This window comes from Wyeomyia smithii, chromosome 3 (assembly GCF_029784165.1).
Source record: "Wyeomyia smithii strain HCP4-BCI-WySm-NY-G18 chromosome 3, ASM2978416v1, whole genome shotgun sequence".
Lineage (NCBI taxonomy): Eukaryota > Metazoa > Arthropoda > Insecta > Diptera > Culicidae > Wyeomyia > Wyeomyia smithii.
The window spans coordinates 91,642,958-91,703,905 of NC_073696.1; the positions used below are offsets into that span (position 1 = coordinate 91,642,958).

The following is a 60,948-nucleotide window of genomic DNA, read 5'->3' on the forward strand; positions in this document are numbered from 1 at the left end:
AAGGCGAGCTCATGATAGGTTAGCCGCTACTTTTCTAATTGTTTTTTTTTCTTTGACTGTTCGTTTGCATGTCGTTCATATTTTACTAGCAACTTTAGGTACGGCAGTAGAAGAACATTTCCAACGTCGGGGATCTGGCTCAGATGGTAGAGCGCTCACTTAGCATGTGAGAGATACGAGGTTCGATGGCATCATCATCGAGTAAACTAATACGATTAAATTATATCATAGGTGTTTTTATCAATCTGCATCTGTGGTTAAAAACCGCGATAGATACGCAATAGTGTGAAGTTCAATACAATTCAATAACGCATAAACAGTGTGTATATATAACCAAACCGAAACCAATCTAAAACTCAGCATGTTCTGTTGAAAATGTTAAATTCGCTTAAAAAACACACTTCATTCAAAATATTGCTGATGTAAACAGCATTTCAAATTCTATTCTCATGACTACTCTGCATGGACAGAAATTTGTTGTCCCCTAGTCGCATAGGCGCAATACGCAACACGCAGAGCGTAGTAAATTGGTGCGTGGCTGAGAGTGCTGCATCTGCTTCTATGCGACTTGAAAAGAAGAAATCACTTGTCTTTCCATGCTGCAACACGATACGGATTATATTGTTTCGTGTGTGACAGCTCCATGGAACAGTGCTACGAGAGCTCAAAATCGTGAACTTTTTTTTCATTTACTCTCCAAGTATTAGATTTTATTGATATACTATCTTCAAGAGAAATTTAGTATCAATGAATGACAACAGGTTTTAATTCAGAACTCTGCCACTAGTGGCGCCGGAAAATCTAAAATTTCAATCATGTGCAAGAAATGGCATCTTCAGCAAAAGTGTGGATAATATTATCACAAACTAACTCTTCTTGTTTTAGAGATACAACAGTTTGTATTGGGCTAGTTCTTATAATTCGATTTTTAAAAATATTTAAAAAAATGTAGCATTTAGATGTAAAAATAACCAGCATATATTCGTATATCATCGAAGCACATAAGTTTGTAGAAGACACAAAAAGTTAGCTTCTTACAGACCGAGTTATTTTCAAAACAAGAAAAGTTTTTCGTTTTTTTTCGATAAAGTTTTTTGTGACAACATTAGGGGTCGTCTACATTCCGCGTGGACTGAAAAATCGTCATGTTAGACACCCGTTCTTCTCGTGGACAACCGTTGACATTGAAAAACCCCCCTCCTCTCACATTTTGGTCCACGTGGACATTTTTTTTCTAAGACAAATAACAACAAATTTTTCTAAGACAAATTCAACTTGAAAACACAAATCAGCCTAAAATGCCTGAGAAACGCACCATAATATCAAAAAAGGAAGGGAAGAAAGTGATTCTAATTTTTGCTGTAAACGGTTCCAAAGTTGGAAGAGACTGAAGATAATTTCAAACGTTTCAAAAGCAATATAATCACAACTTATGCTCAGAATGATTGAAAACACTTCGAAACGCGAGAAAAACAATACAATACACTCCAAAATGTACTCTAAAATGACCTCTAGCAAAACAAAGCTGGAGCGCCTAGCAGAAAATAGCCGAAACTTAGCACAATACATCTAAACCCATAAAAAGGCCAGAATAAAAATTATTTTCTAATTAAATCAAATAGAAGATCACAAACTAAAAAGATTCAATAGTTATTGAATATGGCTGAAAGCTTCTGTAGAAGCTGGCAAGATGTTTTCATCAAGTTGGAAAAGATTTAAAAATATCAAATACACCAAATTTAGAAAAAAAGACGCATGAAAACGCTCCGGGAAGCAAAAAGACTGAACCCGGTTTAGAAAGTGAAAAAAATATTACTTTAATTGTGGTTCTACAAGTTCTCAGGAAAAAAGAAAAATCCGAAATAATTGAGCTTCAGAAAAAGCCCGAAACGTATGTTCAAGGTACTCAGAAAGAGAGTTCACAAAAGTTTATGCTGAAAAAACCCCTAAATCTAGAAAAAGTCAAAAAGAAAATAATCTTGAATATGTATAACTATAAGTGTCTAAAAACACGTTAAGGAATATAGCAAAATTCTAAAAATGCATCAAAGGTAAAAAAAAAAGAAAAATGAAAGGAATTATAAAATTTCCTGAAGCCGTTTGAATCTTTTTTTAACAAAAATGGAAATTACATTTAAAAGACAGTTGAAACCAAAAACGAAAATGATCTTAATTTGGTTCAAATTAACAAAGTAGGTAATTCAGAAGCACTACTGTCAGTTTAAACACAAAACAAATCCTCCAAACTCATCCATGGGTTAGAAGCACTACTGTCAATTTATCAAAAAAAAATTACAAAATGGCGGCTCGAGCTCAGAGCGTTTCCGGGTTCCAAAAAACATTGCCTTGGCAGCCGTTTTGTTCCACTTTGAGCTTGTTCGTGTGCTGTACTGGATCGGTAGTAAAGCATTTAAAGTTTTTATAGTAAATTTGAGGATTGCCCTAAGGCAACGGTTCTCAACCTTTTTTTGGCCGCATACCCCTTGGCAATATTTTCCTAATAAATTTCACACCCTGGCTTGGAATGCTCTCGCAGAGAGGAAGAGAGGAATGTTGTGTCTATTTGAGGTTTTAAATTAAACTATGATTTGTTTTATTGCTACATTCACATTTTAAGAGCAAGTTTGAGCAGCAAATGAAGTATTACAAAGAATATTTGCTTTGTTCGCCATTACTGGTTTTTCTCTCGCGTACCCCCTGAAGGCTTGAAGGCACCCCAGGTTGAGAACCGCTGCCCTAAGGTATTTATCAACCTTTTACTTATGTTCCATGGAAAACTCCCGGTTCGCCAATTTACGGGGTGAATAGAAACAATGCTATAGTGAAAAATTCGAAATTCCCGAGAAAACGAAGAGTTGAGAAATGCAATTACATTTTCCATGTTAAATGATGCTAAAACATGTTTTGTATATTCTCTGCCCATTTTGGTCAGGACTCAGGAACAAAAAGATTCAAAAATGAAACAAAAAACCGGATCCACCTGATGCTAGCCGCAAGAATGTTACGTAGAAAAAACTGTCCCTTCGTCAAGCTGCCACGTAATATTGAATCAACTTTCTCAGCCACCACACAGAGAACAAACATTCGAGTTCACATAAAGAAATTTGAAAATCGTGTGAAAAAAATTGAATCAAAATACGTTAATACACTAACGACATCTGTCTTGTGGTGCCCCAGTTGCACTGCAAAAATATTGCTGTATCGATATTTTATCGATATCAGTACTTGGTTTGTAAGTGACAAAAGCGCCACATAGCGGGAGCATTACCACTCAGTGGTAAATGACGGTTGCAAGTTTTTACACATCTTTTGAAAAGAAGATGAACGTCTGTTCGGCCATTAAGCTAAAAACTACAAAAGTCTGACTTACTTTCTGAGTGATGCTTGACAAGAATTGACAAAGACTGGAAGATGGAATGGTGCAGACGCATGAATCACGAGTTGTATCAGGTATACAAACATGCTGATATAGTGAAGGTAATACAGCTTTTTCACGCGAAAGGTGTTACAAATTTTACATTTTTTCGCAATTTAAAAAATTTATTCAAATACTACAAGGTATACAGCCCTAGGGTTGTATGAAATGGTGACGTGGGACTAAACACTGTGATTAGGGGATTTTTTGTTATAAAATATACAGTCTGCAGACAGAATCAATGTGTTTGCTCAGCGACTGTACGTATTTTTATTTTCTGCCTCCCCTGGAAATCAATTTTTGAAATATATTCAACAACACTCGAAAAATATCGTTTATATTTGGCGATATTATGCCTGAAGTTTTTTTTTGGGCAAACAACATGTATTTGACAAGGCACAAGCATATCGTGCTTGTTGAAGAAGCAACAAGAATTTCTCGTAATGCGTCAGTCAGAATTAACTCTATATCCTCAAGAACCAAATCCAATAATACTTACGTTATCATAATGAATGGTTTTGTCTTATTTGACTCTGATCAAATCAAATCTATAATATGGATCCTACTTTCAAAATAATATGGAAGCCCTTACAAAAGTTCATTAACTGGAAAACATAAGAAGATATGTTAAACAAAATTATTAACAAGTTCCAGCAAAAAATCGTAGCAATCAACAATGCCATTTTTGTTTTTTGCTTGACAATTATTTTTTAGTTGCCTACAACTACATTCGCTGTATTACGAAGACAGCTAATATACGTTTATTATGGTAAAGCTTAGAATAATAATATATCATCTAACAATTTCGAAATTTAAAACGAGATTCTGAATGGATCTTAGTAAACACACCAAAAATTCACAATCATTCGCAGGCTCTCACTCTTCTATGAATGTGTATATTTGGGAATTTACTCTTTCGATACTATCCGGTCACGATTATTCAGTGAATATCCAAAATTAAATTAAATAAATATCCGTTGCAAAAATTTACAATTCTTGTTGAGTAATTTATGGTAATCATATTTATGAGATATACTTTCAATCACCATCAGCAGCAGCATTGCAGTTTTTCCTCGATTGCACACGAATAGAAATGTACGAACGAAAGTGTACCACTGCAATACAAATAGTACCGCTGCAGTACGAATAGAAGTGTACCGCTGAAATGTACGAATAGAAGAGTATCGCTGCAACCATAAACGATTAGAGACCTGCGGCTCTTTACTCCACTGGTACTGTTGCATTTACCGGAATATTTTCTTTCAAGACATCAGTTTTTATTAGGTTTTGAAAGCAGGTTTAGAAATTGTTCAAGGATGGGGATTATTTCAAACCTTTCGGAAAACTTTTACCTTCGAGACATCATATTAGTCTAAGCTCATGGAAGCAGAAATAAATTTACCTATTGGGACGGGGAGACTCTGTCAATTTTTATTTCGATATTGATACAGAGAATATCACATGGAACGGATGGTGTCTATTCACGTCGTCTGGTCGTTGGTTCATTGTTCGCGTAAATTTGTCATTGAAACTTTTTATCAATTTTACCGCTTAACAATGAAATTAGAGTGATAACTATCATATTACAAAATTGTTACACATTTTGCCTTTCTCGTAGAAAGGTATAGCAATCACTGGAAAAACCAAAGGTATAAAAGTGGTACCAATGGCCGAATGTCATATACCACTCGACCCTATTCGACGAACTGAGCATTTTCTGTATGTATGTATGTGTGTGTGGGTGTGTGTGTGTGTGTATGTGCAACTTTTTTTTCTCACTCACTTTTCTCAGAGATGGCTGGACCGATTTTCATAAAATTAATTGCAAATGAAAGGTCTAGTTGTGCCATAGGTTGCTATTGAATTTCATTGTAATCGGATTTTTAGTTTAGAGGTTATGTATCAAAATGTAAAAATCACGAAACATCAATATCTCAGAAACCACATAACCGATTTCAATAAAACTGGTTTCAAATGATCGGGATGTCTCCAGAATCCTTAACTTTTAAATTTCGTTATGATTGAACATATGGTTCAAAAGTTATGTAAAGAAAAGTTATCCTGAGGTTGTTTAAACTCATTTTTCTCAGAGATGGCTGAACCGATTTTCACAAAATTGGTGTCAAATGAAAGGTCTAGTTGCCCCATAAGTTGCTATTGAATTTCATTGTATTCGGATTGTAACTTTGTCCGTTGTTCATAAAAATGTGAAATCACATAACGAAAGTAAACATATTGACTTTCTCCTAACGATCACTGGGTAATTAAAAGGTAGAAAAGTGATCCAAATGGTCGAATGCCATATACTACTCGACTCAGTTCGACGAAACGAGCATTTCCTGCACGTGTGCATGTATTGGTGTATATGTTTGTGTGTGGGTGTGTACGTGTGTGGATGTTTTCCAGAAACCGAAAGCTGCAAAATCGGGTTTCAAAGTGAAATATGGAGTTTACTCCCGGCTTTCGAGCCCGGGATAATGTTGTTTAAAATGGCGTCCTAAGTTGATTTCTGGCCTTTGGGTGTACCGCTTCCGCAATACTCATAATGGATGAAGTCGGCATCTTCGCCATCGAAATACCCGGATTAGACCAAATTTAGCCATTTCAGGATGTACTCCGGTAACCAGAAGTAGTCATCTGGATTTTTGCGTGATGTATTCGAAACATATTTATTTCATTATATTTGCATATATATGTTTTAATGTATGCTCATATATGTATGAATGTTAGATTTTTAATTTTAATTTAATAATAGTATAGTATTTAATAATGATATAGTTGTGCTGAAACCAGCAGAAATTTTCAAGGAGTATTTTTTCTCTTAAATCGTGTAAATCTATTCTAACATATAAGTTTGAATGAGAAAGGCTGGGTCTGACCGCTAGGTGGATTAATTTAGGTTATTTCTATCCAACAACATATTGGTTATTGTTATCGATCATGTGGTTATGCCGTTATTAACGTTTGAAATCTGATGCAACATTTTCCAGTTTCATTTCCACTTTTACAGAATGCATCCCAGTATAGTAAACAAAGACGTAGTCCCACGTCAAAAAAAAAATCAGAAGACACCAGATCTCGACATTGCATGTATTTTTAAGCCATCTGGCATCAAAAAAAAAATTGAGCTGAAATTTTGCATAGGGTGTTTTTTCGGGTAAGTAAACATTTTGTTAAGGATTTTTTTTTAAATTTCCTGGTCATTTTTTTTGTACAGTGATTGGCTACGTATTTCGGCTCCTACTGGAAGCACTGGAAGCCTTTTTCATAGCATATGTAATACAGTTTCCCTCACAAATATACGAATATTCTGCAAGCAAGAAAATTTAGAGTAAAAAATACTGTGTACCTCAGGCGAATTTCTCAATTGAAATAATATGAAATTATTCATAAAGTTAAGAAGATTCTTTTTCAGGGAAAAAATTCTATAAATATCATGTATCGATATGTTTTAAAAAGTCAACTATACATCTCTGAAGAACAAGTTTTGAAAAAGTAATTTTTTTTATATAAAATCGTATGAAAATAGAAAAAATATAATTCTGCTGATCGATCTGAAAATTTACACAATTGTTATGTATCACTTTTTCCTATATAGACGTGCCCCAGTCTACTACCTATTAGAATGAACACTGTTGTGAAAATTTTTCGTCATCGTCTGGTGATATGGCTAACGATATTTTACAGTAAATTTATCCCCTAACTCTAATTTCACAACGTAAATGTTATGAATTAGTATTTTTTAGTCGGTCATTTAATCGAAATTTTTTGAAGTAGAATGCTTCTCTCAGGAAGTTCGGCTACATAGGGATGTGAAATGAAAATCTAAAACCGAAAAAAGTGAAAAATATGTCCAATTTTAAATGCTAATAAATCGGTTAGTATTCGATGGATTTCTTTCGTTCTTGCAGCAATAGATTGTAAAATCTTCTAAGATTCTTCCCAAAAGAAGATAATTGTAATTTTATTATTCACACTATTGTACTATTGAAAATAGTCAAGCCTTGTCAAAACGAAAAATTCGACCTATGATTGGTCGTTATATGATCGATTCCCAAGCACGGTCGACAGAATCATATACCTTGCAATTGAAAACATGCTATTTGGCCTATATAAGAGCCTGTTTTAGCCGAAGCCGCTCATAATAGTTCTAGACAGCGACAACAGCAGTCGTCCTCCCTTAGCAGCAGCACTAGCAGTGCAGTGGATACCAGCGATGGCGGAAAGCGGCCACAGCTGTGGCGATAGCAATGGATAGCGCACTAGTTGCAGCGGATTCCAGCAACGATAGTAGCTGGCTCCAGCTGATGCAGGGACAGTGGATACCAATGGCAGTGTATAGCGGCCACAACTGTGGCATGGCTATGGATAGCGAACTAGTTGCAGCGATCCCAGCATCGACAGCGGCTGATGCAGAGGCACTTTAGTGAAATGCAGTCTCTGTGCGACAGTGGGCACTAGTAAATGCATTCAATGAAAAGTTGACTCATTTTGACAACACGTGAGCCGTCTAGTTTTGAGTGTTATATCAGCATTTCATTGTTTACTTTATCACAAGGAATACTTTTTTCGCCCTGTCATTGATAGCGCAAAGATGTGATCGGCATCTTATCCGATACTAAAATGAGCAACAAATTGTCCTTTTCAGGATAAAATAAAAAAGAGATATTTTCTAATGAGTTAATTCACATTTTTAAATTTGTAAAAGTTATAAATTTTACTTCATCTCCGTGTCTCAAAACGTACTGAATTATCTTTTCGTTCAGTCATGAGCATGACATCCTTAAAAATTTCATCTCAGTATTTAAAAATTGTCAAGCTCCATTCATGACAAGCAACTTACTATATTATTGAAAATGGTCAATCCTTGTTGAAGCGCAAAATTCGATTGATCTGATTAGTCAATGTTTATTTACTAGAAAAAATGACTGACACGCAAGCAGCCGGGTTATCTTCCTTGTAAAAGTATTCTACTTCAACCTTGCGGTCGTGGCTTTGCACACAACCCTCCTGTTATTTTCCGAAAAATCTTTATATCATATGGAATTACTTAAGATTCCGTCCAACGGTTAGCGTTTAGTGCAAAATGTCTGTTTGTTTCCCCTGAACCAAAAACTGAAAATAAACTGTCTATGCAAGGCAAGAAAAAAACACTCACATGTAAATTAATCTTTATTTGCAGCTCCAGCGAGTTGGTCGTAGATGACAGTGATTGAAACAGATTCAGGATAATTAACGGATCACATGGCTCGTAAGCGGCGGCTAGCGGTGTGTCATCAGCACTGTGACCGCCGCCCCTGCCGTCTGGATCTGATTGTTCCAGTTGTTGCTGTGCGTGATATGGCAGCAAACCGGTTTTGTCCTGCTGCTGCTCCTGATCCATTGATACCGAGGTCACCCCAGAAATTGAGCTTGAAAACGGCGAACTGACCACTGGCGAATTAGTGCTCTTATCACTGCCACTATCTTTGCGCGGTTTTACGTCACCTGAATCGTTAATGTTATCACTGGTCGGTAGCATTCTGTCCACCTGGGACATTCTATGGGGGCTGTGGTTGTGGCTGCGAGATTGACCCACGTAGGAACGATGGTTATACCGAAACTGGTTTGGTTTCTCCTCAGCCGAATTGCCCGCCGAAGCACTTTCGATGCACTGCGTCGTTTTTATTATATTTATCTCACTTCACTTAACCGAAATTAAACAGCCTCTTCGCTCGAGCAGTACAAATTAATCACACTGGTAATGAGAGATCAAAAAAAGGTTTGAGTGGTGTAGCAAACAAGAGGAAAGACGCCGGAAAACACCCGCCTCATGTGCCGGGTCGTGCGATTTTGCGCTTCGTAAAATCGTGAAGAGAAGAAGAAAACCAACGACGTATTGTGCTCTGTCTGATGCTGCCGATGTCAACAGTTGTACACACGAAAACGAATAAAATCCAAAAGTAATGTTACCCTTCGCATTTGTTTGAAATATTTTTTGATGGACGTTAGCAGGTTCCGAATGAACCTCGTAACGAAAACAAAAAATAACTCGAGAAACGAATGTGAAAAAACACACTTCTGGTTATATTATCACCCTTAACACACTCATGTAAATAAATACATTTTCTCATCCAAATTGAATAGGCTATAACGGCTGTCAACAGACATTTTAATGCGCGCGTGAGGGCAATTAGACGTACATATAGAAAAATTATTTGTTCTACACTATAGCAAGATGTTTAAAAATTTCAAAAAATCTGATTAAATAATCTGATGTTTGCAAATATTCAATCTTTTTATAAGCTACAAATATCTCAGTCATTTTACAGAAAATACCAAAAATTTTAATTTCGAAAACACTGTTAATTAAATTATTCAAAAAAAAGTCAGATGTATTCAATAGCAGTTCCAATTCGACACAACATAACATAAAAGCAGACGTCCAGCAAAAAAAAAAAAAACAATTTCACATTTAATGCTCCAATATTTTACATTAACGATGTTTTACATTGTTTTCAATTTTTAGCGGTCATCCATCGATTTCAACATTTTGTTGCCACCATGGGCTAACATGCAGCAGGATTCGTCATTCTCTTGCGTCATAACACTATTTCACTGCAGACTGAAACGACCAGACGTTGAACGAACAAAAAAAAAGTTTCAGAATATTGCATAAAAACACTTTCTCGTGTCCGCACAACCAACCGATATTTTATAGCCCAGCCCCGCCGCTGCCTGCACTGATGATCCGTTGATAAGAGCAACACACACGCGAAACTCAAGCCGACCGAAAATTTGCTCAATCAACGGCAAAAAGTATAAGACACATCCGTATCCGCGTTTAAATAGAAGCCTGAACGTCAGACGAGCAAAGCGACTCCGAAATTCGCGCAACAACCGAACGGAAAGCGATCTCTCGACTGAATGGTTTGTTTTGATTCACGGCACTCACTTTTTATCATTCGTGACTCGCGGAACCGCCGTCGGCACAGGCCGCCGTCTCGTAAGCGTGAATATTCAGCTTTGCTTGCTGTATGTAAATGCACACAGCGTACACATGTTCAGTGCACTGCTCTACTCACCACCGCTGGCTATTATCGGAGCGAGATAAATAAAAGTGCTTATCGTAGCGAGAGAAGATGACGCTTCCCAGTGAGAGAGACTACAAGATTTCCTCTCTCACTCTTTCTCTTACACACAGAGAAAAATAAAATAGTTGGTGGGACTGCATACTCATGGTTATTTTAACAATTGGCCCTGACACAAGTAAAAGAGATTTTCAAGGCTGTTCGCACCTACGCGAATTTTCATATGCAATTGTCAATTTATGTGTGAAAACAAAAGCAAAAATATTTCCTTCCTTCACTTTCACAAGTAAAAACCAAACCAATATCAACAGAGTCGTCAGGGCTAATAACTGAATATTGTAGGGATTTTCGTTGACTGATTAAAACAATGGTTTTTTTTTGGTGGTTAGCAAGCCGAGGAGCTAAAATCTATGCTGTGAAAATAGTAAGCTATAGAGGTCACACTTACACCAGCAAAGAATCGTGCGAATTCACTATGGGGGATTTACAGGGCCGAATTTAGGTGCTAGGGGGCCGGGGCAGATATTTTCGTTTGGCCCTCTTTTCTCAAAAAATTTAGAGGTAAGAAATTTTTAAATTATCAAATGACTTAACGCTTCGCTGGAAGGTGACGAGCAAAAAAAAGGTCTACACTCTGGCTTCACGTCTGGCCCTGGACTAATGGGGCCCCTCGTGTTTGAAGGCCTGGGGAATTTGCCCCCTCCTCAATCCGGGCCTGGGGATTTCCACAACGAAAAGACCAAGCGGTCTTTTTTAGCTGACTCGGCAAACTTCGTCCCGCCCATTTTTGTCTAATTTAAATAATTTTAATCATTCCAAATTCCTTACGATTTGTTTATAGTCCACAAATGCACGACGAATCGGCCAATAGATACGATCAGTGTCAAAAGAGAAATCCTTTAAAATGATTGAACTAAATCGGAATGACAACATCCTCGCCTTTTGGCTTCTGTACATCACCTTGATTCTGGAAATATCCATGTTGGGTGATAGTCGGTCATTTCCAGCTGTTTTTCTGGCATCTAAGCATCAATCTGATTCCGGGAAAACCCATATTGGGTGGTATTCAGTTCTTTTGGCTGTTTTCCAGAAACCGAAAGTTGCCATCTTAAATTTAAAAATGGCGCCTGGAGCCGATGTTTGGCTCCTGTGCATCATCCCGAACTTTTTAGGATGCTTTCCGGAAAAACTGGTTGAAATATCTGTTCAATTTGTATGGAAGACCTCTCCCACTTCCAGAGTAAGGTGGAGTGTCAAACTACTCTCCCATGCAAAAGAGGGAGGGGTTGTCGAACCACCATGAAATTTTTTTTTATTACTTTATTAGGGTGGCTTTCAGCCACAGGCTGGTTCGCCACCATCCATGTAAATATTTTATGCTACCAACAAACTCCACATGCCAAATTTGGTTCCAATTACTTGATTAGTTTTCGAGTTGTGAAGAAATCTGAGTCTCGCATGTGTAAGAGCCCTCTCTTCCAGATAAGGAAGGGGTGTCGAACCATTATGGACATATTAGTTACCCCTCAAAACATTCACATGTCAAATTTGGCTTCATTTACTTGGTTAGTTCTTGAGATGTGCGAAATTTGTGTTTTATTTGTATGGAACCCCTCCCTTTCAGAATAGAGAGGGCTCTCGAACCATTATGGACATATTTTTTACCCCTAGAAAAAGTCAAATATCAAATTTGATTCCAAATAATTAATTAGTTCTCGAGATGTGCAAAATTTGTGTTCCATTTGTATAGGACCTCTACCTTTCAGAATTTGTTACTCCTAAAAACATTCCCATGTCAAATTTGATTCTATTTACTTGATTTTTTTCTCGAGATGTACAAAATTTGTGTTTCATTTGTTTGGGAGTCCTCCCTTACAGAATAAGGAGGTGTCTCAAACCATTATGGACATATTTGTTACCCCTAGAAATTTTCACATGTCAAATTTGGTTCCATTTACTTGATTAGTTCTCGAGTTCTGTGCAGAAATTTGTATTTCATTTGTATGGGACCCCTCGCTTCCAAAATAGGGAGGGGTATCGAACAATCCTTGTTACCTTTCCCGGCCCCTAAAACCCTTAAATACAAAATTTCACGCCACTCCGTTCAGTAGCTTCTAAATCTATATGGATCAGACAGACAGACAGGCAGAACTGCATTTTTAAATATTTAGATTTGATTGTTGCCACCATGTCAAAAATTACAATTGTTATGAGACAATGGTCGAATTGTTGTTAGAGAAATGTGTTAACTAAAATTATGAAGCGTTTGAAGATTTTGACACGATTTAATAGTTTATAAATTTACCCAAAATTTTGCGATTTGTTAGTGATTATATATATCGCACGCTAGCCTGGGGGCTAATGCGGTCTCGATCAATTAGATTAGTTGAGAGAATTCGTTATCGATATTGTTTTCGGCACATTTTTCATGTTGTAGGATAAGTACAACGATACACCGTGCCCCAGTGCTGAGTCGAGAAAATTTCCAGCTCGTAAAGTTCCTCGACCTGATCGAGAATCGAACCCGATATCACAACCATGTGGGAGAGCTAGCCGACCGACATCGCTAACCTCAGAACCACGGTTAGTGATTAGCTAAAGTAAAAAATCGAAGCCATACTAAGTACCTCATATCAAAAAATGTAATTAAACTGAAGATAAAGGTCGAAATTTGTGACATTATTCTTGGAAATATACTTCAATATTTATTTACTAGATTTGCTTGTAAAAAAATCAACGTCTTTGTCTTATAAGCGAAAGTTGGGATCAGGATGTTGAAAGTAGAACAATGTAAACATTTCCGAGGTCGCTATAGTAGAACATGATAATGATTTCAATAAACAAAACTTAATAAGATTTGTTCTCGAGTTCAGAAACAGTACAAAACTGCAGAACTTTGTTTTACTTTCTACCCTACTCCCGACATTCGCTTTATTATCGCTACAAAAAAATACTCATTTTTTGTTCGACTTCCAAAAATTAATCATTGAATAATATTTAAAAATAAGAAACAAAACTACATGACCGTTTGATATGATGAGAAAAAGACAGTTGTAGATACGCAGTGGCGTAGCATGACCGGGTGACACTCGGAGCGGAAAATTTAGGTGTCCCCCCACCAGGTTGCGATGGAATTACTTGTTATCAAAAATTGTGAGAGTTGGCACGTTCATTTTCAATTGCACTGAATCTACCCATTTTTGAAAAATTGGTTGAGGTTATACTATGTACTTACTTACTTTTATGGCGACAGATCATTGAGATCCTATGCCGAATCCAGAATACGTCTCCACAAAACTCGGTCTTGGGCTGCTACTCTCCAGTCTCCCCTTACACCCACTGCTCTGCCATCCTCGTCGATAGCCAACAACTAGCGCGTGCGCGGTCTGCCTCGAAGTCGTCGGCCTCTATCCGGTTCTCTACTAAATATTATCTTTGCCGGTCGCTCATCCGCCATCCGTGCTACATGGCCAGCCCACTGTAACCTGCCGTGTTTCATCAGCTTGACAATATCAGCGTGTTTGTATACTTCGTACAACTCGTGATTCATGCGCCTGCGCCACACCCCGTTCTCTAGTTTGCCTCCGAGTATTGATCGCAGGATTCTACGCTCGAAGACCCCAAGCGCTCGTCGATCGGCCTCCTTCCACGTCCACGATTCATGTCCGTAGAGCGCCACCGGGAGGATCAGAGTCCTATAGCGCGCAAATTTCGTACGGATCTGTAGGCTACGGAACGGGGTTATACTATGTATTAGGAGCAAATTTGTATAATTTTCGAGAGGTTTACCTCGACCTCCACTTAATTGATAATTAAACTCACGGATGTCACCCTATTGAAGGTGACACGTATGAAAACTTTCCTCACGGGTGTCACCCCCTAGAGGGTGACACCCGGGGCGGAGCGCCCCCTCCGCCCCCCACGCTACGCTTGTGTAGATACGGTAATGTTCTTATGAAAAAAAAACCGTAATGAACTCAGTAGGGTTAAATACCTATTCCCGTTCTATCAGGTGGCTGTCCTGTACCTTTTCTTAAATTACGAATCAGGATTTCAATATATGGTAAGGGGGGGCAAGATGGATCACCTAAGCCAAATTTTTAATATCACGTAACTGAAGATAGTTTCGGTTTACCTTTCAAATGGTTATTTTGAAGTTATGTATATTTTATTAAATTACGCTAAAAAATAACAAAAATCAAGTGCTGGTTCGCTTTTACAGAATTTTTAGAAAAGGTTGTTTTTTTTGCCCTGTAAAATGGGCGGGGCAAGATGGGTCATTTGGAGGGGCAAGATGGGTCACCCTCTCAAACAGCACAAAATTATGATTAAATCTCAATGAACTTTTTACGGATAGCAAGAAAAATGCCTTCTCTTCATAGATAACAGAAATATGGGGTCATCTCGTCCATGTTATACCGCCAAAGGGGTTAAATTTTCCTCGACGATTACTTTCTGTAGCATTTTGTAGAACTTCCCTACTGTTGGCTTATTGAAACAATGAAAATTTTTTCCGGAGTGACAACACCGTTCACGTCGAATCTAGCCTTGAAACTGAAACGTTTACATTAAAAAATCAGCTGTCGATGCTAACTATACTGCCTCATTCTGTGCCGAACACGCATCAGTACCGGACGTGTTTGGTGATCGGTCCGATAGAGTATAACACAAAAGACGTGTGAACAAGTGTTGGCATTGTTTGCCTGGTCGAGTGAAATAAATCCGGGTTCAAGGTCGTGCCTTTGTGCAACTGTTTCGCATCGTGACTGCCAGCTGGTGCGTAAGCCGGTTTGGCTGCTGGCTGGATTGTGCTACAGCAGTGGACGAGACACAAAAGAGGAAAAAGAAGAAGCCATCAGTGTCAGTGAGTTGTATCGCTGTGTGGAGTGATCTCACACCTGGCTCGCTGCTGGTGGCTGTTTGGTGCTGCTGTATTGGTGCTGCTGGCTGTAACGGCTGCTACTTCGAACGATCGGACAACCAACCTTACTGGAAGGGAGAAATAAAGGTACGTGTTCTTGTCAGCGCTAGTGCGCTAGACTTAGCGCGATGGATGTAGATCCCTCGCCTCCCGCGCCACCATCCCCGAACCCCTCTGACCCTGACCCTTCTGTTACCCCCTCCCCTGTTCATTCTTCAGTCCCCCCTCGCCCCAGGCTTTACCCAGACGGAGCCCAGGGCAGCTATACTGTTTATTTTCGGCCAAAGGCGGGACCGAAATCGAAAAAGTTGAACCTCTTGCAGATTTCTAAAGACCTGACGAAGGAGTACAAGGGCGTGACCGAAATTTCCAAGGTCCGGCCTAACAAGCTCCGTGTCGTGGTCAGTAACCTGAAAGAGGCCAACGATATAGCTTGCTCTGAGCTCTTCACACGCGAGTATCGCGTTTACATACCCGCACGAGACGTGGAGATCGACGGTGTCATAACCGATTCGAGTCTGTCCGTCGAGTGTATACTGCAAAGTGCCAAAGGGTGCTTTAAGAACAAAACGTGTCCCGATGTAAAGGTGCTCGACTGCAAGCAATTGCGGTCAGCATCGATCATCGGTGGCAAAACAGTGTACACTCCGTCAGACTCGTTTCGAGTTACGTTCGCCGGGTCAGCACTACCAAGCCACGTCTCGATCCACCGGGTTCGTCTCCCTGTGAGGCTCTACGTGCCCCGCGTCATGAACTGCCTGAATTGCAAGCAGCTAGGCCATACAGCCGCCTACTGCTGCAATAAGGCACGTTGTGGCAAGTGTGGGGAGTCTCATGCGGAAGATTCTTGCAGTGTTAACGCTGAAAAGTGTATTCACTGCGGGGAAAATCTGCATGAGCTCTCGACATGTGCGGTGTACATGCAGCGCAGGGATAAAATAAAACGGTCTCTCAAAGAGCGTTCAAAGCGTTCCTACGCTGACATGCTGAAGAAGACCGTTACCACTTCTCCCGTTACTTCGAACCCCTTCGATCTGTTGTCCTCTGATGAAACCGATTCTGACGATTCACCAGCGGGAGCATCTTACGCCAATCCTGGGGAGTCTAGAAAGAGGAAAAATATTTCCTCTCCTAAACTTCCCAGAAAAGGTCCTAAGATTTCTCAAAGTGAAATGAAAGTTACAAACAAACCAAACAGTGCTGCGGAAAAACTGAAGCAAACTCCTCCTGGGCTTGCAAATTTAAAGTCCCAGAAGGAGTTCCCAGCATTGCCAGGAACATCTAAAACCCCAGTTGCTCCTTTTACACTCCCAGTTGATGAAACAAACTCTGGATTAGTGAAATTTTCTGACATTGTGGACTGGATTTTTGAAACTTTCAATGTACCCGATCCAATTAAAATTTTTCTTACAGCATTCCTCCCAACAGTTAGATCATTTTTGAAGCAGTTGACTGCCCAATGGCCCCTCCTTGCAGCGATTGTATCCTTCGATGCCTAATTCAACTGCGTATATGAAGGATTCTATCTCTGTCTTACAGTGGAATTGTAGAAGTATTTTACCAAAAATTGATTCGTTTAAAGTTTTGATAAATAAAAACAAATGCGATGCATTTTCCCTTTGTGAAACTTGGCTTACTTCAAATATTGATCTCAACTTCCATGATTTTAATATTATTCGCCTTGATCGAGACACCCCATATGGAGGAGTACTTTTAGGGATTAAAAAGTGCTATTCTTTCTATCGTATTAACCTCCCCTCGATTCCAGGCATCGAAGTTGTCGCATGTCAAATGACAATACAAGGTAAAGAGCTTTGTATTGCCTCAATATATATTCCTCCCAGAGCACAGGTTGGGCAACGGCTGCTCTTTGATTTAATAGAACTTCTTCCCTCGCCACGTTTGATTTTGGGAGACTTCAACTCTCATGGCGTGGCTTGGGGTTCCCCATACAATGATAACCGCTCCTCTTTAATCTATAACCTTTGCGATGACTTCGACATGACTATTTTAAACAACGGTGAAATGACACGTATCCCGAAACCTCCAGCGCGCCCAAGCGCTTTGGATCTATCCTTATGTTCGACGTCGCTACGGTTGGATTGCACATGGAAGGTAATCCTCGATCCTCACGGTAGCGACCATTTGCCTATTCTTATTTCAATTACTAACGGGTTAACTCGCATGCGACCAATTGACATTCCGTATGACCTCACACGAAATGTCGATTGGAAGTTATACGAGGAAATGATTTCAAAAGCGGTCGAGTCGATTCAACATCATCCACCACTTGAAGAATACAACCTCCTCGCGGGCTTGATTCTCGACGCCGCGTTGCAAGCCCAAACGAAGAAATATCCCGGCGTAACAATTAAAGAACGGCCTCCCACTCCGTGGTGGGACCAAGAGTGCTCCGATGTCTACACGCAAAGATCCGACGCGTTTTTTGCCTACCAGAAGGGAGGTATACCTGGCGACTATTTACGGTATTCGGAGCTTAATACCAAGCTTAAAAGCTTGGCTAAAGCAAAGAAACGTGGATATTGGCGTCGGTTCGTGAACGAGACGTCGAGGGAGACATCGATGAGCACTCTTTGGAACACAGCCCGGAGAATGCGAAATCGTATAACGGTCAACGAAAGCGAGGAGTCTTCAAGTCGGTGGATATTTGATTTTGCCAGGAAAGTATGTCCGGACTCTGTTCCTGCGCAAAACTTTGTTCGCGATACGTCTCCGGGTCACGACGCGATAGAATCACCTTTTACGATGGCAGAATTTTCAGTTGCCCTCCTGTCCTGTAACAATAACGCGCCTGGGTTAGATAGAATCAAATTCAACTTGTTGAAGAATCTACCCGGCAATGCCAAGAGGCGCTTGTTGAACTTGTTCAATAAGTTCCTGGAGCAAAACATTGTACCGCAGGATTGGAGGCAAGTGAAGGTGATCGCCATCCAAAAACCAGGGAAACCAGCTTCTGATCACAACTCTTATAGGCCGATTGCAATGCTATCCTGTATCCGGAAATTGATGGAAAAAATGATACTCCGTCGTTTAGACCACTGGGTCGAATCAAATGGTCTACTATCAGATACTCAATTTGGCTTCCGCCGTGCCAAAGGGACGAATGATTGTCTTGCGTTGCTTTCAACAGATATTCAGCTGGCGTATGCTCGCAAAGAACAAATGGCGTCTGCGTTCTTGGACATTAAGGGGGCTTTTGATTCCGTTTCTATTGACATTCTTTCGGGTAAACTTCACCGACAAGGATTTTCTCCAATTTTGAACAATTTTTTGCACAATTTGTTGTCCGAAAAGCACATGCATTTTACGCATGGCGATTTGGCAACTTTTCGCATTAGCTACATGGGTCTTCCCCAGGGCTCATGTTTAAGCCCCCTTCTTTACAACTTTTATGTAAATGACATCGACGAATGTCTGGCAAATTCATGCACGATAAGACAACTTGCAGACGACAGTGTAATCTCTGTTACAGGAGCCAAAGCTGCCGATTTGCAAGGACCATTGCAAGATACCTTGGACAATTTGTCTGCTTGGGCTTTACAGCTAGGTATCGAATTCTCTCCGGAGAAGACTGAGATAGTAGTTTTTTCTAGGAAGCATGAACCTGCTCAGCTTCAAACACAATTAATGGGTAAAACGATTTCTCAGGTTTTGGTACACAAATATCTTGGTGTCTGGTTCGACTCTAAAGGCACCTGGGGTTGTCACGTGAGGTATCTGATGAAAAAATGTCAACAAAGAGTGAATTTTCTTCGTACAATAACCGGACAATGGTGGGGAGCCCACCCAGGAGACCTTATAAGGCTTTACCAAACAACGATACTGTCTGTTATTGAGTACGGGTGTTTCTGCTTCCGCTCCGCAGCAAACACACATTTGATCAAACTGGAGCGAATACAATATCGTTGTTTGCGTATCGCCTTAGGTTGCATGCAGTCGACCCATACGATGAGTTTGGAGGTCTTAGCTGGAGTACTACCATTGAAAAACCGCTTCTGGAGCCTGTCTTCTCGTATTCTTATCAAATGTGAGGTCTTGAACCGTCCCGTGATTGAAAATTTTGAAAGGTTAATCGAGCTTAATTCTCAAACCCGTTTTATGACATTGTATTTCAATCACATGTCCCAAAATATTAACCCTTCTTCGAATATTCCAAATCGTGTCGACTTATCAAATACTTCTGATTCTACTGTGTTTTTCGATACATCCATGATAGAAGAAACTCGTGGAATCCCGGATCATTTACGCGTGCAGCAGATCCCTAAAATTTTTTCCAATAAATATCGAAACATCAACTGCGACAATATGTACTACACTGACGGATCACTTCTTGATGGGTCCACTGGCTTCGGTATCTTCAATAACAATTTAACCGTCTCCCATAAGCTCGATAATCCTGCTTCTGTTTACGTCGCAGAATTAGCTGCAATTCAGTACACCCTAGGGATTATCGAAAAAATGCCCACGGACCATTATTTCATCTTTACGGACAGTCTCAGTTCCATTGAGGCTCTCCGATCGATGAAAGATGTTAAGCACTCTCCGTATTTCCTGGGGAAAATACGGGAACATCTGAGTGCTTTATCCGAAAAATCTACTCAGATTACCTTAGCGTGGGTCCCTTCTCACTGCTCGATACCGGGTAATGAGAAAGCGGACTCTTTGGCTAAGGTGGGCGCAACAAACGGTGATATTTATGAAAGACCAATTGCCTTTAATGAATTTTTCGCACTTGTACGTCAGAATACGATCATCAGTTGGCAAAATGCTTGGACCAGAGGGGAATTGGGAAGGTGGTTACATTCCATAATCCCCAAAGTATCGACGAACCCGTGGTTCAAGGGGTTGGATGTAGGTCGGGATTTCATTTGCGTGATGTCCCGGCTTATGTCCAATCACTATAGATTTGACGCGCATCTCCGTCGTGTTGGGCTCGGGGAAAGTGGTATCTGTGCCTGTGGTGAAGGTTATCACGACATAGAGCATGTGGTTTGGTCATGCCCTGTACACCGTGACGCCAGGTCTAAATTAATAGCTTCCCTGCAGGCCGAGGGTAGACAGCCGGCTGTTCCTGTTCGTGATGTCTTGGCGAGCCGTGACCTATCCTACATGTCCCTTATATACGTTTTCCTGAAATCCATCCATGCCCCAGTCTAGTCCCGTTCCCCCCCGTCTACACCCAACAAAACGACAAGAACACGTTTGAACCTTAAGCACAAAACCAGCAACCAGACCCCGCACAATAGAACCAGGACCCAAGGACTACGAGCCTCTGTCCCAACTCACGACATCGTGGCTCAGCAGAACGAATCCATACATGCCATTCGACGATTATCAGACGACCATTGAACAACAAAACACTGATTGGAAATCCCATGCTAGTTTTAAGTTAGTCTTAATTTCAGCTCGTAGTCGGCAGCGAGGATAAAAAATTTGCTTTAGTTTTTAAGTCATCAGATATAATTGGCGCCGTTAAACATTAAATTGTATTTGTGCCGTGTCAAATAAATGTTATGTTATGTGAAAAAAAAAAAAAAAAACTATACTGCCTCGTCTTTGGTGACCCATGCTGCCCCAATCCTTAATTTAGTTCACGATTGTGATATTCATAATTATTTTACATTTATTTATGCTAAAAAGCATATTATTTAGTACATCATGAGCCAAACTGCTGCTGCTATAAAGGTTTACTTCAAATTATACAGCGTACGACGAGAGAACACGTTTTTTCAAAAGTGTGAATCGCGTAAGAAACTTAGCGAAAAAAATATTTTATTTATTAAAAACAAGCAATATGCAAATATGAACTATGAATACGTGATACATAGTCGAAAACACGTTACGCATCATGTCATTACCAAAAAAGTTATTACAAGCTCAAAAACGGCACTGACCCATCTTGCCCCACCTTACCCTACTCAGTAGAACAGCATATTTTAAAATACTTCTAATCGACCTGGAAATTTAATATAATAAAACGTTATTTAAAAATAAACATGACCCTATACCCGATGCACTCCTCATCTACATTCGCTCCATCGCTCATCTGATCGCAATCTCTCGTTATTCATAGAGAGAGCGAAATATTATGATTTGAGGTAATTATATGCAGGAGTCTCCCGAATGGGGAAGATCGACCTGGCTCTTTATAGCATCAAACGAAGAAGAGGGCCGCCAGCTTCGATGAGTTAGTATTATTGGTATTACCCAGTGGTGGGCACCGCTAATCGAAAGTTTAGCGACGCTAATCGCTAAGCCGCTAACCGGAAAATTTAGCTCGATAATCGCTAAACGCTAAACCCACATTAGCGGAACTTTCGCTAATCGCTAACTTTTTAATATGTTAATAGTCATATCGCTATATTTATTGCTCGTGTTTTGTAAGATTTGGACCACTTTGATCTTTTTTGGTTAACCCTCTCCCGCTCACGAGGTTTTTCATGATTTAAAAATACTTAACGGGTTAATTTGGGCAAAATACTTCGTAGACTTATTTAAATTACTGGGAAATGTTATATTTCGAAGTAAAAAGTTAAATTTGAAATGGTGCTCCAGAGCACCTATGAGCATAGAAGGGACTTATTTTTAATACGAGAAAATTTTTTTTTTGGTAAAATTTAACTATTGAAAGCAGTTATTTAAAAATTAATAAAAATAAAAGAGAAACAATGTATTTTTCAAAAAAAAAAAAAACTACGTTTACCGAACCATTTGATTGATTTTTTATGATGGAAAATGAAGAAAAAAATCTCGCTTTCATTATGCAAAGACGAACATTACACTTCGAACACCAAAAAAGTGTAAAGTGATCACGATGATTGCGTTAGAAACATCTCTGCGCATCTCTAAATGCTGGCCAATATGATATTCCATCGTAACGGATATTTTTAGCCAGCATACGTTGTGAATTTTTGTCTTCTGTATGCCCAGTGGTGCTCTGAGGCACCATATTCAAATTTATGGGACAAGCGAATTAGAATGAAAAATGCTAATTTGGTGTATTGTTACACTCAATAGACGATAGATCTACGTAAAATTTATTTTTATTATGAAATCGATTGATTATTGTTATATAAAAACGGTTGTCAAAAACACACATTATTTTTTTATCGAAAAATCCAGACATTCTTCTACAGTTTTCTTGAAAACAATCCAAACATTGAATTAAGCTGTCATTCGATATGCCAAGTTAAAAGTGTATTAAAATGCAACATTTTGTAGAAAAAAGAAGTCAAAACTAACTATTTTCTGCCAAAATATGGTCAATACAATTCATGGTGCTCTAGAGTCACCATGAGCGGGAAAGGGTACAAACGAAAACAATTACTTTTTAAAGCTAAGTATTTACAATAAGAGGTTCACGAAACGGTATTCATATTTGATTTTGTAAAAACAAGAATAACAAAAGTTATTTAGAAAATAGATACTCTTAGGAGTGTTTTCATAAAAATTCAATTATTATCTTAATCGAAAAAGTAGAACCAAAGTTGTCATTATTTCAAGCGCATTGCAATTTACCAAAGTTCTTGGTGTGCCGAAAATTTAATCTAGACCTTGTGCTTGTTCTTTAAAATGCTCCTGTGACTTGTACGATAACTGGAACTCCATTCTAGGGTAAAAAAACTGACAAAAGTAACTTTCGCAGTAAAGTATGTTCATCTTTCGAATCAATTTACGTACGCCATCAGCAATTCACAGTTTTTCTAAATATTTCTATTGTCGCTTCTCTACAAAATTTAGCGAATTAGCGTTTCGAAGGCCAAAATTTTAGCGACGATCACAGTTTCGCTAACTAGCTCAAAAATTAGCGAAATCGCTAACTGAATTTAAGCGTCGCTAATTAGCAAATTAGCGGAATGGTGCCCACCACTGGTATTATCCAATATAATGACAAATCAGAATTTTTTTGCTATCTTACGGAAACTCAATGTATTTTGAAAACCGTCTCTTTAAAAGATCTTTTAGCTATACATTAAAAAATGCAGTGAAGTGACTTTATTCAACTTAACTAATTTAGGTTTAAATCACAGTTCTATTGTTACACTAATATGGAACTATTGAAAATAAAAATTACGGCATTATCTGTGCAAAAGATCAAATGATTAACTAAGGTCCAGTCCACGCTATTTACTTACTAAGGAACCAAAAAGGCCGAAGATCACACCCACAAACAGCACAGAACTGAGGAATATATTATAACATCAATAATGCAATGTTCTATAATAAATTTAACATTCACTTACATTAAAAGAGTAGCGAGCAGTCCGCATAGTTACTGCAGGTTGATATGTAAGCTGCGGCCAGGTTAAGCCAGGATAACTAGAAACGTACCACCCCTCATTTCTCAAATGTTTCTTCATCATTATACGAATATTGTTGCCACATTGTGGACAGTACTAAAAATAAAAACTATGTGAAGTCTCTAATATATCGTTTTAGTAAAAATTAAACAATATTTACGGTTAGTTTAAACTTCTTCATTGCGTTTCACAAACGTTTTTCGCGGTTTCAGTTTCAAATTATAATTCAGCAGAAGGGATGGGCGATGCTTGTATCGATACCAACGGTATCGATACATGGAGCCTAAGTATCGAGTATTTCGGCATCGATACTTGTTGCTAGCGATGAGTAGCGGTATCGACACTTTGCCAACGATACTTTGAAACGATACCGATACCACCTATTGGGGTTAGGAGATACAAGTATCGATACCAACGGTCTCGATACTTCGGCCAAAAGCTTTGAGTATTTTCGATACTTTCTATAGAGATAAGTGACTTTTCACCTACGCACACTAGTTAACATGTAAACCTGTGTAAAGTTGCTTTCGTTTCTTTCAAACTGAAAATCATCGCATCTTGTTGCTTTGACTTTTATCACTTTTTACCATTTTTGGTCGATTATGTTCAGCAGCTTCATCCGATTTCTGATCACGAATGAAAAAATTTATTCAGAAACAAGCTTAAAACATATAATGAGTGTTCAACTAAATATTTGTCCAGCTGCTAAAAACATAGCATTGCAAACAAAACAGCTATTTGTAAATATTTTCCTCAACTAGTTGCACTAACACATTCGTATGTAAAAAGGTCTATACCGATATCACGATACTTGGTATCGTTTTGTGCAAAAGTATTCGAGTACTCAGGTATCGATACTTCAGAGAGTATCGCCCATCCCTATTCAACAGTGACAGGGAAACAGAGATGCCAGATGTTTTTGCAAAATGTCTGCAACTACTCGCAAACCCGGAAAAATCTGCTTGATATTTGAAAAAAAAAAATCTATTCGTGATTCGAAAAAAAAATCGTTCGCGCAGGCAAAAGTCTGCAAAAATCTGCACACATTTTGAGAAAATCTGCGCAAATATAAAGAGACTCTGACAGAAATCTGCAGAAACTATGGGAAATCTATATCTAAACTATGGGAAATCTATATCTAAATATCTGCGAATCAATAAAAATCTGTACACGGACATTAAAAATCTGCGTTTTGCAGACAAATCTGCACATCCGGTATCCCTGCAGGGAAAGGAAATCAAGGGGCTCTTGTGGCTGTCAAACTCCATACATTTTCCATCTACCACTCATTCATTCTGGTACCAGCGTTTCTGGTACCCACTTTCTGGTTGGTTTGCCCTAAAACTAGTGCAATAGAGTAAACGTCTCAAATTGTCGGTAAACTTCCCAACAAACAATTTGTTGATTTACAGTAAAAAGCTATTATTCAGTGAATTTAGGCTGAACTATAGCTCAACAAGCCGTTATCTAACAAAATTGTTTGTTGGGTTATTCTCGAATAAATATCGTTTTAGATGAAAAAAAAAAAAAGAACTCAATATTTGTTTTCAGTACAATGTGCACTTTCATTGAATAAGATAGGCACAGACAGACGTCCAAGCAAGAACAAAATTGATCGAAAATTCTGTGTAAATTTTCAAAGAGAATTGCGTTATAAATCACTTGTATACTAGTGCCGCCTGGTGACCTTATCGCTACAATACATTTTTTTTCGCTGGTGTATGAGTCTGGCGTCACTGGTAGCGCTATCTGGTTACGGAATGCTACTTTAAAAAACTTTACACAAGTTTGGAGCTCAGCTTGGACGTCTGTCTGCGAGATAGGTTTTGTAAGCATTTGAAATGAGATATTGACGCCGTAATGAATTAATGATTGGCAGGCAAAATCTTGACGTTTATAATTCCCTGAACCTGAAAGAAATTAGCAGCAGAGATTCCAGATGTTTTTGAATATTTGCTGCAACTGCTGGAAAACCCGGAGAAATCCAACACGCTCGTCAAATTTAACTCTAAACTGAGTGAGATGTCACTCACTTTTGTTAGAAGTGAACCCACTCTGAACAGAGTTTTTATGATATTACTCATATATGGATAGAGTCACCATGTGTCAGAAATTGAGTAGAAATTACCCTCTTCTTAAAAAACCGCTTTGAAATGAAACTGAGTGAAAGCTACTCAGTTTGCTCGTTTTGACTTTTGATTCCTTTGATGAATGAAACTGCCAGAGGATTGTTGTATAAAATTATAACAAAATCACAAGTTTTTTTCAAATCTTTGTATTTTGCATATACATATATGTAATAAAAAAACAAACCTTATTAAATCATTAGTGTATTTTCTGCCTTAGCAGCTTCATTAAAAACCGCAGCAATACGGTTCACTGTTACCCGGGAACTGTGACTTGAGGTTTTAAATAGTACACATGCCAAAAAATCCATAACCATTCTGATATCTGGAGAAACTCTAATACACAAATGAAAAACACTTTTTTCAAACAATAATACAACACGTTTTTCCAAACAACAACTTATTTTTAGCGAAATGTTTTCAATACCACTCAAAAAAAGAGTAAAGCGGAAAATTATGACAATCTGAGTAACTGTTACTCAGTTCGGTAAACGAAACTTATTCAGTTTTTGACGTTTTAATAGACCATGTAAAACTGAGCTAAAGTTTTGTTTACGTTTAGACATACGACCTTATCACAAGTCGAGAGTTCTTCCTGCAAGCATTTCAAGTTCAATGGAATTTTTGCTAGAGGTTTTCCGTTTGTGTCAGGGGAACCGCGGACCGTTGAGATGTTGGGTACGCAGCAAATATATTGCAAATTTCCGCTGAAACGCGAATTACAGACAACTTGCAAGTAAAATGCAAACAACTTGTACGTCAGATTTATCGTATACCAGCATACGAGAGTGACCCAAGCAGCACGCATTGTTGCAATGAAGCAAATGCAACTCTCAATGCAGCATTCAAAGATTGTAATAAATCGCATCCGTTACTTTTATTCAACTTGTAAATAACCGAAAAAGCGCAGGAGGTGGAGCCTATATGCAACTAACAGTGCTATGTGTACCATCATCTGCATCGATAGCCGCTGCAGTATAGGAAGAAAAGAGAGGAGAAATAAAGTTAAGTTTGTTTACCTTTACTGTCATTACTCTTCGATGATGGTGTCGCGAAGTTTAATGGTGCTTATTACGGGAGTCACTTCACGGTAAAATATATTCCACTCTCACGCTCACTTCACTTTTTTAGACCTATTCCCGATTCCACCTCAAGTGAGGTGACAAAAATCACCTCCGTGAAGTGAGATTGACAGTGAAGTGAAATTGAGAATAGGACAAGTGAAATGAGATTGTTTCCCAGCTCAAAAATCTCCAAGTCCCAGGGAATCGTTTTTTCCGTTTTTTTAGATAACACCAGATCTTGACGTGCTCTGCATTTCTAAGACATTCGGCATCAAAACAAATGTTTTTTTCGGTATAGAAAATTTCCTGAACTAGTTTGCATTTTTTTCATCGGACAAAAAAATAAAAATTTGACCGCTTAAGAGCACGGATCAAATTCTGATTCGTTTCGTTACTGAAGAATAAATCCAATATTTACCATTAGATCACAAATCAATCAACCTTAAGACTTATGGCATTCTCGTGGAATCATTTCACCGTTCAAAATGGTCGTGAAATAATTCCACGCGAAACGTCGCTTTTTCCGTTCTCACTTCACTGATATGACACTCATAATAACCCAGATTCCACGGCAGATGTCACTTTGCGACGTTTTTCTCACTTACGTGAGTCCCGCAATCAGCGAAGGAAAAAAACCACCTCTAGCGATTAATGAATACATATAAAACAACCCTAAGATGCATAGATGAGGAAAAAAAAACCCTAAGATGCGTTGACATCGTCGTCAGTATGCGAAAAACAAAGTATCGGTGCTGGTGCACTCTCTTTGCTTTCCTCTTTACGATATAATCACATACATAAGACATACGTAACACTGGCGTTTTTTCCTGGTACACGTTGCCCCATAGTACTCCGTACCTCGCCCTGTTAAACTGCTCGATAAATAATGAACACAATGAATTTTCTTTTTCTCGACCTTATCGAGCCCCAAAGAAAATCCCATAAGGAACTGTCAAAAAGTTATTTACAAAATCAATGCAGCATTTTTCGAGTAGAAACGAGACAAATGCAGGGCTGCGCTGGTACACTGCCTTCAAAAACAACTCAAACAGAGGTTTTTTTACATAGGTTGGTACTTTCGAGTAGTTCATTTTGTACCAACTTTTTTGGAAGATTTCTTCCTGAGTGTTACGTATGTCTTATGTATGTGATATAATTCTATTCATTAGTGTACACCACAACAAGTGGTTCTCAATCGGTATATGGAGTTATTCGTCACTGTTACACGAAGCGATCAGATCTTGTTATATCCTTATTCTTTAGACTCATGAAGATGATTTTTTTGTCGGAAAAAGAGAGAAAATGACAGTGTATGCTCTCCTACTCTTGCTTAAACTAAACCGCTGCCGAAGTACTCCCTTCCCCCACACTTTCCCTCTCACCGCACCACACCTCTGCTGCTGTTTAGGCGACATGATATTCTCCTGTTGCTATCCTTTCTTCCCCCAACTACCGGCCTATGGAGAGACAAACGCAACGAGCGAATCGCTTCTCAGAGCTGATGTAGTCTAGTCATGTGTTTGTTTTCTCCCAGAAACCTATGCACCATATCATCATTTCATTATGGGTTGAGAGGATTCAAGTTTAGTCGCGGTCTGTACACTTCATGAAGTGTACATGTGATGAATAAACGACGATTGCATCATATTCGTTCCGTTTCCATCACTGCCCGCAATAGGATTTTGTTCACTTCACTCTGATTTCACCGTGAAGTGACTCCCGTAATAAGCACCAATATAACTACATACATTATAAAAAACCTTAAATATACCGAACTTTTTCTCTACTTACGCTTCTGATAAGTATGTTATTCTACCTGCGATTCAAAATTCACCGTGCAAAAAATGTTTTTACTTCGTAATTATTCACGCGCCTTTTATAAAGTGTTGTAAAAAAAATTTTATGATTCAAACTCGCCAAATTATAAACAATGTTTTGGGAAACGATAGTTCAGAAAACCTTGCTCAGTGGATTTGCAGTGTTAATCATGCGAAATATGGAATAAAAAAACCATATTTCCAACAATAATCATTTATCATTCGTTTATATTGGAGATGGCTGTTTACTGTGTAGTAATTTTAGCAAATATATGGTTCAACAAGATGTTGCTATACATTTTCACTACTAGTTTGCTTTCCTTAGAAGAAAATGTTTGTGAAACAACAATATGCAACATCATGTGACATTATCGTTATTTAAAAGCATCATGAAATATGCAGTTGGAAATAGATTGCAGAAAATTATTGAGCAATTTCTAGTTTTCAGTTACGAGAATGTTACACGTAAATAACAAAATGTTGCTAAATTCTTTTATATTTCTTCAGAGTAACCGAAAAAGTTTCTTGCACCGTTAAAAAAGTTTTAAAACAACAAATATTGAGTAGTCTCATTTGAAAAAATGTTGCAAGTGCTGCTTGGGGAACGCGATAGACTGTATAGATACGATTAACGAAGGCATTCTGTCGCGTTCGCTCTAGTTGACTGGTATACGATCAATCTGGCGTGCACGTCATCTGAATTTTACTTGCAAGTTGTCTGTAATTCGCGTTTCAGATGCAATCAGCAATATGAGATTTGACAGCGATAGCATACACGCTCGTGAAAAGTAACACGGCGAATGAATTAGTTTTAATTCAATTTCATAAGTTGCATGGAAACGTCAAAAAATGAATACCGCATTTGGTGATTCTGTGTAATTTTTACACTGATTTTAGATTAATCTAGAATAACTCATTTTTGAATTTACCACTATAACTCAATTTTGAGTAGCAAGCATGAAAAAACGACACCATTATTTGACACGAGTGAAAAGGCGGCACCATGATTCAACATTTGTGCGCCATTATTTAGCCTTTGCGGCCGTGTTATCTATTCTTGTGGGTGTTTGAGTGATTCCAAAAAATGAGAAAATCGCTGGGAAGGTGGTCACGGACATTTTAAAAAGCTTTAAGGTACATATATAAACTTTTTTCATTATTCATTCTAAAGAACCAAAAGTTTTCAGGTTGTTCGTGTCATCAGGAAAATTGTGGGAGAGTAAAATATCAAGTGATTATGCATCACAAAAAAAGAGCAAAATATACTTAAAAAATAAATATAATTAGACACCGTTCAGATTTTGTTTGTTTTGTTCTGACTGTTACCGGCACAAACCTCCCTCTCTACGCTAACATCGCATTTCAAACTGAGTGGTTTTCAATTCTTAAACTGAGTACTTTTAAATTCTGAAAATGGTTAGTTTTAAATTCAAAAATGAATATTTTTCTATTCAAAAATTTGATAGTTTCAAAATCTAAATCTGTGTAGGTTTCAATTTCAAAACTGAGTAGTTTTAAATTCAATAAATGGATAATTTTGTACACATAAACTGATATTTTTTAAGAACTAAATGAGTTTTATTAAACACAAAAAATGAGTTCAATTGTATACATCATTCTGAATAATAAATACACAGTATTTGCCCATACTATGGTTACACAATTTTGAATAACAACAGAGTTACTCAATTTTCGTGTTGTTCCACTTTTTATGAAAATGAATTGTTTTCTAATCATTTTTGAATTCATTTTAGGGAGCGTGTAGTCCTGAAAAAATCTGCTCGAAATCTGAAAAAATTTATCCGTGATTCGAAAAAATTTCGCTCACGCAGGCAAAAGTCTGCAAAAATTTACGATGTCGCTACAGTCGCTAAACAGCCTGTATGTTCATCAGTGTATGTACTTTCCACTCCCTTTGGTACTGACGTTGAAATTTATTCGCTGTGCCGTTCGCTCCACGGTGACAGCAGCGACCTCACACTTACTTTACCATTCAGCATGACGAGGGGTTCAATTCGAAGGGTATATTTTTGTGCACACAAGCTATTTTACACACTTTTAATCATTTGATTGTTAGTCTGTTCTCTGTGCTATTGTTGAAAAGAATAGTCGCGGGTGTCGCCAGAAATTAACCAGATTTATTAACTGCCTGCTGGTAACAGGGGATGTTACAAAATCCTACGGATATAATTTATCGAATAGAAGTAGTTGGGGAATTGTTTAAGTATCTTACTTTTAGTAATTTCGCTATTCTTCAACAGATTTGTTCGCTTACGATCTGCTTTCAATCTTCTCGATTAAGACTCTAGGGTTAGATAGATTTTGATTTTATAGTAGAAATTTAATTAGAAGGCTTTCACGTTCCTTACCCTTTGGTAAGTATTTGCCAATAATTTTAAGCCTCAACTAGTCGTAGATGTAGCTATAAGAGTACTCATTATTGCACGTGTTTGTAGAATTAACTAATTAGGATTGGACATGCAGATCAACTAGGCGGGTTAAATATTATCAATTAGCTAGGTTAAGTATTAGATTTAAACAAACGATAATTTTAAGTAGTAGATTTAAGTTATGCACTAATTTAATGGTAAGTATAGAGTGGGTAGACTGCATGTTAGACTTCTCCTTTTCCTTTAATTTTCGCAAGTCAGAGGCGATGACAGATTCCCGGTGGTAATGCAGGCTTTGGCATGTATGACAGACGTCATGAGTGTCGATAAAGATGTTCGACGATTTGGGGTTTGCCGAATTCGACGGGCGTGCTTACACTCCCCCCCGAATACGCAAAGGTCCACTCTGAAGCGCATTAGTCCTTGACGCCCACGTCGAGTACGCCGAGCTTCACCGCTGGTCTCTCGTATATGCCCTGGTTGGTTTGCACTGTGGCGCTTCTTACTTGCCCGTCTGCTCCTGATTTCACTCCGATTATTCGTCCCAATGGCCAGCTATTACGGGGACCCTTTGGGTCCGCGATGACTACAACGTCGCCTATCTCGATTGGTTTTGCCTTGGTAAACCACTTGGTGCGTCGAGTGATAACGGGTAAGTAATCTCTCAGCCACCATCGCCAGAATTCGTTGGCTATCAGTTGTGACTGTTTCCAGCTATTTCGAAGTACCACAGGATTGTCGTCATACGGTACCCATGCCTTAAGTCCGTTTGATGATCCCAGCAAGAATGGTTAGGTGTTAAAACCGGTGATTCGTCGTCTTCCAAAGGGATGTTTGTCAGTGGCCGTGAGTTGATCACGTTTTCTATCTCCAGGAGCGTGCTATTAAGTACTTCGTCAGTCGGAAGCCTTCTCCATTGCAGTTTACAGAGGTTAGACTTAACGCTACGGATTAAGCGCTCCCATGCGCCCCCCATGTGTGGTGAAGCCGGTGGGATGAAGGTCCATTCTGTGTCTGGTGTCGTGAATTCTTTTACAAGTTGCTCTTGGTTCACGGTTCTCAAAGCTTCTCGTAATTCTTTGTTACTTCCCTGAAAGTTCGTGCCTCTGTCGCTGAAGATAGTGGCTGGCACGCCTCTTCTAGCCATAATATTGCGTATCGCTAGGATGCACGAATCGGTCGTCAGTGTGTGAGCTATTTCTAGGTGGATAGCGCGAGTTGTAAGGCAAGTGGCAAGGACCCCCCACCGTTTTTCGGTTCGCCTTCCGATGCTTACAGTCATGGGACCGAAATAGTCCAACCCCATGTATGTAAACGGTCTAGTAAATGCAGCGAGTCGTTGTGGAGGTAAGTCGCTCATTGCTGGCGGTTGAGGTAAGGCACGAGTGTTTTTACATTCTTGACATTCTTTGCGGATATTGTTGTATATGGCTTTAAGTCTGAAAACACGAAAGCGCTGCCGTATCTCATTTATTGTTGTTTCATGATTTTGATGGTTGAACCGCTTGTGGTTGTCGAAAATGATGAGTTGGGTGACTGGATGGTTTCGCGGAAGGATTATCGGTTGAGCGGCGTCGCTGGCGATAAAAGGACAGGTTTGTGTTCTACCACGAACTCTTAGCACACTGTTAGTGTCTAGGAATGCGCACTGTTGGTAAAGCTGGCTGCCTCTAGGTATTGACTTGTTAGGAGTGCTTTCATTTGAGTTTCTGGAGAGGATGGCGATTTCGTCGATGTAGGTTGATGCCTGCGCTACGCGAAACAGATAACATTCAGCTTCGATTAGTTCTTCTTGTTTGAGTGGTCCATCTCTTCGTTCCTTCTTGTTACGCCTCATGTTGTGCACCCAGCGAAAAACACGAGCGGTACAACGTAGTAACTTCTGCCAATCTGAGAAGCGATTAAAATTAATAACTGATTCTTCGATCCTGGTGTGATACAGTAAGTGAGGACGAAGTTCTTCGGTTGTACTGCCAATATGATTATCTGAAATGGGCCAGTCTCCGGGTTATTTCCGTAGGAACGCTGGTCCCTGGAACCAGCGACTAGAGGCGGACAAATCCGGACGGCCTTTCCACTTTGTTCCCTCGTCCGCGACATTCTGTTTGGTCGATATCCAGTTCCATTCGCGTATATCAGATGCCTCCAGTATCTCGCTAACTCTGAACGCGACGTACTGGTTATAGCGCCGATGGTCGGATTTCAGCCAGCATAGTACGTCCTTCGAGTCCGTCCAAAAGAAGCGTTCCTTCACTCTAATGGACAATGATTTAGAAACGGTTTCCGCAAGTCTAACGCCGATAACCGCAGCTTGCAGCTCAGAGCGCGGGATTGACAGATATTTCAAAGGCGAAACTTTTGTTTTAGAGCTAACTAGGGAGCATTCGACGACGGTTCCTTCCTGATATCTCAAGTAAGCGATAGCGGCGTAGCCAGTCTCACTCGCATCTACGAATATATGTAGCTGGATCGTTGTACTGTCGGCTGTAGACGTCACCATTCGGTAGCAACGAGGAATTTTCACGGTTGTTATTTCTGGTAGTGCTGAACACCACGTTGTCCACTTGCTAAGGTGTGAGTCATCGATTAAGTCGTCCCAGTCGATCGAAGCGCGCCAGATTTCTTGAAGGAGTGTTTTTAAAACCATTAGAAAGTGCCCTATGAGCCCTAGCGGGTCGAACACCATCATGAGAAGGACCTCCCGTTTAGTTGGTCGACGTCGTCCAGATAGTAGAAGCTTGTCTATGCGAGGTGAAATTTTAAACGTAAAACAATCTGATGAGGTGTCCCACCATAGCCCGAGAATCTTTTCGAATGAATTGTCACCGCTAAGGTTTTTCTCCTCTATTGTTGGCTCGTGCATCGCTTTCAGAACTGCTGGTGAGTTCGTTGTCCAATTGCGGATTTCAAATCCGGCCGACGCGGGTATCTTTTTAACCTCTTTCGACAGTTGAATCGCTTGTGATTCCAATTCTACACTTAGAAGCATGTCGTCGACATAATGTCTCTTTACGATTGCTTCGACGGCAGCAGGATATTCTTGTTCATATTTTGCCGCATGAGTATTTTTTACGTACTGAGCGGTACTTGGTGAGCAGCAGGCTCCAAATGTCATTACCTGTACGACGTATGTACTCGGGTTCGTGTTAGTCCCATCTTTCCAAAAAAATCTCTGGCAGTGCTGATCCTCTTCGCGAATGTGGACTTGGTGATACATCTCGCGGATGTCCCCACAAATTGCGATCCGATACTCGCGAAACTGGATCAATACCGATAGCAAGGAGGTTAGTAAATCTGGGCCTTTAAGCAATACGGAGTTCAGCGAAACCCCGTGGGCGGTTGCGGCTGCATCCCATACGAGTCTTGTTTTTCCTGGTTTGTTTGCGTTTAAAACCGGAAACATAGGCAAGTACCAGACCCGAGAGCGTTTCACTTGCAGTTCCTGTTCCGAAAGTTTACGGATATATCCCTTCTGTACATGATCATAGATCTTTGCTTTTACTGCCTCTGCTAACACTGGATCACTCATCATTCCCCTTTCTAGACATTGCCACCTTTTAAGAGCCATCTCTTTGCTATCTGGGAGCCGAACGTTTTCGTACTTCCAGAGAAGTTCTGACTCATACCATCCATTCCCAGGTTTCGTTAATGTTTCGAGAAGCATCTGCGCTCGTACATCCTCTTTTGACTGTAGGAGTTTCACAGGTTCGCTGATACCAATACTGTCCAGTGTGAAGAAACTTTTAACCATTTGGTGCAGATCTTCATCGAGATCTTTATTGCACTGGCATACTTTGACGGAATGATAATTAACAGAGTGTTCAATTTTATCTTCGGTTGCGCATTTTCCATAGATTGTCCATCCGATTCTCATTTTAATGGCTATCGGTTCTTGAATACGTCCCTCACGGCTCTTTTGTACGTTTCCGACACTGAGGTTGTCCACGCCTATCAAAATCCGAGGATAGGCATTCTCGTACGATGCAATGGGTAGACCAGCAAGGTATGGATACTTTGCTTGAATATCGGCGTACCGAAGTGTTTGCGGCCGAATTTTAAGGCTTTCTACGGTGTGTACTAAGGACAACTTATACTTCTTTCGTTGTTCGCCGTAACTGGAGATATGTAGGTTTACGCACTCTGAAGAGGTTTCCATTCGGTGTGCTCCTCCTGTCCAGCCGAGACATAGCGATTTCATTGGCCCTATAACACCTAGCTCTTGTGCTAGATCTTGTTCCATTAACGAAATGTCGGATCCGTCGTCGATAAACGCGTAAGATTCAATAGTTTTCGAAGGTCCATAAAGAATGACCGGAAGTATCCGAAACAGGAATTGCGATTCGCCCTGATGAATGTTACAACTTAACTGCGGGTTAGTCGGTGGTGTAGAACTTGTGGACGTCACTGTCGGGGAACTATTAGTTTGTTGTTTTTCGGAGTGAAGAAGAGGATGATGAAGGAAGGTGCACCCGTTTGTACCGCACGGCTTTTGTTGTCTGCAGGACCCGTTGTGTCTCCGTAGGCATTTTCGGCACAGCTTGCACTCTCGCACGGCAGCCCACTTCGATTCGGTACTCAGCTCCGCAAAGCGTTTACATTTTGGGACGCTGGCACAAGCTTTCTTACATATGGGACAGTGCTTTTCGCACTCGCTGTAAGCGGTTTGCTTCGTCTGCATTGGCGCCGTATAGGGTTTGCTACTGCTCGACTCGATTTCAGAGTGCATGTTCAAGAATCCATCCTTTTTTAAGGAACGTTGTCTTGACTCACCGCTTCCCGACGGCATTACTGCGCTCGCATCTTCTGCTGTTGAGTACAGCCATGAGCTAAAGTCTAGCAAATTTGGGTTGGGTTTATCTCTGGAATGCTTAGCCCAATCTAGCTTTAATGCTGAGGGTAGCCGTTCCACCAGTTCGTATCGTAGCGAAGCATTGTAAACGAAATCATGCACCTCACACACTTGAATTGTTGCGACGAGGTTCTCCACAGTGAGAGCAAAGTTGACTACCGTCTCTAACCTGTCAAGGTTCGGCGACGGTAAGGTGCGAACCTTTTTCACGATTGCTTGAACGATTGCCTCCGGTCTACCATACAACATTTTTAACGTAGACATAACGCCCGCGACGTTCGACGGATGTAACAGGCGGTATTTAACCGCTTCCAACGCCCTTCCCTTAAGACATTTCCGAAGCCGCAGCATGTTTTCTTCATTCGAAAATCCGCACATTTGAGTAGAGTTATTAAACATCGAAAAAAAGAGTGGCCAGTCCTCTGGATTTCCACTGAAGTCAGGAAGATCCTTGGAAACCGCTTGTCGTGCGGCGAGCTGACTTCTGTTCAGTATGCAAACAGTTTTATCTCCGATATGCGGAGCAGAATGAATCACTGGAGCGTGATGATTTGTACGAATCGGTGTTGATCGTTGTCCTGGAGCGAACATGTGCGGATTATTAAGCGACGGATGATTATTTGCGACCGGATGTTTTACAGGATGAGACCCATAAGTTTCGGGGCCGGGATTTGGAGCGGGGTGCTCTGCAAGTCGCGGTAAGTTTCTTGGTACTGGTAGTTCCGGCTATTCAGGCTCTAAACCAGAGTTTACCTCTTCTCCACAACGCTCTGTGTCAGCTATCCATTGCTCAATTTTTGATACTTTACTAGCATCGAAATCGCTTATCACGGTTGAAGTATCATTTTCATACTCAAGAAGAGCTTTGAATTTTCTCTCTAAAAACTTCTGTTCGAGCTTTTTTTGCTCCTCGATCATCATCAGTTGCAACTTTAGTCTTCTCCTAGCTTCACTTTGCCCTGTTCTACCGCTACTTCCAGTACGCTGAGACGGGGCTGACCGTGAGGGTTGCAGATCTCCACATCCTGCGGCGGGAGTCGTTCGCTGTTTTTCCTCAGCAGTCACACACTTGGAGCAACTCCAATCTGCATTCTGAATTTCATCAGTCACGTTTACGCACGTGAAGTGGTACCACAAGTCGCAATTATCACACTGAACCATATTTTCGTTATCCAGCTCAGCACACAACTGACAGTTCGATACCCGATTCGCGCGACCGTTCCGCAGCGGATTCCGTCTTCCGCTTGTGCCACTGTTAGGCTCACCGAGTTTTTTATTTTCGACAGGCATGTTGTTTGTATCTATTTGGGCATTAGGAGGGGAATCAGCGGCGATGTTTGACGAACAGCTAGTGCTTGTACTCGTCTTCTTACCAGTTTTGGAATCCTTTGGCATCTCTCAATCCGGATAAAAGATTTTGTAAAATGTTGAAAAGAATAGTCGCGGGTGTCGCCAGAAATTAACCAGATTTATTAACTGCCTGCTGGTAACAGGGGATGTTACAAAATCCTACGGATATAATTTATTGAATAGAAGTAGTTGGGGAATTGTTTAAGTATCTTACTTTTAGTAATTTCGCTATTCTTCAACAGATTTGTTCGCTTAAGATCTGCTTTCAATCTTCTCGATTAAGACTCTAGGGTTAGATAGATTTTGATTTTATAGTAGAAATTTAATTAGAAAGCTTTCACGTTCCTTACCCTTTGGTAAGTATTTGCCAATAATTTTAAGCCTCAACTAGTCGTAGATGTAGCTATAAGAGTACTCATTATTGCACGTGTTTGTAGAATTAACTAATTAGGATTTCACTCACCGTATGCTGATTTTAGCGTTGATGCAGATCAACTAGGCGGGTTAAATATTATCAATTAGCTAGGTTAAGTATTAGATTTAAACAAACGATAATTTTAAGTAGTAGATTTAAGTTATGCACTAATTTAATGGTAAGTATAGAGTGGGTAGACTGCATGTTAGACTTCTCCTTTTCCTTTAATTTTCGCAAGTCAGAGGCGATGACAGATTCCCGGTTGTAATGCAGGCTTTGGCATGTATGACAGACGTCATGAGTGTCGATAAAGATGTTCGACGATCTGGGGTTTGCCGAATTCGACGGGCGTGCTTACAGCTATAAGGTTTCAATTAGAATAGTTTGATGATTATTTCTATTCACCTCCCTGGCAACGTAATCTCATCACTAATCCAGCTTTTTACGAACCATAATGGCTGTCGCTATAATGCGTGTTCGTAATATGCGAACCTCTTTGCTTCCGTCAGATTTGGGACTTCTGAAAAATTGGCAACACAAATGTTGCCAGATATATTTTTTCTTTTGATAAAATATATATGAAGACTTCAAACTGACGTAAGCAGAGTTGTCAAAAGGGTTGGTAATTTATTACGAACTTTGCATTATAGCGTCCGCCATTATGGCGCGTAAAAAACTGGATAGAGTGACAGTACCCCCATTATGACGAAACCCTCGATGCCGAGCACCAAACAACAATGGCCGCAAAGGGAAGACATCGGACGTGCTTCTCACTCCCGTTCAGTGTTGCCTAATCTATCGATGTTGCTGCTTATAGCAGTTAAAGCACAGCAGTGTAACATGCCACTTTATTCCCGCATATACAAAAGTACAGGCTACGAACGCGTCAGGGAGGTGGTTCTATTGCTGATTGCATTTGAAACGCGATTTACAGACAACCTGAAAGCAAAAAGCAGACAACGTGCACGTTATAGCGAATTTCTTTATTCCACCAGCTCACCTCGTTTTGACCTGGAAGCACACTAACTGCTGTCAAAACCCTTCTGTATTCGTTCGAATTAGACCCAGTTTTGACCTGGCGTGCTGCCCGAAGCGCACTGTAAAATTTGTCAGCTTCAACCCACCACCGCACGTGCTTAGTTCGTAAACAATTATCTGGCATCTCTTTTTTACTTGCGTCGTAAATTGCGATACCGTTTTTTTATTGCCCTGACGCAGTTGAATAAAGAAATTCGCTATTAGATTGCTCGTATACCAGTCAGCCAGAGCAAACGCGACAATCGTATCTATACAGTACATCACTCTCGTATGCTGGTATACGATAAATCTGATGTACAAGTTGTCTGCATTTTGCTCCAAATTGTCTGTTATTCGCGTTTCAGCGGAAATTTGCAATATTTTTCTCCGTGTACTGTTGCTATATTATATAGTTCGACACTCTGCCGTTGGTGGTGCTGTTGGCAGTAAAAATTATCAGCGGTTTTCGGGCGGAAGCAAATTTTTGCCTTTTCTGTTGACCGAGCGCGTCGGCGCGGCATTTGTTTCTTATTTCGTACCGATGAAAACCGCAACCGGGTAGAAAAATATAGTAGGCACGAAAAGTTTACCGTAAAATCTGCTTCTTTGGAAGCGATTCAACTGAAAAGCGTGATTAAACGGTCAAGTGATATCGGCAATAATCAGGCAAGTTAAATTTTATTTTCATTACTCCTTGTGGAACCGAATATGGTAAGATTATGCTTGGCTTGTCTGAGCAGAAAAAAATTAGCAAACGACTCCATCTTTCTTTTTGCATTTATTAACCTGCAGTCGAAGAAAATGTCTCGATATCCGCACGACGCTAAAGTTTACGTAGGAGAACTGGGAAATAACGCCAGCAAGCAGGAAATCGAGGATGCCTTTTCCTACTATGGTCCGCTGAGAAATGTTTGGGTTGCCCGTAATCCGCCCGGTTTTGCGTTCGTGGAGTTTGAAGACGCACGCGATGCGGAGGATTCGGTTCGTGGCTTAGATGGCAGGACAATTTGCGGTCGCAGAGCTCGAGTTGAGTTATCTACCGGCAAGGGCGGTCGTGGATTCCGTGGCGGTGGTGGAGGTGGAGGAGCACCTAGAGGAAAGGGTGGTCGTGGTAACTTCCATCCGGATGATAGGTGCTACGAGTGTGGCGGCCGTGGGCATTATGCTCGCGACTGTACCAAGCGTGGACGCAGCAAAGGACGTAGAAGGTAATTTAATGTTCATTATTTTTCTAATCATTGTTGCGGTATTTTTTGATTAAAAGTTCCGGGTAGTTTTGCGAGATGGGACGAGGTTTCAAGCAGAGTTTTGTTGTTTTGAACAAGCATCAAGAAGAACAGACGTTCCATCTTGCAACCTCAACTGCCAGGTTGTGTTCGAGTATCAAACTGAAGGTAGATTTTTATTCTGGAATTGATTTTCACCAGAGTAGAGAGAGAAGCAACGAAACAGAGACTAGGGTTTCCTGACTGATTCAATGGTCGTCTTCCCCCGTTGGGCTCCCAAGTGGTACTTTGAATCAGTCAACGAAACCGCCTTCGAAGCAACCTTCAAAGAGCGCGAGATGGTGATTAGCGCAGAATATGTCAACGAAAACGGCGAAATCTGCGTAGAGATCATCGTGCTCAAAGTCAGCTTCTGATTCAGCTAAGAGTCTTCTGGTTCCGAGCAATGACAAGCCTACTTTCTTGCCTGCTGAATTGCGACTGCCGAGCTCCGAAACACACCGCGATCTGCTCAGTTTGCATCTGATAGACACAGCGTGTGTTCTTCCTCGAGTATAAGAGAGTGCAAAAGAGAATTCCTCGCGTATAAATATCGTCCATAACTTGTTCAAGAAACACGCCACTCAAGTCAAGTCTGCAAGTCTTCTGTGTAGTCTACTAGAGCCCATCCGTCTCGAACAGATACGACAAGAGCGTTTCTACCGAAGCCTCCCGTGAGTGTTCCTTTTGTTTTAGTTTATTCTGATCTACAAAGAAAAAAAAGTTTACAGGATTGTCATGGTTAGTAGTTTTTACGAGTTTTCGTTCAAACATGACAACTGAGGGAAGGTACAATTAACATTTCATTTCATAACAAAAACATGCGCTGAGTCTTACAACGAAAATACCAGCTAGAACGTAGGTTTTTACCTCATCTCATGCGTTTCTTGAGAGGAAAGTTTCGATGACTGTTGCTCAAACGATTTGAATGCTTTTATTATTTCTGCGTGAAACTTTATTTTTATTATTCACAAGTTAAACGTTTTTAGTTCCCTACAATCCAAGTTTTATTCAATAACTTGAAGTATGATGGTTTCGGCAATCTTTCATAGTTTAAAAAAAAAGGCTATCACATTTGAGCAATCGTTATCTGTACTTCCACAACATAATACTCCTTATACTTTTTATTTTGAACGTCGACTAATATAACCTTTATTTTCTCTGCATTTAAATAATTTCTGCCACAGATCTCGGAGCCGCAGCCCACGTTCACGCTCCCGTGAACTTCGTACCCGTTCCAAGAGCTACAGTCGCAGCCGCAGCCGGGACCGTGATCGCGAACGTGACCGTGATCGTCGTACTCGATCCAAGACACCGAAGAAGTCGACTCGCGATCGCTCTGTGTCTCGCGATCGGACTAAATCGCCTCGTCGATCCAAAACCCGCTCCAGGAGCCGCTCGCGCACGCCCCGTTCGGTGACCAGATCACGCTCTAGATCTCATCGTCGGAACGGAGCCTCTCATCACGACTAATTCTTGGGGTCAAGACGACGTTTCAAATGCTGATACAGACAGCAGTTTTCTGTAACAAACAGGAAATACTTAACATGCTACTCTGTCCCCCTAAGATAGATAAACGGAAACAAAATAACTGCTTTTTGAACTATAAAAATGACGCCGCTTTTCAAGTGGAAAGCCATTTTCCACAATTCTGGCAAGATAAGAATGTATCTATTTATAATCCAAACCAAGAAAAAATCGCTTGATAGATTGCTTTTACATTACTTTTATTTTATTTCATTCAAATTCCAAACAATATGAGATTAACGTGTCTTACTCGAACAAACGGAATGAGGAAAACAAAATCTTAATCAGTAATTACTGATATGTAAGTTGTCTACGCAATCTCAGCTCTCTACGCTGATCATGGATAGTAATTAGCAAAAAAAAAAACATTCTATTTGTCTCAGCGCAAAGATCTGCATTTAACAGTTTTGTAAATGTGCGCAGCTCTGAGAAGGGCTGTTGCATTGCAGCAGTAGCTGAAGGTTCATGTGAAAACCAGTACGCGTAGAGAACTGTATCCTTTTATTTTACAAGTGTAGATTTGATCGTATGATAAATAAAACAAATAAAGAATATAGATCCTGTGTTTATGTACTGAGAGAAAATTTTGCGAGTGAGTAGAGATTCATTATTTGGATTTTACATGAGAGCAGTATTCTATTTCAATTTTGTAGACTCCAAGTCTAGACTGAATGAAAAAAGAATACCAGTTCTACGTAAATCAATGATATAACAAATAACTCTTGGAAGCAAAAGTATCTAAAATTTATTGTTCAGACGCGGTATTACAGGTTTACAAATTACTTACTTCAATAATTAGTCAAAAATTATAAGAAGTTTCGTTTTCGTTTATTTTTTCGTTCGTTTTCGGGCGCAAATTAGTCAAAAATTATAAAAAGGTATAACAATAATGCCACAAAAACTACAACTAATTCACAATTTTGTTAACTGTGTTGTAGTTCAAGCGGGATATCTATGTCTTATTAATTTAAGGTTTGACCGCATTGACCAAGAAAGGTGATGAATCTATGTTGTACAGCTTTTGCTCAGCATTTCCGAACATGTGAATGCGGGCCTCATACAATAGAGGCCGTGTCAAGAATGGAGCCGAGAAGTAAGGGTCTCTCGTATAGTACGGGTCACAATAGTTCTTGACCATGTGCATAATAAATTCTAAGTTATGGTTAAATTCTATAAATTAAAAAGTTGTAATTGCATGCAGTCTTTTAGCAACCGTACAGCAAGTAATATGTGCAAAACGTCAGCATCTAGCAATTTATATTTACAAAACAAACATCGTTCAAAAGATCAGGAGAAGCAACGGTGCTAAAGTACTTCCCTGTGGGACTGCAGATTGATTGCAGAAGACATGAGATATACTGAAGTCGATCATTTTTGAAAAACTGTGATTTGTCAGGTATGTTACCACTGAACAAAATTGTAAGAAGCGCTTAGCTTTCGTAACAGTACCTACTTAGGCATTTTTCTCTATACGGCTAATGCAAACCAGCCGAAAACAAGCTGATTTCTAGCATTTGGGAAAGAAGCCGTGCTGCTCCATCGCGATGCACGAATTTTCTTCACTAAATAGAAGCTTACCCACAAGAATCTTCCACAATTCTGACCCAGCACACAGAAAGGTAATACCACAAACTAAGAGACATAACACGTTGAACAAATTATAATTTTAGATACCAGAACTTTACGTTAATAACACTAGCACCACAGATAAACAGACGTGTCACTTGGTTTGAAATTTGGTTTAGTAGGTAATAATGCCGCTATAAGCAAGCGTGCACATTCATTATCAAAGACAAACACCGTCAGTAATGCCGCTGGTGTTGATTTAAGCAAGCGTGCACACCCATCAGCAAAGATAAAAACCATTTCACGAAAATAGGTTAGTAGGCAACTAGCTCACATGGTGGTGCATGAGTGTAACATTTCGAATAAGAACGAAGATTTTTCAAAATTTTTCTTCGAAGAGGCACATCTGTTCGTCTGTGCTACCACCATCTGCTACCGTATTCGCACTGCGTCTTGTATTTCGACAACAGCGCTAGCGTACGTCTATGCAGTGCCTTTCAAAGGATCGCAAGTTGACTGTTAAAACACGAATGCGAACGCCTTCCGCAGTCAACTTGACTGCTCGATATAGTCAAGCGATCGCCCAGAGAAAAAACAGTCAAAGTAAAGTTGATCGTTTTTTTCAGTTTCTAGGTGGCGGTCATTCGCTATGGCAGCGCTCGTTAATTACGTTCACTCTCCGATTATGTGTACGTGCAAGACACGAAGTGAATGAGGGCGGTTGGTATCATTCTTACCACATATACAGCTTTTTTGGCTGTATTGAGCGCTATAAAACTTTGATAAAACCAATATTTTTACTTGGGTAATGAGTTATAATGTCTACTAATGAAGGGTTGTGAATTTCGTGAACCGGATTCAGCAGTTAGCAGAACGTGCCGAGTTAAAAACCATACACAGCACAAACACACAAATCATACCATATCATAGACACACACACATCATACCATATCATACAAACACATACGCATCATACCATATCATAAAGACACACACACACACATTATATCATATCATACACACACACACATCATATCATCCATATCATCATACCATACACACATCATACCATATCATACACACATACACACATCATACCATATCATACACACACAGCAAGCAAGCGACCAATCAGAGGACGTTATTTTTATTTCAACAAGGCTTGGCAATTTTCAATAGTGCAATAGTTCTTAGATTCAAACAACATTGTTCTGCATTTGGGCAGATGCGTGTATAATTTTCCAATCGATTGCTGCAAGAATGAAGAAAATCGGTTGAAAACCAACCGACCTATAAGCATTTGAAAAGGGACAAATTTCGTCCCAGTTTTTCAGTTTGCATCCCTGTGTGATATGCTAAAGTAAAACTTAGTTCTACGTCAAAAGGCATTTTGCTGTTCAAAATCGGTTGCTGATCGCAACCTTTGTGCTGCCCCAACAGTGGGGGAGTTAAGATACACGGACAACATGCACTGTGGAAGCTATTACACCTTCTGTAAATTAGACGGCCGCGACAGATGTAACTGCTAGAATCCACACAGAATGCTTGCTTACGTTGTCAAAAATAATTAACTTTCAATGACTTGTTTATTTGCCTTGAAAAAGGCATTTTGCTGTTCAAATTTGGATTTGGTGATGACGATCTTCATGCTGCCTTAACACGGGGGAATAATGACAGTCTGGCGACACACGCTGAGAAGAACCGCGCTGCTCCTGAGACGTGGTGACCAACCACAGGGCTAGTGCTGCTGCTAAGGAAGACGACTGCTGTTGACAACTTGTCGCTGTCCAGAACTATTATGAGCGGCTTCGGCTGAAACAGGCTCTTATATAGGCCAAACAGCATGTATATGATTCTGTCGACCGTGCTTGGGAAGCAATCATATAACGACCAATCAGAGGACGTAATTTTCGTTTAAACAAGGCTTGACAATTATCAATAGTACAATAGTTTGCATAATCAATCAACAATTTTCTACATTTGGGTGGATGCGTGTATAATTTTCCAAACAATTGCTGCAAAAATAAAGGAAATCGGTTGAAAACAAACCGATTTATAAGTATCTAAGAAGGGACAAATTTCGTCCCCTTTTCGTTAATAGTTTTCCTATTTACATCCCTATGTGGTAGGCTAAAGAAAAACGTAGTTCTACGTCAAAACACTTGGTACGTCGGCTCAAGACCTAAGCACAATTGATACGTTGCGGCTGCATTTGCGACAATATGATAGCCCATACATGTTCTGTCAAATTAACGTCAACGCAACGCATACGTATACGCAATTACTTGTGGAGCCCCAATACGCAATTGCTTGTGGAGCCCATAGTAGGCATGACTTCCGCTGATAATACGCCTCTGGATCTCAAGGCTGGTATCATTGTCCTCAGTTACCAGTAAGCCAAGATAGACAAACTCGTCGACTACATTGACCTCATTGCCGTCGATCGTAATGCTACTGCCTAGGCGTTATTGGTCGGCTTCGGTTCCACCGGCCAGCATTTGCTTGGTTTTAGACGTATTTACCTGCAACCCAATCAACGCTGCTTCCCGTTTTAGTCAGGTGTACTGTTCCGCTACCACTGCGGTTGTTCGCTATCACCGCGGTTGACAATTTCTATTGAAGTCGATGAATATGTGGTGCGTGGGGGTTCTGTACCCAAGGCATTTCTGGAGGATCTGCCGTAAATGGTAAAGATTTCGTCCGTCGTAGATCGTCCTTCCACGAAGCCGGCCTGACAACTTCCCAAAAATCTGTTGGCTAGCGGTGAAAGTTGGCAGAAAAGGATTCAGGAGAGCACTTTGTGGACGGTATTTGAAACGGTGATCGCACGATAGTTCCCACAGTACAATTTGTCGCCTTTCTTAGAGATAGGGTAGATAACCCCATCTTTCCACTCCTCCGGTAGCTGTTCTGTATCCTAAATTCTGGCAATCAGCCGGTGCAAAAGGGTTTCAAAATTTTCTTAGCCGCCAATCCGCGTAGGCGCCATTCAGGTGTTCGTCGAAGTGCTTTGATTTTCTTGGAGAACTTTTGGATTTCCTGAGAATGATGCAGCTGTTCCAGCTTAACATACTCCTCCTCCTCTTCCAGGCAGCGCTTTTTCTCCCGGAGGATTTGCATCTTCTTTTGTCTGTGTCTCTCTACATTCTGACGAGTGTCACTGCGTATTGTACTCATCATCCATCACCCTCCTACATTCGTCGTCGAACCACTCGTTTCGTCCCACATGCCCGATGACGTTCTGCGCTACGCTGTTGATGGCCGTTTTGACGGTATTCCAACAGTCCTCTAGGGGAGCTACCTATAACTGGTCCTTTTCGGGCAGCGCAGCTTCAAGCGAATACGTGTAGTTTGGCGACGTTTGGCTGCTTCCGTCGCGCGAGGTCTAAATGGGGCGGGCGTCGATACCGAATTTTGTTAACAACGGAGAGTTTTGGCAACGGCAGAGAGCTTACCACACTCTTCCTTCGCTCCGGTCAAGCCGTCAACGTGCCGGCCGGAAGTTGCGTCGTTTATCAAGAAATATCATAAGACCGAAGATGCGGTGTTTTGGCCGAGCGATTGTTGGAGGAGATGGAGCGGCTGAATATCGATGTGGTACCCAAGATGGCGAACCCACCCAACGTCTCCAAATTGCGTCCCATCGAGGACGACGAAAGAACGCCTAAACGCATGGCGAATGTTCTGGTTAACTGCCGAAAGGCCGCTCGCAAGTAAGTTATTATAATTACCTTTCATGGGAAATTTATCAAACTCATTTATCTGTCTTACTTATTTTTCACCATCATCCGAAAAAGTTCTTTTTTTAACTGCAAACGTTAGTTATAAGTTATTCTAGAACATGTTTGTTTCAATAAAAACTACCGGCTAGTAAAAATTTGTATTTTGTGCCCTCTTTTAACTTTGTCAGCTCGCACAAAAAACCTGAGCCAATCTAGACTGTATCTCTAGCTAGAGTTATCCACTAGCATTTTTGGTAGGATCCCGTGGAGTCTCATCAAGCACTATGCAAACGGAATTTTTTGAATGAAAACAGGCGACGATAGTCCTTACTAGAATGTTGCGAGATGATTACAATCTAAAAAATTCTGGAAACAAATCACTGGAAAAGCATTTGCTTCTTATGTTCATTAAGAATGATCTATAATCAATTGCAAGTTCGCAAGGTCTTATCCGAGTAAGTGTACAATTTTAGGTTCAGTTAGAGCACGCCACAATAGTTCAATTAAAGGTCGCATTGGGTCTGTCTCTTATAACACATACATTGTACGAACGAATAAACCACGCTTGACTAAAATCTTCGCAAGTATTCACGTCGAAATCCTTCATCGGTCAGTACGACTAAAAAATACAGAAATTGCATTTTCTGCGTTGTTTGTGAAAAAATATATTTTCTGTTTCATTATTGTGTACATATATCAGTAACACTTGGTATCCCGACAGGGATATTTTTTTCAAATTTACATAATCATCACAATAATGCGTAAGGGTGGCTCAGAGGTAAACAGCTAATGTAAATAACAGTTCAATTCAAACATCATTAGAACCGATCTTGATCACAATCGCCTAGCATCCTCAAGGTCAGTCTTTCTTGCAGTGGTAACACGAACAGTTGGTTGCCGATTTAAACGTTAGGTTTCGGATCCCGTTGACGCACAGAACTCGCACCTGAACGTCTTCGGTGTCCATTATGTTACAGCACTGACCAACCGATGTTACCGGCTGGCTCGGCCTATGTCCGATAGCGAACGGCGCCGATGGTACCGCAAACGATTCACAGAATCCGCGACAGGCGTTGGTTGTAATCGAAAATTCTACGCAATCCGGAATGCTAACCTTTCGTGTGTGGCCTAACGGAAACGTAAAAAATAAAGAGAAGCACAATATTATTCCGCTGGAACCGAATAATACGTTGAACACTGACCAACTTTGTGACAACCGGGTTTCTGCCACGCTTCTCGACTGCACGCTGTCATCGCTGCAAGCAGAAAAAGTATAGCCAAATTCACCAAATGCATCTTTTCGCACTACACGATGCACAAGTTTAATTGAAGAACTTGTAAACTGTTAGTTAAAAATTAGCACTCTTTATTCAGCATGATTTTGGCGATTCTATGGAACTGAGTTCAGAAAAGGAGAACCGTTGTTCGTCTCACGGCGCACTTTAGATGACTATTGCTTTTGATCGGTAGCAAAACTCATTTATAGGCGTGAAGAAAGGTCCGAGGAATACGGGACATGCGCTGATGACGGAGAAACGGGCCACACTTCGGATCAGAGGATAAATCTAATGCTAATGTCAAGTGGTGCCTCTTTCAACGATTGAAAAGTTAATCGTAATCGTAAAGTCCGTTGACAAAACCAAATTTTAAACTGCAATATCCTGCTTTTTTTTAAAGGGGGGGATTTGTTAGTAGCTTAAGTATTTATGTTAAATATTAGTAAATAATGTAAAAGTATGTGTGTCCAATCACAAATGGTGACTTCTCAACACTGTTAGAAATTTGTAATTTTAATTGTTAGGATTTGTTTGCTTTCGAAATTAGGACTTATCATTCGTAGGGATTTAAACCTACTTGTCTGAAAAGGGGAAGTAAACTTACAACTAACTTAATTGCTAACTTATTGGCTATAAAGAGAGCTTATCGTAGCAATTGAAGATTGCAACGATTTTTGTCGAAAATTGTTAAAAATTTTATTTGACATAGCTTCTAATGGTTCAACAGCAGTAAGTCTATGTAATTCGAGTGTACCAAACCAAGGAGGACGCTTCAAAATCATTTTCAGAATTTTATTCTGAATCCTTTGGAGCGTTTTCTTCCTTGTTGAACAGCAACTTGACCAGATCGGTACAGCATAAAGCATTGCTGGTCTAAAAATTTGTTTGTAAATCAAAGGTTTGTTCTTTAAACAAAGTTTAGAATTCCTGTTAATGAGAGGATATAAACATCTCGTATATTTGATGCACTTGGCTCGTATACTCTCAATGTGCTCTTTGAAAATTAGTTTTTTATCATAAATTAGTCCCAAGTACTTAACCTTGTCAGACCAACTTAAAATAACTCAATTCATTTTGACAACGTGATTATTGTTTGGCTTGAGGAAAGAAGCCCTAGGCTTATGCGGAAAAATTATCATTTGAGTTTTAGAAGCATTGGGAGAGATTTTCCACTTTTGCAAGTAGGAAGAAAAAATATCTAAACTTTTCTGCAATCGACTGCATATGACACGGAGACTTTTTCCTTTTACGGAAATGCTTGTGTCATCGCAGAACAATGACTTTGTGCATCCTGGAGGCAAATCAGGAAGATCTGAAGTGAATATGTTGTACAGGACTGGACCCAAGACTGAACCTTGAGGTACACCTGCTCTGACAGGAAATCTATCAGATTTTGAATTCTGATAGACAACCTGCAGAGTTCGATCAGTAAGATAATTTTTTAAAATTTTGATTAGGAAAATTGGAAAATTAAAAGATTGCAATTTCGCAATCAAACCTTTATGCCAAACACTGTCAAATGCTTTTTCTATGCCTAAAAGAGCAGCTCCAGTGGAATAACCTTCAGATTTGTTAGCTCGTATCATATTAGTAACTCTGAGCAATTGATGAGTTGTGGAAAGCCCATGGCGAAATCCAAACTGTTCATTTGCAAAAATTGAATTTTCGCTGATGTGTGACATCATTCTGTTAAGAATAATTCTCTCAAACAGTTTACTTATTGAAGAAAGCAAACTGATTGGTCGATAACTTGAAACTTCAGCTGGATTCTTATCCGGTTTTAAAATTGGAGTAATTTTTGCATTTTTCCATAATTTGGGAAAATATGCAATTTTGAAGCAGCAATTGAAAATTTTCACTAAAAATTCCATTGTGCTCTCAGGGAGATGTTTGATTAGTATATTAAAGATTGCATCGTCACCAGGTGCTTTCATATTTTTGAAATTTTTAATGATTGATTTAATATCATTCAAGTTAGTTTCAATTATTTCTGCAGGTAAAAAATTCTGGGAAGAAATTAAATCAAATTGACGTGTGACTTCATTTTCAATTGGACTCACAAAATTCAAATTTGAGTTATGAACACTCTCAAACTGCTGAGCAAGTCTTTGAGCCTTTTGTTCATTGGATAGAAGAAAACGTTCACCATCTTTTAAAACTGGAATAGGCTTTGAAGGTTTCTTAAGAATCTTCGACAGCTTCCAAAAGGGTTTTGAATATGGTTTCAATTTTTCAACTTTAGTCTCAAAATTTTGATTTCTCTGAAAAGTAAATCTATGTTTAATCTCTTTCTGTAAATCTTTATAAATAGTTTTAAAAACAGGGTCACGAGAACGTTGATATTGACGTCTGCGGACATTTTTCAAACGAATTAGAAGTTGAAGATTTTCGTCAATTATTGGTGAATCAAATTTCACTTGAGCCTTTGGAACAGAATAATTCCTGGCATCAACAATTGCACATTTTAATGCATCCGAAGTGGAATCAATATTCACTTCATTTGCAAATCAAGCTCATTATTGAAATTTCTCTCAATATGAGTTTTGTATCTTTCCCAATTAGCCTTGTTATAATTAAAAACAGAGCTCATAGGGTTTAAAACTGATTCATGTGATATAGAAAAAGTTATTGGAAGATGGTCAGAATCAAAGTCAGCATGTGTGATCAAATCACTACATACATGACTTTGATCTGTTAGCACCAAATCAATTGTTGAAGGGTTTCTTTCAGAAGAAAAGCATGTAGGACTATTCGGAGACAAAATAGAATAGTATCCTGAAGAACAATCATTGAATAAAATTTTGCCATTGGAATAACTTTGAGAATTATTCCATGAACGATGTTTAGCGTTAAAATCGCCGATTATAAAAAATTTCGAACGATTTCTGGTTTTTGTAAATCACCTTTAAAATAATTTTTGTGCTCGCATGTGCATTGAAATGGTAAATATGCTGCGACAATAAATAAAATCCCAACTTCAATTCCCGAAGTTTCAATAACTTTCGTCTCAAGACGGGGAAGAGCACGATGTTTGATTCGGCGATGAATAACAATTGCAACTCCACCGCCGGAACCCTGAATCCTATAATATCTATGAACCACGTAATTGGGATCATATTTTAATTTTTTGTTAGGTTTCAAAAATGTTTCAGTAATAATTGCAATATGCGCATTATTTACTGTTAAAAAATTAAAAAGCTCATTCTCATTGGCCTTCAATGAGTGAGCATTCCAATTTAATATTTTAATTGTTTTATTTAAAATCATTGCTAAATTTTAAATTAGAAACAATTTTAATAGTAAAATTTGTGCCTATTTGAATGGCTTCAAACATTGATTTTGCCTGCAAAATGGCGTTCATAAGATTGAACATTGCCTGTTGCAAAAAAGAAAGTTTACCTGCCGTAATAGGCCCCAGGCAGTTGACATTAGAAAAAATATTTTCGGCAGCAATATTAGCTGGAGTAATAGGTGTGCAATTATTTTCTAGCGTGTTTTGCTTACCCATATTAACGGTCAGTTTCGAACTACCAACACTAGGCGGTATAATGTTCGAACTACCTGTAACCTGTGCATAAGTTGAACGGGTATGCAAAGGAGTAGGTAAATTATGCGTCACTGGTACGCTTGGAGAATTTTGTTTTGAAGTTGGTTTTAATTGAGAAATTGAATTTTGTTTACCTTGCCTTGCCTTAACAATTTCTAAACGGACTGGGCATTGAAAAAAATTCGACATATTGTTGCCGTTACAATTCGCACAGCGAAAATTTTTACTCTCTTTCACAGGACACATGTCCTTTTTGTGAGAAGAGTCTCCACAATTAAGACATTTTTGGTCCATGTTTCAGAATTTGGAACCATGGCCATAACGTTGGCAAGTACGGCATTGGGTGATATGCTTTTCACCTCCGCCATACTTCCTATAAATTTCCCACTTTACACGCACATTATACAAAGCATGTGCTTTTTCAAAAAATTTTAAGTTGTTAACCTCATTGCGGTTAAAATGAATTAAATAATTAACAAGGGAAATTCCAGTTCTCTGACTGTTATCGCCTCGTGGTTTTTGTTTCATTAGAATTACTTGGGTAGGGGCTATGCCAAGTAATTCTGTTAAAGTAAGTTTGATCTCATCAACGGTTTGATCGTTGGTGAGACCTTTCAATACGACCTTGAACGGCTTGGCGCTCTTCGTGTCAAATGTAAAAAAATTATACATCTTTTCAGTTAAATACTGAATAAGACGATTGCGACCCTTTATAGAGTCGGCTAATAAGCGGCATTCGCCTCTACGACCAATTTGATAGGTAACTTTAACGTCAGAAACAAACGTTGAAAGTTCCTTTTTGAAAATATTGAATTCAGAAGAAATAGTTACCACAATAGATGGTACTTTTTCCTTTTTTAAAGAATTGACATTTTGTATAGTTTCATTACTCATAACTTCCATTTCACCAGCTTCTTGCTCAGGCAAAATATTAAAAGGACACTCGAAGTGTCAGAATGAGATGCCTCTCTTTTCCTCCCCGCAGCGATGCGAGGTTTCTTTTTCCGTCCAGCCATTTCAGGTGATACGAAAAAAGTTAAAACAAATGTTAAATTCAAAAGTAGGTAGTCTTGAGAAAGACTGATGGGAAATAACTTTCAGGTAGTCTTTAAAAGACACACTGACAAAACACAAACTTTGAAGCTATAGGCAGTCAAAGACCAGTCCACAAGCAACCGAAAAAACGTCTGATCTGTAGGTCAGTTCAAGACGCACTGAGCAATATCCTGCTAATATTATCGGGCATAAGACGATGAAATACACGCGCTTGCAGTATAATATCACATGAGTCAATCTGCTTTTCCGCTTTAATCAACTGTTCAAGGTGTGGGACATGTCTGAAAATAAAATCGTCTTTTCCCAAAGGACACGCCTGCAGGACCAGTGCCAAATTGAAGCAAAACCGAACCAGTAATGAAATGTGCTCCAGGAATGATTTGACAACAAATAGCCAACAAATCACATTACCCCAGTATAGAATCACGACGGACAGTATAAAATAACGTCGTTCTATAATTTTTGATACTGCTCAGCCGAAAATACACCCAATGTATATGACGCCGTATAATGGTGAATTCAGCGCATGTGTAAAGTGAAATCATTGGTATTGAATAATTTTATTCTATAACCAAAAGTTTTGTACTAAAAAATGATAGATTTCATGCAAAGATGCCTTATTTTTTTAGGCATTACTCGATAACAACTTTTCTGCGATGGGAAAAATCGCATTTGAAGTAGCCGAAAACTATACCACACTATGCGACTATACTCTAAAGGAAGTTAACACCCACTACGGCATATAAATTTTCGTAGAATATTCTGCATTTGTTACATGTTGAATCACGCATCCAGAAGCTCCTCTCACACTATTTCCTTTCCTTCCAGTTTTGACTCCAATTGATATCTTCAGTAGCATGATAGGTCGATTGAAAATTTATAGATATAAAAGCCACAACCAGCTGATTTTGAGCCACCACTTAAAATTTTTAGAAGCGCACAAGACTCGGGAATAGATCATGCGCTCCCTGTGAAAACGTTAATTTATATTTGCTTGCAAACATAAAATAGCGTTTTTACAGGTGACGCATTAGTTGTTACCGAGTCTTGTGGTGGCTCGAAGTCGGCCATTTTTGGCTTAAGTACCGTTTTGCCTTAAGCCCTAATTTCTAAAAGAAGATAGGAGAATAATAATCCAAACACCATAATTATAAGAAAAATCCATTACTATATATGAAAATACAGCTGAGAAAATTCTCATTAAAATATTTTTTTCACAAGAAACTATTTCTAATAAATTACTAACCTTTTTTATGCCTACGAATTCAGTAGCAATTCAATATAAAAATATATTATAGAATAACTAAATTTTCTCGCGGTTATCCTTTGAAATCATGTTAAGATTTCTCAGTAAAGTTAATCAATTCATGTGCAAGGAAAAATGCAAGCACTGGTTTACTAGTTTTAATTATAAACTGTAATTACTTGAATCTTTTACTTTTCAAGGCTAGCGTTATTTCATTTATTTAAAGCTGGATAAAAATGAACAATAATGTTGAAATGTGCAACAAAAAACCAGCGTGTGGCTGAGTTCATCAAAATTCTAAATTGTGCATTATAACAGTGGTTTAATATAAGAAATTTTAATCCTAGTTTCCAGTGTTGAGACTAATATGTATCATAAATACTTAAGCTACTAACAAACGCCGCTTCAAAAAAAAATCTCAGGAGGGTTGTGTACAAAGCCACTACCGCAAGGTTGAAGTAGAATATTTTTACAAGAAAGATAACTCAGCTGCTTGCGTGTCAGTCATTTTTTCTAGTAGATAAACGTTGACTAATCAGATCAATCGAATTTTGCGCTTCAACAAGGATTGACCATTTTCAATAATATAGTAAGTTCCTTGTCATGATTGGGGCTTGACAATTTTTAAATTTTGAGTATGCGAAAAATTAATTTTTATGCAGATAATGAAAATTTTTCGTGTGTCGTGCTCATGACTGAAGAAAAAGATAATTCAGTACGTTCTGAGACACGGAGATAAAGTCAAATTTATAACTTTTACAAATTTAAAAATGTAAATTAACTCAAGAAAAATTATTAACACATCATCAGGTTTTTATTTCATCCTGAAAAGGAGAATTTTTTGCTCAATTCAATATCGGATAAGATACATATCAAATCTTGGCGTTATCACTGACAGTGCTAATAAAGTATACCTTGTGATAAAATAAACAGTGAAAAGCTGATTTAACACTCAAAACTAGACGGCTCATGTGTTGTCAAAATGAGTCAACTTTTCAAGTTCTTCAATATTTTAGAGGTGAAAAATGGCATTTTAAAAATAGAAATAAATGCTAGTGTTTAGTGGTTGTTACATTAAGGCAACCAGTGAAAAGTTGTCCTTGACATCAGAGTAGAAAATTTGATTATTTTTTGTCCAACCTCGAGTATAAATAGATGTTATTTAGTAAAAACTCCTAAGTTCATTTATCTTTGGACATATCATTTTTGCGACGAGGATCTTAAGAATCCACGAACATGGCAGAAGATAGAGTTGATCGGCAGCCGCAACCGGGAATTCAAGATATGATTCTCAAGATAGCCTAAATTTTTCAGCAGATGGCGGCCCAGCAGCAGCAGCCTCAGTATCAGCAGATTTTGGAGTCCCTCTTATCGAACATCACCGAGTTTGTCTTTGACGGAAAAAACGAAGTTACGTTCGGACGCTGGTTTAACCGCTACCAGGACTTCTACGAGAACGATGCAGGCCAGCTGAATGATGCGGCGAAGGTACGTCTACTTCTCCGGAAGCTGGACACCCATTCGCACAGACGCTATATCAACTACATTCGCCAAAGCTTCCCAAAACGTGAAGTTTGAAGACACAGTCAAGATTCTCAATAAAATTTTCGAGCATTAAACGTCAACGTAGTGAAATGCGAATCTGAAGATATTATCAGCTACGGCGGCAACGTCAATCGAGCCTGTGAAGATTTTCAGTTCCAACACCGGACCATTTCAAGTGCCACTGTTCAACCATTGTTGACCTCAGCCAGGATTTCACTCGACGTAATGTGCTGAACGAGCGTTCGATCGTGCATGTTTGACATGGTAAAGCAAGTGAATTTTATTTGCTTTCTCAGTCGCAGGAAAGTAAGAACGGGCTTCAACTAGCAGGTCTCTAAGAACTAGCTCTTCCAAGTTCTTACGGGCTGCTCTCATGCTGCTGCAATATTGATACCAAACTTCCACTTCTCCAACAAAATTGCCAACTTCGTAAAAAATTACGAAAGCTTCGATTTTGCGCTTGAACTCGTATGCGTATCACGTTAGCGGGATGCAGCAAGGACAACGCGTAGGCAGGTGCGATATCTTCACCGAACCGTGTTTCCAGTATGGTTACATAAGAATCAAGGTAAGGAATTGTCAACGCTCGGTTCCAATACTCCAAGGTAGTTGATGCAGGCAGATTTGCCCGCTACTTTTGCCGCAACAATTTCCTTGGTGGATCAACTGAAAAACCTGTGCAATTCCACGCAACATAGGGCAAGCATTTCAATCAATTATTTTTGATCGGGTTTATACTTTACACAGATGTTTCTATGGGCTAAAGATGTCGTTTTGTGCTATTAGAGTTATTGAAAACAAAATTCTGCATCAATGTCAAAAACTAGGGGAGGAGGGTGGGGGCAACGCCCCCCCTGCCCCCCTCTGGCTACGCCTATGCCTTTGCTGGTCGTTCCTCAGGTATTCTAGCTACATGCTCAGCCCACTGAAACCGTGTTTCATCTGCATCACTACATCCACCGATTTGTTTGTCTGTTACACTTTGTGGTTAATACCAAAGAATTGAGCACATGATCCTACGCTCAGAAACACCAAGAGCTCGCTGATCAGCCACAGCGTCCACGCTTCATAGCCACAGATGGCCACAAGAGATTCCTATCCGGAATGTTCCGGGATGGAATTTCCCGAAAAATGTTAGTTTTCCTGGATTCTCGGGAATTTTTTTTATCAAATCCCGGGAACCAGGGTAAATCAAGTTAAAATTTTAGGCTCTTTCGAAATTGTGTACACGTCTGGGCAATGTTAACCTAGATTTCGTTACAATTTGCAGACCCAGCCCTGAACACTCTGACTCTATCGAATTTTTGAAAGTAAAGTTTCATTTTTTTGACCGATAAAAATGCACAGAAAGTAGTTAATGGAATTGTCGAATTCGAAACCATGTATTTTATGCCAAATGCCTTAAAAATACATGAAACGTCCAGATCAGGTATTCTCTCTCTCTCTCTCTCTTAAAAAAAAAACGACATTATTTGTAAGACTAAAAAAAAATTGAAACTGGTAGAGCTATATTCGAAATAAATTTGTTTGTGTAAACACCTACGTTTCATGCATATCTAAGAAATTGGACATAAAAATAAAACGATTTCAAAAACATCATGAACAACTACCACAGAGAACAGACTTTCATCTTATTTTCAAAGGATGTGTAAAAACTTGCAACCGTCATTTAACAGTAAGTGGTAAAGCTCCCGCTATGTGGCGCTCACGTCACTTAAAAATCAAGCACAGATATCGAGAAGTTAATCGATACAGCAATATTTATGCAGTGCAACTGGGTCTGTCTTGTGGTGCAGACAGATGTCGTTAGTGTATTACTATATTTGGATTCAAATTTGTACACACATACTTGATTTATCTCGGCAAACTTCTCAACAGCGAAGTTTTTAACAAATGTCAGCAATATACTTCGACGAACATTCTGCAAATATATCGATCTACCGTAAATCAGCAAGTGTTGACAGCTCATTTGCCGAAGTTCTTGAAAATACTTCCGAAAATCTGTAGAACGTTTCGCTGAATTTATCAGCTGTTGAGTTCTCGGCAATAAAATCTAAGTGTGCACGATTTTCAAATTTCTTTATATGAACATGAATGTGTGTTCTCTACTTCTCTACTACTTGCGCCTTTTTTTTCCAAAATTTGCACTAAAACTTTTTCCGAGAAGACGAAACTATTAAGCTCTACCACTAAATAAAATTCGGATAGTAAGTTTCATACGCACCCTAATGCTCCAGTTCGTGAATTGCTATCCGTCATAGCTCTCGCTTTTTTATATCGAAAGTATTTATCAGTTTGTTTTCGAAAGCTGATAAATTTTTTGATTGTTCTAGTCCTTTAATATGAGTTCGAATCATTGAATCATGTTTTCGATCTTTTTTCTGTTTGACAAATTAATGGTGGCGAACCAGCCTGTGGCTGAAAGCCACCTTAATAAAGTAATATAAAAAAAAGTTTGACAAATTTTCCAACTCAAATAAATCTCCACTCTTTTAATTTTATTTGCATTTTCTGTCATTTCCCGGCACCTTGGGATAAAATTTCATTTTTCCAATCCCGGCAAGCTAAAAACCATCGGACAATGGACGCTCGAATGGCCAGAATCAGTGTTATATACAGTGCTACAGGGTGCGGCAGAATAAAATGCGAAAATTTACTACTGCCTAAATACTTCTTCAAATCCTATTTTCAACTGTTTAAGGCAAGAATATAAAAATTTTCGAGTTCCGTTTGTCTTTTTTAGGTTCTTTCAAACAAATGTACTCGATGTGTTCTTCATTTTAATCAATGGTATTCTTCCCTGCGTACGTGCGAACAGCCTTCAAAATTTCTTTCAACGCGAATAACCCGAATAAGGCCTAGCACTGGGAGGGAGAAACGAGTATTACACTCAAAATTGAATGAAGCAGAGGTCACGCACATTCGTCGTTTTTTGATAGCGTGTAACTGTCTTCCTGCTGTAACCTGAGCATGACTCGAACAAAGTTTTAATTTACATCAGGAATACTAAATATCCAAATTTGTCTGTGAAGCAAAGATTTTCTCGGGTCAGTTTTTTCAGATTTTGAATTTTACATATATTTGCGCAGACTTTCTGAAAATTTTGTACTAGAGGGTAACCTGTGAGACAGTCTTTTAGGGGTTAGAAGCAGTTGCAAAAATCTTAAATTTTTTTACTCCACTATTTTGTGAAACAAAAGTCAACATTCGACCGTGATAAGGTGTATAGTTCAAAATTGTTACCAAACGACATTTTTTTCTCGACACCCGAGTAATACTAACGTAGGGAGTATTCCGAAAAGAGATTACTTGCAAATATTGATTACACCTTTAAACAACGGAAATGCCTCGGCAAACTTAACTGGTAGCTTAACAAAGGACAGAAACATTATGTTTCAGAAAATATTGTTAACTTCGTTGTGTCTATGGATTTTACCATAATAAGTTTTTTTCCGGATAAGTCTACGGTCAAGAAAAATGCAATTATTCTTCCACAAAAATCATTGACGAAGTTACCGGTGCAACTGCAAAATTGTTGCTACATAAAACAGAAGTTGGTTAGGAGATTCCTTAATTTTAAAATAAAGCTTGGAAACTGGAATAAGTTCGAATGGACATAAGATTGAGTTGCTCAAAAGAAACTCATTAATATGAATTAAATTTAACTCAGGTTCAAACTTTGGTTGAATCGGTTTATTCTGTTTATTCTATATCTCATGTTGTTGCTATGAAGTGCTCTCATAAGATTCTGTAGTTTCAAAGTTACAGAATCAGTTTCAAAGTTATAAGCTCAAATATCAATAGAACCAGACCACATAAGAAATCAAATTCTGTTTTTTTTCGGTTTTTTGCAACTATTTTTAGTTTTGTTATTAAACATCGTCAACATTTCAAATCCTCTTCCAACGTAGAACGCAATTAAACCAGATATCATGATAATATAGAAATCAAGGTTTTTTGGGAAATCATCTCGTGGCAACGACATGTGAAATTTAACATGAAGATGCCCAACAACAGTTGTGATTTTCCGATTTAGGCTTACAGTGACGTATTCTTCTAACCTATATGTTCTATTTTTGTCTGCTCGTAGGATAAAATCTGAAAACAACCCCATAACATTTAAATATTTTTCACATATTCCTTGCTTGAATGCTAAACCGATTACCGGCCGCTTATCTGGTATGAAGCTTATTTTCTTCCAGTTCAAGAGTCCTTATTACGATTTACTGCGACCAGCCATGTCCGGCGGCTCGCCATGCGCTTGTGCAGTTTCGCGCTCTCTAGGGGAAGCACGAAATAAAAACCCTCTGGAAAACAGGCAGATCGAAGTCATTTGTGAAGACGACCATGAGCGAGAAGGAATAACTGAGCGCGTGTCGGAGTTTTTTTTTAAACGGCAGTCTTAAGTGCAACATCATGATAAATTTCGTATCGATATGGATTCTGCCCGTTCTGGCGTTCTCGTTGGTGACAGGAGAAATTATAGAGCGCGACAGGAGGGCTTTGATGCTAGGGTGCCATAAACGAGTGTTCACCTACCGGGTATCGCAATCAGATAGCAAGGGGCGCGAATGTTGGGACCACGTGAGTGTCTGGTCCTGCCACGGGCGATGTGACTCGAACGAAATTTCGGACTGGCGATTCCCGTACAAACGGTCACACCATCCGGTTTGCATGCACGCAGGGCGGACCAGATCGGTGGCAACCTTGAGGCACTGCCATCCGGAGGCGGATGCTGAGACGAAGCTCTACGAGTATATGGAACCCAAATCTTGCAGCTGCCAGGTGAATATAAATTATCAATTTAGGATTTGTCTATCCTAAAACTTTATTTCCAGACATGCAGTAGTATGGACACGAGCTGTGAAGGGCCGAAGCAGCTTAATACTGACGCGGTGACGAAAATTTTCCAAATCGAAGAGGAAGAAACAGACACAGAGTATAACTGAGTGAAAATGGTGTTGTTTGAGATTACTATTCCGTAGCATTCGCATTAATATTATTAATCATTTGTAATGGTGGCCAATTTTCATTATTCATAATTAAGTGTTGTTTTGTAAATAAAGTTTAAATTAAATTACGTGTTATTCACACAATCTAGATATTTATTTTGTTCTTATATGGTAAAAAATATGAAATATCTTGTGACAAATTTTTGTGACAGTAGTTGTAATATAAGCTATTTGAAGTTGGTCGGATCGTTTTAATACTGTGATTTTTGAAGTTATGAAAAAGAAACGTCACAAAACTATAAGAAGGTAAAATAATAAAAACAGGTTATAATTTTGGAAATTCATCGTGGTCGTTATACTCAGAAACAATGAAGAAAAGGAAAAACTGAGAAATGTAAATTTCAACTCATCGCGTCGGATACAAATTTAGTTAGTTCTACTCTTTTTACTCTGGAACTTTCATCATTCCTCATATTGTCAGTGGAGGATT

General features: G+C 39.3%; 6 protein-coding genes and 1 long non-coding RNA gene across 12 annotated transcripts in view; 2 read left to right on the forward strand and 5 right to left on the reverse strand.

The window, feature by feature from the left end:
- LOC129731958 (cGMP-dependent 3',5'-cyclic phosphodiesterase-like) overlaps nucleotides 1-10,468 on the reverse strand; it is a 120,777-nt gene extending 110,309 nt beyond the window's left edge. Inside the window, exons 1-2 of one of the 4 annotated variants that reach the window (XM_055692369.1) lie at nucleotides 10,350-10,468; nucleotides 8,574-9,152 (exon numbers count right to left, since the gene is read on the reverse strand). In XM_055692369.1, coding sequence (XP_055548344.1) covers nucleotides 8,574-8,954 — 381 coding nt within the window. In that variant the 5' untranslated portion in view covers nucleotides 8,955-9,152; nucleotides 10,350-10,468. The other 3 variants (XM_055692366.1, XM_055692367.1, XM_055692368.1) reach the window with 3 other exon arrangements.
- A 13,031-nt stretch (nucleotides 10,469-23,499) lies between these two features.
- LOC129726805 (uncharacterized) lies at nucleotides 23,500-23,999 on the reverse strand. Of its 2 annotated transcripts, none has more exons than XR_008728413.1 (3): nucleotides 23,888-23,999; nucleotides 23,671-23,823; nucleotides 23,500-23,608 (listed from the first exon to the last, which is right to left on the reverse strand). It is a non-coding gene; the product is annotated as an uncharacterized LOC129726805 (long non-coding RNA). The 2 variants fall into 2 exon arrangements; XR_008728414.1 differs by having other exon boundaries at nucleotides 23,671-23,836; nucleotides 23,888-23,994.
- Nucleotides 24,000-31,818: 7,819 nt separating this feature from the next.
- Nucleotides 31,819-32,961, reverse strand: LOC129728412 (uncharacterized). The gene has a single exon (XM_055686850.1). It carries the CDS (start codon nucleotides 32,959-32,961, stop codon nucleotides 31,819-31,821), a length of 1,143 nt encoding a protein of 380 aa, XP_055542825.1.
- Nucleotides 32,962-33,132: 171 nt separating this feature from the next.
- On the reverse strand, nucleotides 33,133-36,564 carry LOC129728414 (uncharacterized). The gene has a single exon (XM_055686851.1). It carries the CDS (start codon nucleotides 36,562-36,564, stop codon nucleotides 33,133-33,135), a length of 3,432 nt encoding a protein of 1,143 aa, XP_055542826.1.
- A 2,697-nt stretch (nucleotides 36,565-39,261) lies between these two features.
- LOC129731270 (probable splicing factor, arginine/serine-rich 6) lies at nucleotides 39,262-42,103 on the forward strand. 2 transcript variants are annotated; one of them, XM_055691129.1, is made up of 3 exons: nucleotides 39,262-39,421; nucleotides 39,548-39,963; nucleotides 41,208-42,103. In XM_055691129.1, the coding sequence occupies exons 2-3, from the start codon at nucleotides 39,557-39,559 to the stop codon at nucleotides 41,491-41,493; spliced, it is 693 nt and encodes a 230-aa protein (XP_055547104.1). In that variant the 5' UTR covers nucleotides 39,262-39,421; nucleotides 39,548-39,556; the 3' UTR covers nucleotides 41,494-42,103. The 2 variants fall into 2 exon arrangements, with proteins under 2 accessions (XP_055547104.1, XP_055547103.1); XM_055691128.1 differs by having other exon boundaries at nucleotides 39,309-39,466.
- A 5,381-nt stretch (nucleotides 42,104-47,484) lies between these two features.
- Nucleotides 47,485-48,274, reverse strand: LOC129730285 (thyrostimulin alpha-2 subunit). Its single transcript, XM_055689486.1, has 2 exons — nucleotides 48,038-48,274; nucleotides 47,485-47,963 (listed from the first exon to the last, which is right to left on the reverse strand). Exons 1-2 carry the CDS (start codon nucleotides 48,129-48,131, stop codon nucleotides 47,695-47,697), a joined length of 363 nt encoding a protein of 120 aa, XP_055545461.1. The 5' UTR covers nucleotides 48,132-48,274; the 3' UTR covers nucleotides 47,485-47,694.
- An 11,549-nt stretch (nucleotides 48,275-59,823) lies between these two features.
- LOC129730101 (thyrostimulin beta-5 subunit) lies at nucleotides 59,824-60,710 on the forward strand. Its single transcript, XM_055689153.1, has 2 exons — nucleotides 59,824-60,291; nucleotides 60,345-60,710. The coding sequence occupies exons 1-2, from the start codon at nucleotides 59,923-59,925 to the stop codon at nucleotides 60,453-60,455; spliced, it is 480 nt and encodes a 159-aa protein (XP_055545128.1). The 5' UTR covers nucleotides 59,824-59,922; the 3' UTR covers nucleotides 60,456-60,710.
- Nucleotides 60,711-60,948: the final 238 nt, after the last annotated feature.

Bases quoted from the DNA above. Each gene is read 5' to 3' on its own strand.
- LOC129728412 (XM_055686850.1), bottom strand. From the start codon at position 32,961: ATGAGGCGTAACAAGAAGGAACGAAGAGATGGACCACTCAAACAAGAA.
- LOC129728414 (XM_055686851.1), bottom strand. From the start codon at position 36,564: ATGTTCGCTCCAGGACAACGATCAACACCGATTCGTACAAATCATCAC.
- LOC129731270 (XM_055691128.1), top strand. The intron at 39,964-41,207 runs GTAATTTAATGT...TTTCTGCCACAG, and splicing joins CGCAGCAAAGGACGTAGAAG to ATCTCGGAGCCGCAGCCCAC.
- LOC129730285 (XM_055689486.1), bottom strand. From the start codon at position 48,131: ATGCATTTGGTGAATTTGGCTATACTTTTTCTGCTTGCAGCGATGACA. The intron at 47,964-48,037 runs GTCAGTGTTCAA...CGTTTCCGTTAG, and splicing joins ACCCGGTTGTCACAAAGTTG to GCCACACACGAAAGGTTAGC.
- LOC129730101 (XM_055689153.1), top strand. From the start codon at position 59,923: ATGATAAATTTCGTATCGATATGGATTCTGCCCGTTCTGGCGTTCTCG. The intron at 60,292-60,344 runs GTGAATATAAAT...CTTTATTTCCAG, and splicing joins CCAAATCTTGCAGCTGCCAG to ACATGCAGTAGTATGGACAC.